Source organism: Sceloporus undulatus, chromosome 2 (genome assembly GCF_019175285.1).
Source record: "Sceloporus undulatus isolate JIND9_A2432 ecotype Alabama chromosome 2, SceUnd_v1.1, whole genome shotgun sequence".
In the NCBI taxonomy this organism is placed as follows: Eukaryota; Metazoa; Chordata; class Lepidosauria; order Squamata; family Phrynosomatidae; genus Sceloporus; species Sceloporus undulatus.
The window spans coordinates 193366947-193431036 of record NC_056523.1 but is presented as its reverse complement, the minus strand read 5'-3'; the positions used below and the strand labels follow the sequence as shown (position 1 = coordinate 193431036).

Genomic DNA, 64090 nt, shown 5'->3' with positions numbered 1-64090 from the left:
TTTTTGGCCAGAAAGGGAAGCACATTTCTGCCATCTGTCTTGGAATAATGCCAAATGTCCACCATTTTTATCATGCCTAAGAAACATGCATTTATATGAAAATTGTAAAAAAAAATCAATTTTTTGAGCATCCTCCATTTTTAAAATTGTGCCCTCCATTTGAAAATTTTGTCCTACATTTGTCCCACATTTGTCCCAGTTTTGAGGTCCTGACTTATGGCAACCCTACGGAAAACTAAAGTGGAGTGGCCACAAACATGTGGAGAAACTAGCTTGTGGGCCACCATTTTACAACAAGGTGACCTTAGAATGGGGAAATGTGTAGCTGTTTAAGCTGAATTCGACGCAATTTGCCATGATATCCATAGCAATAGTGTAGATATGCCCAGGGTCACTCTGAATTTGGACAACTCAGAGCCTACCTGAATCTTACAGTAAGTATAGACAAGCCTTAAGTCACAGAAAGAAAAGAAGAAGAAGAAGCCAGGATCAATTTGACCAAATTCTGAATCTAGAATTAAAAACATAACACCACAGGGGTTGGTAGGAATCTCATTCTACATACAGGGCCTATCCAGATCAGAGTTCGGAAAATGAGGTCTGAAAATTAATTTGATAATGTTAAACATTAAAAACTGGAAAATTAATGCATTAGTATAAACATATAGTTTAACTTCATTCATTGTGGAATCTAGAACATTATGTGAAATAATTAGAGAAATTAATGAATTAATAATGACTAATACAACAAATTAATTTCAAGCTCTGATCTAGAAGGCTCTTTAGAAGCTAATAATAATAATAATAATAATAATAATAAATGATTTATTTATATTCCACTTTTTCCTCATGGAATCAAGGTGGATTACCAAAGATAGGTATCAAATACAAAAAATATAGCCTCCCCACCAATTGTAGCATAACAAACATAATAACAATAAAATAATTATACAAAAAGCAGAAATAAGGAATAAAAAATACAACTAATATAATTCAAAGTACATGACATAGCATAATGTCTAATAAAGATACAAAACCCAAAATCCAAAACACACAACATGGTAATAATTAAGGCATGACATCTAGATGGCAATTCCCAACATTCCCCTGGCAGCAAAATAACAGAAAGACAATACAGTATTGCAATACAGCGATAAAACAGGAACAAGGAGAGAACATGGTCCCTTTACTCCCACAAGCATTATATAATAATAGCAAATGCAACTCTAATGGAATGCAATACAACAATACAATATAATACAACTCTAATACAGTACAACACAATACACATACACAATACATTAAGAGTTATGGTTTGTGCCAGCTACAATTAGTCATAGAACCCCAAAGTGTGAAGGGGTCTTATGGCCATTGGATTCAACTCCCAACTCAGTGCAAGATCTCCAACTAAAGCATTCCCAGCAGGAGCTGTCCAGTCTCCTGTTGAAGACATCCAAAGAAGACCCCACCACCTCTCTAGGCAGTTGGTTCAATTACCAAACTGATTCCTTCTAATGTTCAGTTGAAATCTACACTCCTGTAACTTCAGACTATTAGACCTGGTCCTACACTCTGAAGTTTATCACACGAAGATCGAGGGGTTATCCCAGAAATACCCCCCCCCCCAAATGTAATTATGTGGCACAATTTCAGAACGTCACACAGACTGCAGTTAAACCAGACATAAAGTAGGGTCAATCCACATCTTTTTAAGTTAGGAACTTTAGCGAAAATGCATTTTCAAATTTGCTTTATTTGCGAAATTGCGATGTTAGCCAAATTCATGTTATCTTCATGGTAACCCTCATTTTTCTTGTCTTCCTGTTTTTCCCATGGTTCTATGGGTTGGGATTGTTGCCAGTTGTGCCTTGGAAAAAGAGCTACTGCCTCTCCCCCCCTCCATCGAGATTGCATCTGGTTTTGATATGTGGTTATTTTGCTTTTGGAAAGGGAGGTTAGGCACAGAATTGCCCATTCCTTGGGAAGGTAGTGTTTGGTGGACTTGATGCTGGCTGACAGAATGTGTGTAACATGTTTTGGTTTCTGAAACCATATATTTACTGGAAAAGCACTATATGCTTTTATATATGTAAGGTGCTGGGTATTACCTATAAAGCCCTACATGGCTCAGGTCCATACTATTTGGCAGACCGTTTCTCCTGGTATGAACCGGCCCGGACTCTGAGATCCTCTGGAGGAGGAGCCCTTCTCTCCGTCCCAACACCTTCACAAATACGGTTGGTGGGGATACGAGAGAGGGCCTTTTTGGTGGCTGCCCCTAGAGTTTGGAACTCCTTACCCAAGGAGATCAGAACGGCTTCCTCCTTGATGGCCTTCCGCCGGCAGGTGAAGACCTACCTATTCACACAGGCGTTTAAGGAATTGCTATAAGGACAGGCTGGGATGTTGGACCATTTTTAAAATTTGTTACAGTTTCCCCCCCCCCCCCTTTTTTATAGTTTTATTTTTTAAAAAATATGTTTTATTCTTTTAATAACTATCTGTTTTAATAGTGTAATAATTTAATTCCTTTTAATGTACTTTTAAAAAATGTTTTTAATTGTACTATTTTTAATGCTGTGAAGCCGCTCTGAGTCCCAGTCCTGGGAAAAGAGCAGGATACAAATAAATATAATAATAATAATAATAATAATAATAATAATATGTATACATATATATATATATATATATATATGCACACATGAAGACATATAGTGTAATACCCTGTTTCCCCGAAAATAAGACATTCCCATAAAATAAGCCGTAGCAGGATTTCTAAGCATTTGCTCAATAAAAGCCATCATACTCTGAAAATAAGACATAGTGATAGGGAAGGGAGTCCAAGGCTCCCACCTCCTAGCCATCACAAAAGGAGGTAGAAGCTGTGGGGATCCATGATTTCCAGCTACGGGACGACTCCCCCTCCGTTCGGGGACATGCGCAGTACATCCAATTCTCCTTTATTTCTACTTTATCTCCGCTGTAAACATCACTGAATATGAAATGCAACTTCAGGTTCCCCACCCATTTTCACGTTACTATGCGCCGTGGAACACAAATGCGTGTGATCCTCATTTGCGAAATTGCATGCCCTTTCCTCTTTATTTGCGGGATGGTTTAACTTTGCTTTAATGTCTCTTTAATACCGAAATTAGCCCCGGGTGATAAACTCCTCTGAGTCGGAAGCGAACAGGCCTGCTCCCCTCCTCTCTGTGGCAGCCCTTGAGGCATTTAAAAAGTGTGGTTGTGTCACCCTGCATGGCAAAAAGTTCCCCCCATGGCCTTCCCCTGAGGCTGAGAGAGTGTGACTTGCCCAAGGCCAAAATATCACAGGATTTTCTTGCCCAGTGTCTTCAGATCTGTTTTACTTTTGCCCTGTCCTCCCTTTGAGGCTGAGAGAGTGTGCTTTGCCTAAGGCCAAGCAGTGTGTGTGTGTTGTTTCATGGTAGCTGAGTGTTGGTCTCCTCCATCTCCAGGCAGAGAGCCAGCCTGGCCCAGGGCTGCTGCTGCTGCTGCTGCTGGTGGTGAAGCCCTTCCTCCTTCAGGCCAGGACTACAAGGCCCGTCGTCCTCCGGGGAAAGAGGGCGGCCTCCTGGTCCCTCCTCCTCCTCCTCCTCCTCCTCCCAGCGACAGGGAGGGAGAGCTAAGGCCGACTCTGGGAGCAGCAGGTAGGAGGAAAGGCTGGGGAACCTCTGCTGCTGGGAAGCAGGGAGGAGGAGGAGGAGGAGGAGGAAGGAGCAAGGGCTTTAGTCTGGTTTAGGAGGGAGCAGGAGGGCACCTTCCTGGGCAACCCTGCAAGGTTGCTGTGCCTTTGGGGCGCTCTCCATTTCAGCCTTCTGCCCAGGAGGATTTTCCAACACGGTCCTCCATTTTGGGTTTACATTCCTGTTTGGCCCTGCCCTGCCCTGCCCTTTTTTCTTGGCTGCCCTCCATTTTGAGCATCACTCAGAAACACAGGTTTATGTTTATAGGAGTGTTTCACACTTTTCTTTTAATTTTTGTCCTGTCCTCCATTTTGAGCATCACTCAGAAGTATGGGTTTATATTTCTAGAAAGGTTTTTAGCTTTTGTTGTGTCCTGTCCTTCCTTTTTCTTACATGTCCTCCATTTTGAGCAAGGCTAAGAAGCACGGATTTCTATTTCTAGGAGTGTTTTGTGCTCTTATGCCTGTCATGTCCTAACTTTTACTTGGATGCCCTCCATTTTGAGCAGGACCAGCAAGCATGGATTTCTATTTCTATGGATTTCTCCCACTTTCTACCTTACCAAGCACTATTATCTATTCTAGGAAATCATTTGACTGAATCTACGTTTGAAGCATTCCTCTCCTCTATCCACTGTGCTTTCAACATTTGCAAGGGGCTTCTTAGTGATGCTCAAAAGAGAGGACCTTTGAATTCCTCCTGGACAGAAGGTTAAAATGGAGGACGTGTCCTGGAAAAGGAGGATCCCTGGTCGTCCTGAATTTGTGCCAGTGCATGCCAGGTGATGTGAGGGAAGGCAAGGAGAAAATACAAGGGGGCCTGTTGCTTTTCTTGCTCCCAGGGTTTGCAGCCTCTCCAAGGTGACCTTCCTTGCAAAGATATTCCCTTCTCTCTTGCCCTTGCTGCCACCTTCCCTTCTTCCTTGTCTTCCTACTGGCTTATGGCTGCAGGTGGACACCTTTTAAGCCTCTTCCCAGGACATGGCTTGTCTGGCGACAAGAGCTGGCCAGCTGGCAGGGCTTCGTGGTTTTTAAACAGAGGAAGTTTACACACACTTGCGCACATATATACACTCTGTCACCTTCAAGCTGGGAAAAGAGACCAGATGTGTGACTTGCTGAAGGTCACCCAGTAGGTTTCCATGGGAATTTGAACCCTGGACTCCTGGAACCCTAGTCAAACCTCTGAAACCACTACGCCACTCTGGCTCTTCTATGGTGGTTATGGTTGCCTAGCCAGAATGTCACCCTCCCTAGCCTCTTGCAAGAAAAGAGACATTAACACCAGGACATGCAGACATCTTCCTTTTCCAGGACATTTCAGCCTCTTGTCCAGGAGGAATTCCAAAATGTCCGCCACTTTGAGCGTGACAAAGAAGCATGAATTTACATTTAAATGTGTTTTTAGCTTGTATTTGGTCAGGTGTTTCATTTTTCTGGAATAGCCTACATCTTTGGTGCCCTGTCTTTCTTTGCATTGAGGACATTTGGTCACCTTGTGCTGAAAGTCCTGGGGGAGCGAGGCCGAAGGGGCTCCTGATTCCCACCTGAATATGGCAGTGCAGTTTCTGTATCCCTGGACCTCTAACATAAGCCTTGTTGTTGTTGTTGTTGTTGTGTGCCTTTAAGCCATTATGGAGATCCTAAGGCAAGCCTATCAAGGGGTTTTCATGGCAAGTTTCATCAGAGAGGATTTGCCAGGAGTATTCCTATGAGTTTGAGAGAATGTGGTCTGCCCAAGGTCGCTAAGTTAGATGGTTTCATGGCCAAGCAGGGATTCAAACCCCATTCTCCAGAGCCATAGTCCAACACTCAAACCACCTCTGTGGATGCCTTGCCTAAGAAAACCCTAAGAAATTCAAGGGGCCACCATAAGTCAATAGGTGGACTTGGAGGCACATAGGCATGCACCCCTTTATTACTGCCCTCTTTGAGACGCAGCTGCACTTTCAACAATTTTCTTGTGCCACACTGACATTGCACTAGGTCACATTTTAAAATAAGGAACAGGGTGCTTCAGACTAGAGAATAAGTTTGGGCCATTCCAGAGGATGTGAGCTAATGTGGTGTTGTGGTTTGAGTATTGGACTATGACTTTGGAGAACCATAGAATCATAGAGTTGGAAGAGACCATAATGGCCATCCAGTCCAACCCCCTGCCATGCAGGAACTCACAATCAAAGCATCCCTGACAGATCCTCTGTTTAAAAATCTCTTCCAAAGAAGGACACTCCACCACTCTCCAAGGGAGTGTGTTCCACTGTCGAATAGCTCTTACTGTCAGGAAGTTCCTCCTAATGTTGAGGTGGAATCCCCTTTCCTGTAACTTGCATCCATTGCTTTGGGTCCTATTCTCTGGAACAGGATTCGATTCTCAAATCAGCCATGGAAACCACTGGGTGACCTTGGACAAGTCACACTCTCTCAGCCTCAGAAGGCAATAGTAAAATTCCTCTGAACCAATCTTGCCAAAAATAAACCCATGATAGGTTTGTCTGAGGGTTGCTGTAAGTCAGAAACAATACGAAGCCACACAACAACAAAAAATCCCAGAGGATGCCTACATCAACAGGCTGCCTTTTAATGGATTCCTGCCCTACTCTATGTGGGGCTTTAGAGAGTGAGATGCATCCCTATTGTACTCACTATGGGCTGGATTAGGCCTGCGACTAAACACTTCCCCTCCCTTGTTGTAGGCATTGTCTGACCTAACTTACCCTGTTGACATAATTGTTGTTAAGCAAGGCAATAGCAAACCAGTACACGCGTGAATGAACGTTTATCCCAAATAAGATTTGAGCGGTCCCAAATGGCACATCCCCCACCACAGGAGATTTTTCACCTGTAAAATGTCATACCATTGTATCCAGGTTATTGCTTTGTTTTGTTTTATTTTTGCACAAGTCATTGTTAAAAGAGTTCCCTGCTCTGCAAATGTACCTATATAACTTGGGAAGGGGGTTTATCCCAAATGGCATTCTCATGCCAGTGAATACTTGTTGTGTGCCTTCAAGTCATTTCCAACTTATGTCAACCCTATCATGGGGTTTTCTGGGGCTGGGAATGTGTGACTTATGGAAGGTCACCCATTAAGTGTCCATGGCCAAGTTGTTTCAATTAAGTTCTTGTTAGTGCGACATCCAGATAGTAGCTCAAAGGAGGCTCTTGTGGAGACAGGAGGCAGCAATGGTGCCTAAACTTTGGTCCTCCAAGTGTTTTGGACTTCAGCTCCCAGAAGCCCCAGCCAAGTTGGCCAACTGTCAGGGAGCTGAAATAAAAAACATCTGGAGGACCACAGTTTGGGAATCACTACTGTAGAGTAATGATGGGAGGCTGGAGAGGGTTGTAGAATCGTTGTAGTTCAGCAACATTAGGACAGTCACATGTTTCACACTTCTGCTGTAAAGAAATCAATGTGAATGGAGCAATATAGTTCAGCATTGTGCTTTTTCTTAGGGACACACTTTTAAGTTGTGCTTTGAATTTTTTTAATTTGTGCTTTTCATTTACAGTTGGCCCACTATATTTGCAGCTTTGACTTTTGAAGATTTGATTATTTGCAGTTTTGATTAAGATGTTCTCTTTAGGAATCTCTAGTTCAGTGGTTCCCAAACTTTGGTCCTCATGATGTTTTGAACTTAATTCCCAAAAGCCCCAGCCAGCTTAACCAACCATCAGGCAATATGGGAGCTGAAGTCCAGAAATGTGAAGGACCGAAGTTTGGGAACCACTGTTTTAGATCCTCCAGTGCAACTCTAGCAGAAGTTGACCATAGAGGTGTGCTGGAGAACCTAGACGTTCCTAGAGGAAACACTTTTCTAAGCATTTTGTAGGTCCTCTAGAATGTTCCTATGATCAACTTCTGGCAGATGTTGATCATAGAGTTGCATTGGAGGACCTGGAGATTCTTAGGTGTTCTCTTAGGTAGAAAGAATAGCGTTTTTTATTTGGTTTTTCCACATTCATGGGGATCCTTCACCCCTAACCCCAGCAAATATGGAGAGACCACTGTAATTCTGTTCTGTAATACTAAATCCTATCTATGTTTTAATCGTCTTGTATTTAATATAACTGTAAGATGTCTTGAGTCCCATCTTTGGGGAAAGGGCTGGTTATAGATATCCAGCAAAGAAATGGATATAGAATAAGTAAATTATTGGTACGGTTTTGAATGTCCCCTTGTAATACTTAACTAGATTATGGATTTGGGGATAATGAAAGTATGAAATATCTATAGTTTTTTGTTTGTTTTTAAGGTATTTGAGCCCTGCTTTATGCATTTCTTAATATTTAAAAGGGTTGTTTCTTCCAGTCACAAAACAGTAAACCAATAAAACCTTTATTACAACACAAAACAAATAATAAAACAGCACTGACAAAATAATAGTAAAGCAGCAATAGAGCAATACACCATTGATGACGATTTAAGGGATTATGCTTGCACAGAAACAGATGTGCTGAGTAAGTGCCAGAGCCAGCTGCATGCTGGTAGAAGATCTGGAGATGGTCCAGAGATTACTTTAGCATGCAGTCCCTCCCTCGGTTTCTATTTCCTAACCCTCCTATATTAATGTGCATTACCTGAAAATAAAGTTTTGAGTAGGAGATGATGCTGAGGCATCTTCAAAGGCATAGTGTCCCAATATGCAAAACATCTAAGGTGTAAAACACGCTGCAGAAATAAACCAGTTTGAGATTGCTTTAACTACCCTGGTTTAATGCTAAGGAATCCTGGGAATTGTAGTTTATTGTGACACCAGTGCTCTCTGACAGAGAAGGCAAAATATCTCACAATACTAAAGTTCCTAGAATTCTTAGCATTGCGCCAGGACAGTTAAAGGGGTCTCAAAATGGATTATTTCTGCAGTGTGTTTTGGATCTATGTTGATATAATCCAAAATGTTGACTGAGAAGAAAACAGAACTCCTTATGCATGAGTATATGGAAGAGCAGTACGTACTATAATGGCATGAGGGGGGGGGGGGCATCTGCCTGGAAGCAAGTAGCACAAAATCATTTGGCTTGTATCATGAGAAGGCATGGCTCATTACAAAAGAGAAAAATGTTAGGTAAGGCAGAAGATCATAGGGAAAGAAGAAGACTACATTACAGGTGGAGAGACTCGGTTAGGAAGCCATAGCCTCTCATTCATAGGGTCACTTTGAGTCAAAATTGACTTGACTGTAATTAACACCAAAGCATAAAATCAAAGCTATGTAGCCCCCCACCGTACCCCATGCATTACTAGATATTCATACAGGGAATATTATACTGCATGCATAGATGTATGGTAGTTGTTTGTTGTGCCTTCAAGTCATTTCCAACTTATGGCGACCCTAAGGAAAACCTATCATGGGTTTTCCTTGGCAAAATTTGTTCAGGGAAGGTTTGCCATTGCCATCCTCTGAGTCCGAGAGTCCACCCTGACTTCCCCAGGGTCACCCAGTGGGTTTACAAGGTTTGAACCTTGGTCTCCAGAGTATTAGTCTAATGCTCAAACCACTGCACCATGCTGGGCAAAGTCCTAAATCCGGTTAGTAGAGTAAATTCATTGCGTCATTGGGAACTGACATGTGTTCCTGGCACATGTCTTCTGTGATCCAAAACCAGACATGACACCATCAGGAGGATTGTTTCCCAAAAGAAGACCTAGGATGCATCTATACTGCAGAATTAATGCAGTTTGACACTGCTTTAACTGCTGTGGCTCAATACTATGGATTCTAGGATTTGTAGTTTTCGTAGATTTTTAGCCTTCTCTGTCAGAGAACATTGCTGCCACAACAAATGACAACCGACTCCTACTCCATTTGCAAAATGTAATTAAACTCTAAGCAATTTGGATGTGGCCAGTACAATGGCCCCTTGATATCTGCTGGGATTGAGTTCCAGGACCCTGCATGGATAACAAAATCCGTAAATGCTCAAGTCCCATTAAATACAGTACAATGGTGTCCCTTATCCAAAATGGCAAAATCAGTGTTGCCTTTTGGAATTTATATATTTAAAAACTATTTTCAAACCATGGATGCATGAATCCGTGGATTTTAAAAAAAATTGTGGATATGGAGGGCTAACTGTACTACAGTATTATCATAAAAGCCTCTTGGGAGGGTATTCCAATTCTGCCTAATTTCACAGGAATTTGGGAAATGCCTAATCACTCCAAATATTAATCTGGAGGTGGAAAGAAATCCTTGTAACCTTGATCAACTTGACAAAGCTGTAGTTAACCCAAATGTCTCCTATAAGGCAAGCAAAACACACTTTTAAACTTATTCTTGTCATTCTGACTTGGAAGACCATTTTTTCAAAAGAAACAAAAAGGGTCCTTGGAGTTCTTACCTTTGCCGCCTTTTCTTTTTTTCACTTTGTTTCTGTGTCTTCAGCACAGCACCTTGGCAGGGTTTTTTTTTAATAAAGGAAGAAGAAATGAAGCGTATGATGCTTTTCTCATCTAAACTGAGATAAAGTGTCAGGGGAAGTTTTAACTACGGTAATAAATTTTGATGGGCAGATGGCACAAGAGTAGGATTATTAAAAATGAAACCAAAGCTATCAAACTGTTTGCCTCATTGACTTCCAGACTAAATTATGACAAATTACCGTAGATTGGGCTGCTTTTGAGTTTCACTGAGGTTTGTAACTAACCTAAACAGTGTGATTAAATTGTTAATATTAATGAAATTAAGAAGTCCAATTTGGTCACTTCCTCAAGCCTTTTGTTTCTTTGCCTGCTGCTGCTGCTCCTCCAAGAAAAATAATCTTTACCTTTGGAAAGGAATAAAAGTGGCAGCCTACTTGTTTAATACGTCACTTCCCATCTGATCATGGGTTTCACTCAGAGTTTTGAAGCGTTGCTTTTTTGAATGAAAAGTCCTAAAAAAAAAAACCACCCAGTTAGTACTGTACAGTCATTCCCATGCTGTAGGATGAATGAAGGAAACCTGACAGACAAGTGGGAAGAGAGGAAACAGTAATCAGAAAATAGTGAAAAAGAAGGGGGAAAGGACTTAGTGGACAGCTGGGGCAGGAAGGTGGAAGATTATGGGAACTTTGTCAGAAAAATTAGGGTCCTCTGCAAAAAGTGGGAGGGAGAGTGGAGATTTGGAAGCCAGAGCAGGCTTTAGAAAAGTAAAGAGAAGCCACAATAAGCTACAATTCCCAGGATTTCCTAGCACTGAGCCAGGGCAGTTAAAGCAGTCATGAACTGGATTATTTCTGCAGTGTGTTTTGGACCTGAGACACCTATTGTTCCACTCAGTGGAATGATGCAAAGTCACTTTATCTTTTATTTAACTGTTCTAGGGCACCTGTTTCCTGGTAAGTTTGCCATTATTTACTTTTTTGTGTGCCACCCATTGTCCCACTAATCTGGAGAACAAAGCCTACGTATCATAACTCCATTAACCAGATTGCCAAAATCCCAGCTGTATGTGTAAGGATTTCTTGGCCTTCCATGACATCTTCATCTTGAATTTAGGACTTCACTCTCTCATACACAGCTGTTGGAAACAGCAGGAGGTGCAAAATGGGTTTCCTGTGTTTCATCCAAGGCCAGATTACTGCTGTTAAGGAAGTGTTGCTTTCCAAATACCAATGCTGGCTGTGGGATTCTGTGAATTGTAGTCCAGAGAGTAAATTTTGCTAGTTCTGGTTTGACTAAATGCCCCATAAATCCTAAAAAGAAATGATACACTCTTTATGGGAAAGGAGCTTCAAAAGCTTGCTCATAAATCAGTATTAAATTTTGGGCAAAGTAGTATACAGTGGTACTTCTACGTTTGTTGGGATTAGGGGTGAAGGACCCACGTGAATATGGAAAAACCACAAGTTTAAAAAAACCATTCTTTTTATCTATGCGAACATCTCTCTAGGCATCTCCAGGTCCTCCAGTGCAACTCTGTGGTCAACATCTGCCAGGAGTTGATCATAGAATCATGCTAAAATGCCTAAAGAAATGTTTTCTCTAGGAACATTTAGGTTCTCCAGCACAACTCTATGGTCAACCTCTGGCAGAGTTGTGCTGCAGGACCTAGAGATTCCTAGACAGAACACATGAATCAAAACTGCAAATAATGAAATCTGCAAAAGTCAAAGCCACATGAATAACAGTGCTATTCAGTGCAAGTGAACACACCACCATGGTCCCTGGTGGCGCAGTGGTTAAATGCCTGTACTGCAGCCACTCAATCAAAACCACAAGGTTGCGAGTTCAAGACCAGCAAAGGGGCTCAAGCTTGACTCAGGCTTGCATCCTTCCGAGGAGATCGCTAAAATGAGTACCCAGATTGTTGGGGGCAAATTAGCTTTGCAGTCAGGACATCCTGAAAAAGAGTAGTCCTCCTGGTGCTTTTCTGATGATAGATTTCCTTCCATGGATTCTGTAGCAATGCTGAAGTTGGTGGCAACAGAGGAAATCTGTGATGTGAGAATAACACACCACAGTTCCTGCATGCCATCAGTGCAAGTAGAGCAGTGGTTCCCAACCTTCCTAATGCCGCGACCCTTTAATACAGTTCCTCATGTTGTGGTGACCCAAACCCATGAAATTATTTTCATTGCTACTTCATAACTCTAATTAAATAGGTGTTTTCCAATGGCCTTAGGCGACCCCCATGAAAGGGTCATTCGACCCCCAAAGGGGTCCTGACCCACAGGTTGGGAACCACTGAAGTAGAGTGTGTTGATACTTCCAAGCATAAGTGACCGCAGTGAAAAAACTAGTCCTGGTGTGACTCACCTTTGTCTCAAATGCCCTGCGGAGCCTTGAGGTTTGTCACATCTGCTTTCTAGGGCTTGGAAATCTGCCTCTCATATATTATGTAATAATAGTAACCTCTCAGTATAGGGTCTAGTTCAAGAAGTGTACTAGAAGAGAGAGACCAAATTATTGTGTGTGTAGGGAATGGTGGAAAATGCACCTAGTGAGGGTGGCAAGAATGAGTTGCTCATCCCAGGGAAATCCCAAAGCTATGTTTGCTCTAACTCAGCATTTTGTGTGTCTCTGCTCTCCTATGTGAATTACTAAAAGGGCCATTTTAGTAAGCGCTGTGTGTTCCATTTGCAAGTGGATTATATTGTGGCCTGACAGAAGAAGCTCTTTGAAACAACAGTAAGCTAATCTGATTTCCCCTTTGAAGGAGAAAAGGAGGGCCTGGCTGGTAAGTAGAGGTGGAGTCTAGTTGCGGAGGGAAAGGCCACGGAGGTACTATTTGAAGTCACGCTGGCTACAGGATTCTGGGAGTTGTATTCCAGAAAACAACTATGTCTAGGCTCTGAGCTGGAATGCTTTGGCTCCTCCACAACTCAGGCTGCATCTGCACTTCAGAAATAATGCAGTTTGACACTGCTTTAAATGCCAGGGCTCCATTTTATGGAATCATGGGACCTGTAGTTTTGTGAGATGCTTAGCCTTCCTTGTCAGAGAGCTCTGGTGCCACAGCAAACTAGAAAATTGCAAGATTCCATAGCCTTGAGCCGTGGCAGTTAAAACGGTGTCAAACCAGATTATTTCTGCAGAGTCGGTTGCAGCCTCAGTAACAATGGAAAGCAAGACTATTGGCGTATTGCAGTTTTCAGTTCCACTGTTTGGTTTTGCCAGGGCTGCTGTGTTTCCATGAATCAAGATTTGAGACTATGTTTGCACATATCCATTCCCAATTTTGGCCTATAAGGACAGGATAAGAGTGGTACTTCTTGTGGGTTGAACAGTCCCAATCCTATCTATGTTAATCCAGTTCACTCTAGGTAGGTTCATACTGTCTAGTTGCTGGTCCTACCTAGAGTAAACTCATTGAACCAGTTCAGGAATGGTAAATCAATATTTATGTAAATCTCACTGATTCATTGGGTCTGCTCTAATTAGAGTATCAAGCTGAGCTTTTTTTTAAAAAAAACATACATTTATTAGCACAAATGATTTCCAACCATATATAAAAACAAACACCACAATGCAAATCAATACAAAACCTAACCTAGCAGTTACTATTCTAAACATTAAAAACAAACAATACTTCCTACCCTCTCAATTGCGTCTTAATCTTGAAATATATTTCCCTTTTAATTCCTTTTAATTGCAATTCCTAAAAAAAGAAAAAGAAATACCAATAAATCCCTCTACTTGATCATAACTCACACAACTATTTTACATGTTGGACATTTTATGGAGTGAGCTTATAGTTACATATTCCTTCTGTACTCACTCTTTCTATATATATATATACTTATTTACCTCTTAACAATTTTTTTTAATTAAGGTAAAATGTCTAAATAATTTGTCACTTCTGTCCAGTCTTTCTCAAACTTTTCTATAGGCTTATTTCTCAGCAATTGTCTTAATGTATCATTCTCCATATACTCCTCTAACCTCCATAATCACTCTGATATTTCAGGTATGTTTTCCTTTTTCCATCTTTTGACATAAGTGACCCTGGCAGCTGTTATCATATAAAACAATACTGTGAAGTCGAAGGCTTTCATGGCTGGCATCCATAGTTTTGTGTGGGTTTTTTGAGCTATGTGGCCATGTTCGAGAAGATTTTATTCCTGACATTTCACCTGCATCTGTGGCTGGCATCTTCAGAGAATGTCAACCACAGATGCCAGCCACAGATGCAGGCGAAATGTCAGGAATAAAATCTTCTCGAACATGGCCACAGAGCCCAAAAAAAAAACAACAAAAAAAAAAAACCTATAAAACAATACTCTTCCATATCTTTTGGTTTTGGTTTTACCATCATCTAACAAAATATAAATACTTTTTTCCATCCCTTCTCCCCTCATAAAATGTGTATGTGGAACGGTCATTTTTTAAAAAGGTAAAATAGACAATTATGCCATTAATCGACTCTCCCCATGCCAAAGCCTTCCAGATGTGTTAGACTACAGCTTCTGTCAATCCAACAGATTGTTTGGAGAGCCAAAAGTACATCAAATTTTGTTGCAGTATTTTAACAAATTACTGTGTATCTTGAAATGAGTATTTTGTAAACAGATGTGGGAGTTTGGTCTTGAAATATGGAATTTTGCCCAATACTCTTCTGTTCTTGTATCTCAGTGTTGCAGAGGCAGTACATTATAATGTCAATAATTTTATCTATAGATATCTATAGATGTTGCAGAGACGGTATGTTATAATGTCAATAATTTTTATCTGTAGACTATATCTATATGAAACAGTCGTGGTTTCCTAACCCTGTCCTTGCTACTTGTCACCAAATTTCCCTAGATAGTGGTCACCAAATTTCCCTAGACAATGGCTAAGCCAGATAGGCCAGGTTAGCATCAACACTTGACTTAAATTTCTTAAAGTCTTGAAGTTCCAGGATATTTACACGGAAATGAACAGACTCTTGGGGTACTCTTTTAGGCTATTTATTATAAATATTAATTGATGCACACACGCACATTCCCTTATCATATTCTTAGCTATTTTATACTTTCAACCAATTTTCCAAGACAATGTCATCTGAGAAATTTTACAGTACTTAACAGGCTTCTGGGTAACACAGACATTCAAGGGTTAAATCGTAAGCCCTTCTTAAGTAAGTCTTAACGAAGTTAATTACATGGGAATATATGTCTCCGAGCCTTAGCAGAATCAGCATTTTAGGGCAGCATGTCAGGGCATTTGGGAACTTTTCTTGGGAATAGCAAACTAATTACATGGCTCTCTGAGCTCTTTTATTCTTTTCTGACATCCGCTTAGTGCCTTGGTTATCCAATCGGAAGTTTACATCTTATCTTTTTGTGCAGTGTACTCCAGTCTAGTGCACATCCCACATTTAGATTATACCCCACTCCCTATCTTCAGGAGTCTCTTAATGGACTCTCAGGGTGACCCGAGGTCATTCTTTGTAGGTTTTGTTTACCTGTTCTCAGGGAATGTCTGGCAGTCTTCCCAGACTTGAAACCTGAACAAGCTTTTCCTGTCTTTTATTACAAGACACTGTTGTGAATCTTAGACTCTATTCTGTTATCTATAGGTTTTACTAACTTATATGTCCTTATTCAATGGCATATAAACATTTTAATAGTATATGCACAGGCTGAGGAGTTTGCCAACTAAAATTCATCTGGCCTGTAACACATATCTATAACTATAACTATATAATTTCTCACCCCTCTTTATCAATGGGTGTGGTGCCTGGGTTGCATTTAAATGTAAAATATAGAATTGCGTTCTGAATGTGTGTATCAGATTTCATTGTGGTATCTCCGTGTGATAGTATAGTTAGCACCTTACAAGCCAGCAATGTAAACAGACAGGTCAAAGCAAATGTGTCACTTCATTTTGCCGATGAAGCAATCACATTTATTGTTGTTAAATACTTCCAGTGTAAATTGTGCTTTTACAAAGTTAAACAGTTTTCTCTCCACATTTGCAGCTTTGACTTTTGTAGATTTGATTATTTGATTAATATGTTCTCTCTAGAAATCTCTTAAGTCCCCCAGCGCAGCTCTGCCAGGAGTTGACCATAGAGTTGTGCTGGAGAACCTAAAAGTTCTTAGAGAAAACACTTCTCTAGGCATTTGTAGGTCCTCCAGCAAGATTCTGTGGTCGGCATCTGGCATATGTTGGCCATAGAGTTGCACTGGAGGACCTGGAGATTCCTAGAGGTGTTCCCTTAGGTAAAAAGAATAGTGGTTTTTTATTTGCGATTTCCCCCCATTCATGTGAGTCCTTCATCCCTAACCCCAGTGAATGTGGAGGGACCACTGCATAGGCAAAAAAGAGCTTACTCCTTAAATTTTAGCCATGGGAAAGACAATAACTGGAGGGATGGGATGGGATGAGATGGGATAAACAGAGGTACTACTAGGGGGTGCAGATCACACTGGCTGACACCTTGAGGGGATGTCATTGGGTGTGCTAGTGGGAAGGGGCTGCTGGCTTGGCAGTAAATAGAGTTGCCCCTCTTTCCTGCCTGGCTAGCATGTCCGCCAGACCCAGAAAAGGCTATTGAAGAGAGGAGGTAATTAAAAATAATCTGCATTGGGTGTCACATAGACGAAGTACGCCACCGGGGATAAATACAAGGAGCGGATGTATACTGTACAAACTTTCTATATAAGTCGAAAGCTGTGATATAAATTTTTACATCAGTACATAAACAGATGCAGTTACACATCTTGGCTTCCTTTTGGTTGCAGATGAAACAGAGAGGTGAAAGGCTCCCAAGAAAAGGTCAGTCTTGAGGAGGTCAGAGAGAATGAGAGAGAGAGAAATAATGTCATGTTGGTTTTGGAGAGCATACTGTTTGTACCATATCTATTCGACTGTAAGTCAACCTCATATATAAGTTGAGGGCAGGTTTTGGGGCCAAAATTATAGATTTTGCCATGACCCATGGATAAGTCGAGGTTAAAACTTGGAAGCTCCTTTACTGTGTGTATATGTGTACGCGGCAAGAAGAACTCAAATTGAGGCGTTTTGCTTTGGGATTTCAGCTTTCGTTGCAGCCTGGCTCGCTGGCTGGAGAGGGACTCTGAAACAAACAGCAATATCAGTCAGTCACCGAGCACTCTTTCTGCTTGGCTCAAAAGAGAAAGAAACTGCTCTCCTGACTGCATTGGGAAATCTGAAAGAGCTGCTATCACATTACTATACTGACCTGTAAATAGGTTGACCTGGGATTTTGGGACCAATTTTAGGCATAATTTTTTCAACTTATAGATGAGTATATATGGTCTAAAAAATGAGTCAAAAAGTTGACCTCAAAAACCTGAGTCGACCTATCCATGAGTCAATGTAAGTAATGTACTTTAAAAAAAGGAACCCTCCCTAGTGAAAGGCAGGAGTGTAATCTGTTCTGGAAGCACTGACACCTCTCTGCTCTCTCATCCATCCAGCCTTTAGTATGAGCACAAACAATTACACCTGCTGGAATGTTGTAAGTTCTTTGGCATCATTTTCGTTTGCTTCATCCTTTAGATTCTTTGTTTGACCCTCAACTTATCCATGTCCATGTGTCATATCCATAATTTTGAACTCAAAACCTGCCTTCAACTTATACATGAGGTCGACTTAAAGTTGAGTATATATGGTGAATATTTAAGCTGGACAAGCGGAGTCAGATTTTTTTGTGGTTTGCCCACAGATCAGCTGCTGAGCTGCATGTGTGAGGATGAGAATTATCCTTTGGCTGACTTCTTTTCCAATTAACATACAAAATAGCTGTGGGGCCTGCTGTCCCCAACCCTCTTTTTTCTTTCACCACATGTGTAATGTGCAAACACCTTTTATATGGAAAGGTGATTGGTTGCAACGTCTTGACGCACGTCTCCATGGTACTCCTGTGATGAAGGTATGCGGTGGCTGCCAACCCTCTTTCTGCCTGACAGAGCAAATAAGACAGACAGTTCACTAGCTTCCAAGTGTCACTGCATATCATTGCTGTCCAGATTGGGCAAGAGAGTGTGTGTGGGTTTGAAGCAATATGATTTATGACTCTGGCCTTTCAGTTTTCCCAGCTTGCTCATCCTTTGCTTGCATATTTCTCTACAGAAGTAAAAAGATCAGTAGCTTCCCAGATAGTTTTAGAGGAAAGGTAGGCAACCGTATGAATGTAGTAGAGTCACCCCTCCGTTTTCACGGACTTCGAATCCACATCCCTCGCCTGTTCGTGGGTGGCAAACGGAGGGGGACAAAATGGGGAGCGTGACACCATTCATGCCAATGGGGCTTGAATACCACCAATTTTCCATTTTCGCAGGGGAATGGGTCTGGAATGGATTCCCCGCAAAAACAGAGGGGTTACTGTATTGACTAAGGTGATAGCACTTTTGTAGCTTTGAATATGCTCAAGTCTGACACCCTCCAACTGCAGAATATTTTAGCTTGAGTTGTTTGTAATGATTATGCTTTCTGAATGTTCAGAACACTTCACATATCATCTTAGCAATCTTTACAGTAGTCCTACAGGGTGTATTATCTTCCAGGCTCCTGTCAATTTATGGATAACCCAATTAATTTTAAAAGGTTTTCTTAGGCAAGGAATACTCAGAGATGGTTTTGTCAGTTCCTTCCTCTGTAATATTGTTTATAGCACTGGTATTCCTTTGTGTTCTTCATCCAAGTACTCACCACGGCTGATCCTGCTTAGCTACCAAGATCTGGTGCAGGATAGATAATTACTATTATTTTCATATTTTTAAGTGAGGCCCAAGTCTTAGGGGGGGAGCCTATCGAATCCTTGATAGAGACAAGATCTGAAGTGGTGGCTCACTAGTGTACTTCTTGATCTCTACCCTACTATTTGTCCTAAAAAGCTCTGTGAGTGTGGCTCTTTCATTGTAAGACCTTCACTTCTCTCCCAAGGATTTACTCTTATTCTTCTCCTTCCCCTTTGCAGGTACTAATATGGCTATTCGGAATGTGCTGGTCACTGGCTGCTCCTCTGGTATTGGGCTGGCGCTGGCAGTGCGTTTGGCCAGAGATGAGCTGAAGCGATTCCGAGGTAAGAGGTTGCCCACAGCTGGGGTGGGACAGAAACTCATGTTCTTTGGAGTAGCAGAGTGAAGTGATTTGATCCTTCATCCTTGAGTCTATTCTTGCTTTCCCACCTTGAGGATGAAAGATGAGATGAAGAATTCCCAGGAGAAACTGCAGTTTTAAAATTGTGCAAGGTTTGGGGATTAATGTAGCATTAGTAATCCTCGAATGGAACATAGAGCCTTGGCAGACAACATGTTTGGTGGTGAAGGGCCCGGATATCATGGAAACCTATGAGGAACGACTTAGGGAGCTGGGGATGTTTAGCCTGGAGAAGAGAAGGTTAAGAGGTGATATGATAGCCTTGTTTAAATATTTGAAGGGATGTCATATTGAGGAGGGAGCAGGCTTGTTTTCTGCTGCTCCAGAGAACAGGACCCAGAACAGTGGATGCAAGCTCTAGGAAAAGAGATTCCACCTCAATATTAAGAGGAACTTCCTGACAGTAAGGGCTGTTCAACAGTGGAACACACTCCCTTGAAGAGTAGTGGAGTCTTCTTCCCTGGAGGTCTTTAAACAGAGGCTTGATGGCCATCTGTCGAGGATGCTTTGATTGAGATTTCCTGCATGGCAGGGGGTTGGGCTGGATGGCCCTTGTGGTCTCTTCCAACTCTATAATTCTATGATTCTATGATTTAACAGGGTGATGTATTTTGATAGGCTTGAAAACCAACACAGTTTAGTGGTTTAAGTGTTGGACTTCAAGTTTGGAGACAGTGGTTCAAATCCCCATTTTTCCATGGAAACCCACTTGGTGACCTTGGTCAAAATGTCATGCCTCAGAGGAAGGCAAAGGCACAGATCTTGCTATGAAAATTGTATGATAGGGTTGCCATAAGTCGGTAATGACTTCAAGGCTCACAACAGCAACAACAATATTTTGATAGGCGCATGGGCTGAAGGTAAATAAGTAATGTGGGTTCAGCCTACATGAGCTCTCCCAAAACATAGGCAACATTTAGCCCTCTCTGCTCTGCTGTGAACAGCAATGGTTTTGCAAGAACCCTATATTAAGCACTGCATCTGTCTTGCTCCAATAGATAGGCAACTGTCGCAACCCTTTGAATAATAATAATACCCCAATCTGTACTAATCAAATGTGTCTTCTGCCTGGCATCACATACCTGCTTGTCTGTAGCAAGTAGGTATCTTCTTCAGATGGGGCAGCTCTACAAAGGCTGTTTCCTGATGTCTTGCAACCACATATGATTACCACAGATACATGTCTGCTGGTATTCTAGTGAAGAGCAAAGCAAAGCATGACCTTGTGCCTTTTGTGAATTTTATTATAAGGCTGTCTTCTAGTTCTAGTTTCCTAATGACAAATTGAGGAGGCTAAGAAAAAAGTAATGTGCCCAAGAATCCCAAGTGTGAGGCAGGAAAGTGGTCTCCAAAACACAAAACTCCCTTTCTGAATCCATTTCACAGAAGGAAGATGTTGTCTAAGAAACTGAGTACAGTGCAGAGATGGATATGGAGCCCTAAATGCTAAATCATATATTTTGTCACACAAAACAGAGCAGCATGCCCACTTCACAGAAGTCAGACAAGAGGTGCACAGAGAACACACACAAAACCAGGCTAATGCATTCCACACCGAAGTAAGCAGACAACCCAATTAGCACACATCACATTGCAAGCCAACTACCACACATACTCATAGGCAAAATGCCCCCCCCCATCCTCTGTATCCCCCCAAGATGGTGGCTCCACTGTCTGCCTTTAGCTTTCTTTCCATCATCTTCAGTCTACTCTTTGGTTTTGCTTTTCCTGAGTAGCAGGGCATACTATAGAAGGAACCTATGTCCTCTAGTTGCCCAGCGTTTTCATTTTCTAAGAACGCATCGGCAGCTTATGGGTGGGTGGGTGACTGAGTCATTGCTTATGGCCAATGCATTGGCTTTGCAGCTTCCTAGTTTACATTTAAAAGAAATAGGTAGTTTTAAAAAAGAATCCCAAGGAATAAAAGTGTCTGGCCACAGAATGATTGCCCCTCACATCATGTATTAGGCCACCACTCTGTCCTCCTTATATTTTTATTGTCACACACACACACACACACACACACACACACACTAACAGATATTTTAATCTCCAATTTTAATTGTATCATGTTTAATCCTGTTTTAAGGAGGGAATTTGAGACATAATATTGAATGTGGATATTTTAATGTGCTGTGAGCCACTTTGATTGTCTCATCACAGAAAAGCAGGATAAAAATAAAAGTATTATTATTATTATTATTATTATTATTATTATTATTATTATTATTGGCCAAGGAGCCTGGAGGGGGACCATGGCAGGTTGTACACAGGTACATCTACATTGGGGATCTCAATCCCAGGTAGAGTTTGCCTAGCTTGAATAGAGTGGCATCACATAACTTCAGACTTTTGCATTTCCTCCGTAGTTATTGCCACCATGAGGAATTTGGCGAAGAGGCAAGCCCTGGAGAGGCAAGCAGGGCCTGTGCTGGATGAAACTCTGGAGATCAAGGAGCTGGATGTGACCAGTGAGGAGTCAATCCGACACTGTGTGGACAGCATCCCCCAGCGCAGGGTGGATGTGCTTGGTATGAAGTCTCTTCCCTTGACCCTCAACAGTTAAAGCTCTAAGAAGAACCACTCTTACTGTAGGATAAGCTGGGTTTGATCTTCCTAAGTCCTGCTGCATCACTTATGGGCAATACATGAACCACATGTAGTCTTTGGCTAATATTTACGTGGTCTGCCATCCCAGGGTGCTCTGCCCACTTTTCCTTGCCACGTAACCATCAGGGAAAAGGCATAGGAAGAAATTGCTGTTTCCCTGAAATAGTCATCTTGGGATTATCATGGGATGAGGTTGATAGGAAGCTTTAATCATGATTGCCAGGATTGGGAATGGGCCCATGGTATTAGTGAGAAGAGAACTACAAAATGGATCCCATATTCTCCTTCTCTCTAGTGGTGAATAAATACTACCACAGGGGTATCGGGAAAGGAATTCTTTCTCCCCATCCACATTGCTAACTCATTGCTTTCTCCCTTCACAGTGAACAATGCGGGATTGGGCATGATTGGTCCAGTGGAAAGCCAGACAATGGCTTCAGTACAGCATCTCTTTGATACCAACTTCTTCGGCTTGGTGCGCCTCGTCAAGGAGGTCTTCCCTGACATGAAGCGACGAAAACAGGGGCACGTGGTAGTGATGAGCAGTGTCTTGGGTTTGCAAGGTGAAGTTTACAAGGGGATGGAGTTAGGTAGGGTGGGGTGGTGTCTGTTATGGAGCCTTCTGGGTAGCAAATATTGATTGGATGAGAAGAGGAGTAGTAGTGGGGTGCCTGAAGGTGGGAGATGCACAAAGCAGGAACATTGTTATTTCCCTTATGGGTGGAAAACCTTCTTAGTTGTGGGCAGTTCATCTCTGCCTCTTAAAATACATGAAGCTATCTTACATCAAGTCAACCTTTGGGGTCTGGCTGACAGGCAGTGTCTCTCCAAGACTTCCACTTTGCTACAATTCTTTTAACTGGAAGTGCCAAAGGCTGAACCTAGAATCTTCTGAACATGAACCATGTGTCGTTCTGCCACTGAGCTACACTCCTTCCATTTTGGGATAACTTCCTAAAAAAACCCTTTGTATGCCACTCCATCTTAGTCCCCAGCCTGCCATATTTCTGTTTTTGAATCTCCAGATTTGTTTCTCAAGGAGAAAACCATCATTTACCAAACCTTCTACAGTGTGAAAATAACCTCTAGGTAAGCAGGCTTTCCTCTGTCATCCTGCCAGATGGAGAGGAGAATCTTCCTTATGCTAGCCTGTCTTTGGTTCCCACACATTTAACTCCTGTTAATCAAGATTGCAGAATGTATCACAAGCAGAGGACCAAGCCAGCTCCCAAAGCAAGACTACCTGTCCACCAGCCTCTGGTCAGTTTGTGCTTCCTAGGGCAGCCATGTTGCAGAACAGAGACTAAGGATCATAGCTGGAAGGGTGCCAGCATAAGGTATTATTATGGTTGTTGATTCATCTAGACAGTATTGAGCTATGTCATCACAGGCTGGTCTTGGCCCAGTAACTAAGAAAGATTCTTGTTCGAATGTAGTACTAAAATTCCCAGTACTTAGTATTGTCTACACCAGGGGTTGGCAGCCTAATGCCCTTCAGCTGTTTTGGTCTTCATCTCCCATGATCTGTTATCAATGTCTTATGTTGGCTGTGGTAATGGGTGTTGTAATCCAAAACATCTGGGGGCGCCAGAACACCTCAGTGGTGTAGACAGTGTTGTTAGATAGATCTAACTCAGTAGAAATGATGCATCAAAGATGAGGAGGATATTTATTTTTATTATTACATCCAGAGGGTGCCAGGTCTACACTGATTGGTGGCTCCAGTTTCAGACTTGCTACACAGCGTTATCTGGAGATACTGGCATTTCAACCTGAACCCTTTTGCGTACAAAGCATATGTTTTCATGCTAAACTACTACTTTGCTACAGGCAAAAAAGTCAAGACAGATTATGCCAGTGAGCCTTGCCTTACCTAACATAGCAAAGAAAGAAATTGCAAGGCAGGAAATTGAAGATAATATTCCTGGTGCACAAAATTCTTCCTGACCCTAAACATTCTGTTTAACAAAATGTTTAGCTCACTTTGAGTCTTTAGTTCATTCAGTGGTTGGCCAAGGCACACCCGCCAGACAGCATGCAGTCCCTGGATCTTACTTTTGTGGTCCCTGAAGTCCCCATCACTCCTCTAAAGCTCTCAGTCTATCTATGTTTTTTTTTGTTTTTTTTAATCAGCACAATGTTTGGGCAATTTGTGCCGCAAATCACACAAAACCCCATTCCAAAACATGAAAACATGCAAAAATACCCTCACAAGCCCCCCAGAATCCTATACTAATCCAAATACCTTTGTTTTCGTATGTAGCCATGCTCAAAATTGTGAAAGGAAGAGGCACATTTTCACTTCCTGTTGCCATTTTGAGAGTGGCTGCAGAAGAAAATTGAGGTATTTGGGCTTGGTGTAAGAGGGGTGTGACACAAGGGGAGATGGGTTTGGACAGAAACTTGGTCCCAGGCCTAATTCAGTTTCCCACCCCTGAACCATTTGCTGTTCCTGAATATTGTATTTCATGCTATAAAAATAAAACACAAGAGCCCAGATTTCTAATCTAAGCTTGTTGACATTCAGGGTATGTTGGCAGATTTCTCTTTTGTCTGCCAGTTTGTTTCAACCCCAAAAGCTCATCCTTATTTTCTCAGTCTTAATCATGTTGGAGTGTGCTTCACTAACTGATCAATCCTTTTAGGGTTTTTTCCTCTTTTATTTTTGAAGTGCTTGAAAGATCCACTCCCTGCCCTAGAAGGGATGTGATGGGTGAATTCCACATTGTCTGGGTAGGGCTGCTACCTCTATTAATGACCTCAAGTGACACTTTTATCTTCCTAGAAGGAAAAACTATACAAGCTTAATTTCTGCACATGGGGCTGCTATTAAAAGCATAGGAGCAGGGATAATAAGCAAGCTGATGATTCTACTTCTGACTGGCAGTGTTTCTCTTTTTGAGAGGGGCTTTTATGTGTGTCTGGCTGTAGAAGAGGTCACACAAAAGAGCAACATTTTTCTCCATGGGTAAACATCTTTTCCACCTTCCCTCTGTTCTATTTCATCCAGGTCTCCTCTTCAATGACATCTACTCTGCCTCCAAATTTGCTGTGGAGGGTTTTTGTGAAAGCCTGGCTCTTCAGGCTTTGAAGTTTGGAGTCAAGTGAGTATGGCATTGCCTTACCAGTGAGAAAGACTTGCAGTAGAGTGTTTTATTAGGCTACTAAGAGCCAAGAGAGTGTAGTGGTTAGAACATTGAAATGTGAATGATGAAAAGATCAGCCATGATATCTTGTCTCTGTGACCTTGGGCCAGGCAGCCTGAAGTGTCTTCTCACAAGGACAGAGTAATAAAAATAAACACTCTTCTTATTTCACTCATTCCTTTTTGAACAATCTAACAGATGTAAATGGCTTTGCCTCCCATGCTCTGTGATATACAACATTATGCCTGTATTAACCTTAGGCACATTATTTCTGTTTGGAATGAAGGCATGGTCAATGAGATCTGTACACACTTCTGCTTGCCTTCTCATGAGGTAGTTTTCTGTAATAGGGGACATGATTTATCTGGGGCAGTTGGACCTCTGCTTCCCTCCTGTCTTGCAGGCAATTCCTTTTGCTGTCTCCAGTGAATCCGTCTTTCCCCATTTTGTCTGCTCCTCTGTGGTCTCAGTTATTCTTGCATCAGTTTTTTTTCCTGCTAGTCATATTTTTCTAAGCTGGTTTCATGTAGAATCCCTTATTTTAATAAGTTTCATCATCCCAGTTAATAGCTGTGTTATGGCTAGATAAATGTAACTACAGCGCGCCCGCATCATACGCGGGCGCGCCTTATGCGGCTTGAGCATACGTGCTCAAGCCGCGGGGCAGAAGAGGCAGTGCGTCCCATTCAGTTGAATGGGCACTTGCGCCCTGCGCGCCGCCACACCGCCATGCACGAGCCCCATTGTTTACAATGGGGCTTGAGCATAGGCGGAATTCGCCCTACGCGGAGGGATCTGGAACATCCTCCTGATGTGTTGGAGTACAGCTCCCATCTCCTGTGGGCAGCAGAGCTGTCTGCCAAATTACACTTCACTTTCAAGTTTCAGAATACAGCCATATCTGTTCCCTTTCCCTCACTTAAAAGAAAGAGGGGGGAGGCCTCTGGAGTTAGTGAAAAGGGGGAAAGGTGTCATTTCCCACCCTATTAAAATTTTGCCACATGGTGCAAAAAGGGGGAAGTTTTTTAATCTTCTAATTTTTTAATGTATATCTTTCCTTCCAATATATAATACCCAATGTGAGTAACAATAAAATACATCGTAAAGCATCACCAGTCAGTATAAGGAGAAATACAGTAAGGCATAAAACACTAAAAATAGTACAGCAATCTGATAAGAGTAGATAAAAATTCAGATAACAGCCATTAAAAGCATATTGAGATTACATTGCACACCAACAAAACAAATCAGACTGGTAGAGCAAATGGTTCTTTAATTAAAAAGGTTTCTACCTGCCAGCAGAAGTGTGTGTGTGTGTGTGTGTGTCTGTGTGTAGAGATGAATCTCTTGATTACAGAATTACAAGCCGCCTCTTCAAGTTCTCCAAATTTCGAACTCTCTTCCGTCTGCGTGTGTGTAAGTGCCTCCAAACTGCTTGTGGACTTACAGGGATTCCATAAATTTCTAGGATTTTCTTAGGCAAGAATACTCAGAGGTGGTTTGCAGTTGCCTTCCTCTGAAGCATGGACTTCAACCCCTCGTATTCCTTGGCAATCCTCGACTCAAGTAACAATCAAACCTAACCCTGTTTTCAAGGTCAAGCAGGATCTGGTGCCTTCAAGGCATTTAGGCTTTTTATCTAGGATATCATACTTACTATTAGAAGCTCAAGCATACCAGTTATCTCCCCACCCATCTTTTGTTTTCACTGCCCCCCCCCACAGCTGACACCCTCTGTGTTCTGCAAGTATATCCTGTATATTCTCGTAAGGCAAGTATATTTTTGACGTACTGGTACATTTTTATAGTATGAATTGAACTGGAGGCCTTTTGTGATACCAAAAGACAGTACAGGAATGTTCCACGGAATAAAAAAAAAAGTGGAAGTGTTAAATTTAGGATTATTCTGCCTACATGGTTTGGTCTCTGCTACTGGTACAGAATGGTTGAAAGTGGACAAGAATCCATTGAGAACAGGGCTTGAGAGAGATTACTGTTGCACACTGTATTTCCATGAAGGTTGAGTGACTTAGGTATTACAGTCCAGAAAAATAACTTTGCCATGCTGAAATGAAAACACAGCTGCTGAATAATCATACAGTTTAACTTCTTGGGTGAATGAATATGTGTCTCTCTGTGTTTTCATAGTTGAAGGTGTCAATCCAAGGTCTAGTAGTCATTGTAGCTTATGGGACATCCTATTTTGTGCATTCAGCATTTCTTTGTGTGCATTGTTGTTGTTGTGTGCCTTCAAGTTATTTCAGACTTATGGTGATCCTGAGGTAACCCTTAGGATCATGGGGTTTTCTTGGCAAGATGTGTTCAAGGAGGGATTGCCTTTGTCTTTTTTTGAGGCTGAAAGAGTGAGATGTGCCCATGATCTCCTGGTGGGTTTCTGTGTCCAAGCAGGGATGATCATATTATACAAGTATGTCTACTCAGAATAGAGTTGCATGTGTCCTAAACAAAGCAGAAATATCTTTCTTGGATGTCAGAGGCCTACTTGCAGTCTGGTTGCTGGGTAGCTAAGTTCAACAGAGAGAAGGGGCAACTTCCAATGATCTCCTGCTTTTTTTATTCCACAGCATCAGTCTGATTGAACCTGGACCAGTGATAACAGAGTTTGAGAGGAAGCTCTATGAAGATGCAGCCAGTATGGATCTCTCTGCAGTAGATAAAGAGACACTGGATATATTTCAGGGGTTCTACATGACCTACTCCAAGGAGGTCTTCACCGCACTGGGCCAATCTCCAGATGAAGTGGCAGAGGTAGGAAATTACTTTCTCCTGACCCACCAGTGCATTCAAGCTTACAGAAAGCAGCATAAAATGGCTCTGGGGCAGTGAAGGGGGACCAGTTCTGTAATGCTAACCAATGTCAATGAGTTGTGGCCATGGAGCCCATCACTTTTCTAGAGACCTGGGAGTGAAATACCCTGTTTGGAGGAAGTGGCTGGCTCAAAATCTAAACAAGAACACTCCTCTTAAGGCAAAGGTTGCAATGCCATACTTCACTGGAGTTCCCATTGGTTTGGTGTTACAATAGCAAAAAGTGTATTCGAAGACTTTCATGGCTGGCATCCATAGTTTTTTGTGGGTTTTTCGGGCTATGTGGCCATGTTTTAGAAGAATTTCTTCCTGACATTTCATCAGCATCTGTGGCTGGCATCTTCAGAGAATGCTTGCCTGGAAAGGAGTTGGATATATAAATTGTGTGAACAACTTAGGGAGCTGGGGATGTTTAGTCTGGAGAAGAGAAGGTTAAGAAGTGATACAATAGCCCTGCTTAAATATTTGAAAGAATGTCATATTGAGGAGGGAATAAGCTTGTTTTCTGCTGCTCCAGAGAACAGGACCCAGAAGACTGGGTGCAAGGTGCAGGAAAAGTGATTCTGCTTCTGCATTAGGAGGAACTTCCTGACAGTAAAGGCTGTTCAACACTGGAACATACTTCTTTGCAGAGTGGTGGAGTCTCCTTCCTTAGAGGTCTTTAAACAGAGGCTGGCTGGTCATCTGTTGGGATGCTTTGACTGTGAGTTGCTTCATGGCCAAGGGTTGGACTGGATGGTGTTTGTGGTCTCTTCCAACTCTATGATTCTATGAAATCAGGCATGCAAGAGATGGGGTAACCTATTAGGATCTTTTACACCTGTTTGAACCAGAAAGAACCACAGTGGAAACTTCAGTTTCAAATAAGCGGTTTTTCTCTAGAAATGTGGAAAAGATACACACATACACACAAGAACAGAGCAAAACAACCAAAGATTCACACAAGACTATGGAACAGAGAGTTGAAACTTGGATAGAGGACAGTTAAGGGTTAAGTGGGAAAAATTACCAGTCTGGCAGAGGGCCATCTGTAGAAAGATGTCAATAAAAAGCAAATGTGAGGAAAAAACATTGAAAACTTGGACAAAACCAAAGGAATGCCAAGAAAGAGCAAAGCTTAAGATCAGGACAGCATCCAAGGGTGCATGTGGAAAACGTGAACATAGAAAAACACTAGTGATTTGGACAGTGATCCGAGGGTACACCTAGAAAAAGTGAACAATATAGTTGAGGTTTGAGTGGGGTTTTATATCTTTCCTGCCTTCAGGGCAGTGTCTGTGAACCCAGAAAGGCATGGGAAAAGCTTTGATGTTTTCCAGGGAACAGACAAACTGGTCCTGGAAACTTAAGTGATATTTAACACCAAGGTGTGAATGCATTTATGTGATCTGAAGCAAACCTTTGATTACCGGACAGGCAGAGAAAGTGGAGGGGAACTTCAAACAGGGAAAACAAGCTTTTGGTTTCTGACAGTTTTACAAATGTCTTCCTTTGTTCTTTCCTTTCCTTTCAGAAATGCAAAATAACCAAGCAGGAGGAAGGGAAAGAAATTAATTAAATTCCCCGGATTCTGGGGAATTCCCCCGAAATTGGCAACACTGTGTGTCATGTTAACCTATGGTGCTTGTCTTTTGTTCTATCTAGGCTGGGGATGCCCTAGATCAAGTGACCCCGATACTGGTGTCTTTCACCTTCCTTGGGTCACTGTGATCCCCTCCCCCCTGAAAATACATGTCAGGTCTTCATCATGACTTCTAGTCATGCTCCACACTAGATAGTAAATATGAACACCCCATATTCAGCTAGAGGAGTGTTAGAGTATGCTAGCACTGTTGAGAAATAGTAAACATGGTCTGTAGTCACAGGAAAGAAAACCAGTTTATTTCTTTAAATTATTTATTTCTGCCCAGCGTAGAAATAGGGGAAAAAGTGTGTATGTGTGTGTGTGAGGAACAACTGAACAGTATTCCAGAAAAAAGATGCCATGATATGGCAAGAGAGACATGAATCTGAATTTCTCAGGTAATTTGACATAGTTACTGATGGGGAATCTAAATACGTTTGAAGTGCTGATTAACCTTTTTAGGCAGCAGAAACTGAAGACAGGATCAATTTCAGAAGAAAGGGCACCAGTTCTTGTGAAATTAAGTAGAAACTGAGGTGGAAGATATGTGTGCTCAGTGGGTGATCACTGAGCTGTTACCATCTGCTGGTTGGGCTGAGTTGCAGAGAGAGAAAGAGAGAGCGTGCTCATGCTTTCTAGGCCCATCTGGGAGTTACAAATATATCAGAGAGGCAGGAAAGTGTGTGTGTATGTGTGTGTGTGCGTGCGTGCGTGTGCGTGCATGCATGCATGCATGTATGCACATGCCTATTGAAGACACACTTTCCTGCACTGAATCCATTTTAATTATTCTGCAGATAAGAGTGAAGCAGGAGAGACAGAATTAAGAAACAAGAAGAGATGGCAAAACCCAGGGGAAGCTACGTTATCGCACTCTCTTGTCTTTCACCAGCAGAGAAAGATAATTTTACTTGGGCAGGCTTTTCATTCTTTAAAGTTGTGCTTTTAAATGAAATTATTTTAAATATTTGTTGCATGCTTGGTTTGTTTTGAAATCTGTTTTACTATGAGCTGCTTTCAGGCTCAGTCTTAGGAGAAAGAGCTAATGTAATGAAACAAGAGCCCCACCATCTGATAGGAACGTTGTCTGGGGACGTTAGAAAACTCCATCCAGCACTGGCCACAAACACAGGCCACAGCATGACAGACTGCATAAGGTCCAGCTTGTAGTTCTTGTCTGCAGCACTGTTGAGCCCCTTCAAACAAATATGGAGCAGTATATTCATCATGGAAGCTTATGCAGGAGGGTCCTTGTGTGTTTTGAAAGTTTGTATGGTGAACTTTGTGGCTTTTTCATTGTCACAATAAAGGTGTAGTCTCAATATGGATTTCGCAATTAGTATAAGGATAATATGTACTGTGTCATGAATCTTTCCAAGAGCAGTTCTGTTGAACAGAAATGAAGAATATCCTTGTGCTGTTACAAACACTTCCTAATTTAATCAGTCTTCCAGTAGAACTACATTTTTTAAAAAAGAGTCATTGTTTTTTAACTGCCATCGAGTTGACTTCTACCTATGGTGTCCCTATGAATGAGAGAACTCCAAGTCCCCCTGTCATCAAGAGCCCTGCTCAAGTCTTGTATACTCAAGGCCATGGCTTACTTGATTGAGTCTATCTATGTGAAAAGTAGTCTTCTTTTCCTACTGCCTTCTAACTTACCACACATTATTGTATTTTCTAGGGAGCCAAGTTTTCTCATGATATGTCCAAAGTATCACAGTCTCAGTTTAATCATCTTGGATTGTAGGAAGAATTCAGGCTTGATTTGCTCCAGGACTCATTCATTTGTTTTTTTAAGCAAACCATACTATCTGTAGAACCCTTCTCCAGCACCATATTTCCAATGAGTTGGTTTTCTTCCTATCAGCTTCCTTTACAGTCCAGCTTGCACAGCCATAGAAATATGATGGCATGGACAATCCTAACTTTATTATTTAATGACTAACACTTTGGGATCTTCTCTAGTTCCTTTATTGCCCTTCTAAGTTCTAGTGTTCTTGACTGCAGTCTCTATTCTAATTAATGACTGAGCCAAGACTACTTCAGTGTCTTCATGCTTGAGTTTAAAGTTGTGTAATTCATCAGTAGTTATCATTTTTGTTTCATATTTTCAAGCACTGAATGGTTGAATCTGTGGATGTTGTATGGTGTCATTTGCATATCTTAAATTATTGATATTTTTCCTCCAATTTTCACATCTCCTTCCTGTGAATCTAATCCGGCTTTACATATATGTTCAGCATCCATGTTAAACGGATAGGATTATAAAATGCAGCCATGCCTGACTGCCTTGCCAACTGGTAATCTTTCTGTTTCTCCATATTCTGTCAGGACAGTAGCCTCTTGTTCCCAGTTCAGGTTACACATCAGGACAATAAAATGTTGTAGCACATCCATTTCTTTAACAGCTATCTATAGTTTCTCATGATCTATAAGAATCTATTTTGCTATGATCTATAAAGGACAGGCTGGTTTTTTTTTTAATCCTTTGATACGCTCCATTATCCAACATGTTTTCAATATTGTTCTTCATCCCTCTTCTATTCCTGAACCCAGCTTGGACAATGGACATTTCTCACTCCATTATGATTTAAAAATGTAGAATTTTGAACATTGCTTGCATGTAGATTAATGCAATGGTTACTGCAATCCCTGGTCCCCCCTTTCTTCAGGACTGGAATGTATGTTGAGTGTTTCCAATCTATAGACCATTGTTTTGTTTTTCATATTTGTTGACAGGTCTTAGTTAGAAGTAGAGTATATTCTATCTCTGAAGCTTGAAGCAACTCCATTGGTGTGCTCTGAGTCCAGCTTCCACTTTACTTCCTAAAACTGTAGGTTCATATTTGAATGGCCTTCTCTTGAATAACTCTGTCATCTTTTCATCTCTTCTTTGGTGTTTTGTTTTCATCACCTTGTATTTGTACTTGGTTTTGAAATGTGTTTCTCTGCTGGTCATAGAGCATCCCCAGTCTTGGTGTAAGTTTCCTTTTGATTTCTCAGAACTTACAGAAGTGGTCTTGTTCTTTTTTTTTTTTTTTTTTTTTTTTGGTTATTATTTCTTTCTCTGCATTGTTATTACAGTAGTTCTCCTTGTCTCTTTGCACAAGTGGTTGAATAATTACATTCAGGGTTCTGAGTATATTTCTGTCACTTTTTACTTTTGCTTCTCATCTGTCCTGCTTTGGTGTATAGACAGTTTCGTTCTGGGCTCCAGCTGATAATCTTTTCATTTTTTCTTCTGCTTCTGTAGTTGGATTATAAACTTGGATTATGGTTATATTGATTGGTTTTCTCTGAAGTCTTATTGATATGATTCAGTCAGACTTTGCATTATATCTTTTTATATCCTTTTGCATTATATTGTTTTGCTACATCTCTCCTCACTATTAATGCCACCCCATTTCTACTTAGATTTTCAATTCTTGAGTAAAATACTGTGGGATTATCTCATTCAAAATGCCCCATCTACTTTAGTTCGTTCACCCCAAATATTGGAATTCATTCCATTTCTCATTTCATTGTGTCTAGCTTTCCCCAGTTCATGCTTCTCACATTCCATGTTTCTATAATGTGTGTGCAGCTTTGGACTTTATTTTCACCTCTGAAGATAGCAGCTGAACATCCTTTTGGTTTGAGTCCAGTTGGGTCATGAGCCATATAGTACTACTTGTATTTGTCCTCTGCTGTACCCCAGCAGCTTGCTGCGTGCCATCTGACCTGACAGTTTCCTCTTCTGGCACTGTCTTTTGTTTCATTTTGGATTGTTTCATCATAGATTTTTGTGATAAAAGACATTAAAAAGGTGTTTACTGTGCCTTCTTCTGTGCAATACTGGTGATAGTGAGACTGCCAGTCTCTCTGAGAGATCTTCTGCCATTGTGACCATCACACACACATATTACTACTGCTACCAAGTAGCTGTTTGGCACATTTAGTCTGGCTCCTCAGCAAAAGCCTCTCTGATATGGTAGACTCTACAATCAGCACTGATCCCATCAGCTAAGCCTCTTTCCTCACATAAACATGCAATCCCACTATTGTGGATAGGTAGTCCCATTATGGGATTCACCAAAATATTCACAAATACTCAGGAATTATTAGCAAGATCTGTTGCAACCCCAAACCCTTGTATCAAAATATTTTGGTCCTCGATTTGTATTTCTTTGTCTGCTAACATAATCCTGATACAAAAGGAAGACCAAAATGAACACACAAGATGAGACAAAAAGAACAGATATTCCAATTTTTCCAAATAGTGACATAACTGGATTGCTGCAGAGGTGGAAAGATTTTGAACATCTGGGGCCTATTTTTATCCTTCCTGAATCTTGGTGGGCTCCACACGCCGACTAACACCTCAAAAAAATGTCCAGCAAATCATGTCTTAAACTCTCTGGAGAGCAATCATGATTTAAATGTTATTCTCTGACCTTTCTCCCTTCCCCTGGTCTTTTATTGGGCCCAAAAAAGTATTTTGTTAAAGTTAAAAGCAGTTAAAAGCAGTTTCTATTAACTGTTGATTGGGGGCCTGAGAAAGAGCTACCATCACCCTCCTTTGAATAGCCTTTAAGTGGCAAATTGCTCCACTTAGTTTTCTCAGTGTATAGTTTGACATTTTTTCGACAAAATCTTTTGAAGTTCCATACTTTGTTTATGCTAGTGGAAAACCAGTTGTGTGGTTCAAGGCAATTTAGTGTGCTGAAGTAATAATTTTCTTAGGTAAAGAAAACTCAGGTGTGGTTTTGCCAGTTGCTTCCTTACAAATGTAGCACCTTGTATTCACTAGTCATCTCCCATATGAGTACTAACCAGGGCTGACCCTGCTTGGATTCCAAGATCAGACAGGATCTACTCTATTTGAGACTAAATACTGTATTTAGAATAAACCAGCTAAATTGACAAGAAAGCAAAAACAGTGCATATTAGGATTGTCGTTACTGTATGCCTTGAAGTCGTTTCAGAGTTATGGCAACTGTATCATGGGGTTTTAATGGCAAGAATTGTTCAGAGGAGGTTTACCATTGTCTTCCTGAGGCCGAGTGAGTATGACTTGTCCAGGGCCAATCATGTCCAAGCCGAGATTTGAACCCTGGTCTCCAGAGTCCTAGTCCAGTGCTCAAACTACTATTCCATGTTTGCAGATTAGGCTACAGACATATTAAAAAGGATAAGCAAACCTACTGCACACTCCCTTTGCTCAGCCAGTCAGTTAGAAATGAGAACTTTCAAGCAGAAACTACTAGACGTGATCTCCCTCCCAGCATTGTTGATAGGGCATGACTTCATTGAAGGACAAGAAAAGAAACATGATCGAATGCATAGATATGCTACTGATCCTTTGCTCAAACCTGAAGATCATATATCTCTATAACCAATTTGAGGGAGTACCAGCAGAGCTATAGCCTGAAATAGATTGAGGGTCATCAACTGGCCAAATAAAACCAATTTGGCCTGGTTTTGTGCCTTTCAGATCAAAAAGACTTAAGGCTTTGAACACTGAACCTTATATCTATCGTGGACCTTAGCATGACAATTTTATTATTGATGAAGATAAGATTAGAGTTAAAGGTTCTCATTTCAAACAATGGCAGCTATAGAAAGAGAGCTTTTTGCAACTGGAAATGAATCCTTTCCATTGACAGTTTGAATGAAAGGATGCTCAGTGTATGTGTATGTGTGTTGTTTGCCATCAAGTCATTTCTGATTTAAGGCGAACCTATTACAGGGATTTTTTTGGCAAAATTCTTCAGAGCGGGTTTGCAGTTAGCATCCTCTAAGGCTAAGAAACTGTCAAGTTTATGTTTTTAATAAATTTGAGCCTTCAAGTACAGTAGATGAATTCTCAGAAATAAGATTATTGACTTTAATAGGACTGCTAGGCAAATATGCATAGGATTGCAGTTTTAAGACTCTCATTTTTTGCCTATCAATTGGATTTAGTTCCCAGTAGCTGTTTACAGTATTGTGATTAGTATGCTATCCTTTTCCTTAATACCTGAGAAGAGTTGTAAAAACAGGTATTCACTAGACTGGTATCTTCTTAGTGCATGGCTGGACAACTACAAGAGGTGCGGGGAACCACTTTCCGCCCTTGACTAGGGCTCACCCTACCATTAGGCACAGTGAGGCAGCAACTCACTGCTCATTTATTTCTTCCTTAACGGCTGTTGTACATAGTCGGTGAAATAGGCCTTTGTATAAAGGACGGGTACATTTTGGGGTGGAGGGGAAGACAATTAGCCTGTGTTGTTAATGTCTTCAATGTCCAATAACAACATTTGCAACAGAAGTCGGATTTTTTTAAAACTGGGAGCAGGCTCTTTAGCCTTTATTGTACTGAAGGAAAAGACTTTAAATTTTACCAGGAAAGCTGCCCTCCCCACAGAGCAGTGTCTTTGCATTGCCTACTGAATTCTAAAATGGTGGCCCTGCTTGGTATTGTGGTGGTTATTGCCATATTTCTAACACTTGTAATTCCACTTTTCTTCTGGCAGCATGCTATGAAAGTGATCACTTCAGAGCAGCCTCCATTTCGGTACCAGACCAACAGCCTCTACACTCCCATTACCACCCTCAAACACGCTGACCCGAGCGGGAACCTGCCCCTGAACACCTTCCATCAAATGATCTTCCAGCACGATCGGCTTTTCAAAGCTAGCCTCAGCCTCCTCAAAATGCTTCAGTGGAGGAAGCGACGGGACATGGATTATAACAAGACCCCCTGAGAAGAAGTGGGTTCCCCACCTCAGAGCCTGTCACTCTCAGGATAGAGGACACGGCCCACTTGCAGGCGTCCTAGAGAGTTTAGCGTCAAGTATAGCCCTGGCTACAGGGACTGCATTCACACACTGGATGCAGAGGCTGCACTATTCTGAGGCAAGGTGTGTATCTCCTGCCTCAGGCATTATATTCTAGAAGATGTCTTTCAGTGGCAGAGTGGAGACAGACAGAACTGATCCATGGGGCACAATCTGTTAGCAAAGTCATGCTTTATCATTTCCATTTATTTCCTTACATCTTGTACAAGGCATATTCCTAGTGGATTTTGTCCCATATATTCCAAGGAGTGAGAGTAGACATCCTCATTATTATTCCACCACCACCTCGGGCACCAGAGGTGAGAAACTGTTGGCTCCTCTTGAGAGATCCCAAATACCTACCTGCAGATGAGGACAAGCAAAGTCTTCTTGCTGGAGTGAAATGTCCCAGTGCTCTGCATGGGACTTGCCTCAGCATCATGTCTTCTCTGAAACATTTAGGAATCTCATTACCAGAAGTGACCTAAATGATTATTTTGTCTAGCCTGGACAAGCAGCAAGAGCTGACTGGGTCATTATTCCCTCCACTATTTTTTGGATGTGTGTTGTTTTTTAAAGGAGAGATGAGAGAGAATCAGGCCCATAAATATCTTGAGAAAGGACCAATTCTAAGTCTTCCATGTTGTAGCTGCCTACTTGGATCTGTTCTACACACTGTGCTGTATGAGGAATTAGAATGAGATGATGGCATTCTGGGTTGCACCACTTTAGACTGCAACATATATGTGTCGTATTTCTGAATGGTCCTTTGTGTAAGCAAAACAAACAAACAAACAAACAAACCAAATATCCATGCTCTGCCAGCTTTCCCACTCAATTATGCCACCTCTCCTGAATCCAAAGAAGAAGCCTTCATCTGTGGACTGAAGTGATGTGCTGTCAAATTGTACTGCATCATATATTGACTGGCTCCCAGACCAGTTTTATGCTTCCCTAAAACAGAAATATAACAGGGAATCTGGCTCCCAGCATACACTGGCAGAATTCCTGCTGTAGATAATATCATTCTTGAATCTTCCATTTCACCTTTCAAGTGACCCTGAGAATCAGAGCTCAGAAAGGTTACTTTTTGAGACTGCAATTCCCAGAATCCCATAGGATTATGACTTGGGGGATTCTAGATGATGCAGTCCGAAAAGTAACTTTTCCCAGTTCTTCTACTAATGAAAAACCAATATTAAGGCTATGTCTGCTGAAGAAATCCAGATGAAAAGGGACCATGGAGCAAAATACAGGAGATAGACTAGAAGTGGGGAGATGGGACCAAGAAAAATGTCAGAAGAGGAAGCAATTGATTTTTGGTTTTGTAAACAACTTTGGAGAAACAATATAAACATATTTAAATAAATAAAAGTCAGAAAATTCAAGGGCAGAGGAAAGTGCAGAGCAATGGAGGGCAATGATGAAGGAACTGGTTACCAGAGGTGGCGTGATAGCATGCAGTTGTGTAAATCCGGAAGTCACTAGCACAACAATATTTTTAAAAGCACCAATTTATGCTGGCTGAGAGGATTTTCTGCTGTACTGCATGGGACTCTAAAGCACACCTCTTGGATAGTCTGGGGTACCTTATTGGCCTGTCGGCATGGCCTCACAACTCATGTAGCATATGGAAGAGTGCTGGATGTATACCAGAGATACCCACATTCATTCCACTGCTCTGAAGGCTGTGTGGCCCCATTGAGCCACTCACTGTCATTCTGACACAGGTCTCATAGGTTTAAGTGTGAGGATAAGTGGAGAGACACATTTTTTTAACCTGATGTCCCTGGATCAAGAGTAGGATGAAACTGGTAAATAAAGTGACCCTTGGTAGGACTGTCCTTACTTTTTTTCATTGCTGTGCTGCTTTTTCATCTTCTTTTTAACTCTGTTTTCAAATATTTTTCGTTATGGGTTAAATAATGATGTAGAAGCCCACTGAAAAATGAGGCTATGGCCAAGATGGCTGACAGTATCACGGTTTATGTGCTGCACCTAGCTTTGTAGTATTTCTTACTGTCTTTAAGTGTACAGTGTACAGAAAGATTTCACAAGGGCACAAATGCAGTTTCCTGGATAAATTATCTGGGAGATTGCATTTCTGCCCTTGTGGAATCCAGGAGTGGGCTGGGAAGCTGTCTGTTAGAAATACATACCCTGGAAATTAAAACATCCCCCACTGCACAGCCAAAGAATCACAAGGATTCATTAAAATTGACTAGAGAGAAGCTTCTCCAAACAAAGATTTACAATAATATCAGAGGACCTTAGATGGCCCATGCTGAACAAGGATGGAGAAAACCCTGCTCAAGTGATGATTTACTATGCTGGAATGAGTACAAGCAATTTGCATCATAAATATTTGATGTACAATTTGGACTGAAAACCAGAAAGAGAATTAGTGTCTTAAGACTTAAACAATTAAAAGATCTTTATGGAAGACTTATTTTAGAAAAGGAGAAATAAATATGGCCCCTGAAGCCTGAATTTACAGAGAGTGGTTTACACGGCATCCTAAACTTGGCCACAAGGAAAATGTCCAGAGCTAGGATAGCCACAACTGATCCTGTGCTCATTAAAATTCAGGCCTTAATATCTGAAGTGTCTAACCAGATTTTATTTCAATAAACATGTTACAGAAATGGGAATTTAGAGAAGAAACTGCACTTAAGTTTAGAGATTACGGGACAAGAAAATCATTTTAAAGAGCTTGCTGAAAAATAGTTCAGTGAGATAACGGTGTCAGTTCATAATCGTACAAAGATGACACACAAACATGAACATGGTATCTCTGATAATTCAAAGAGAATGGACATTGTACAGCAGGATTTGGAAAATCACAGGTTAGAATTATGATGTTAGAGTCAAAATCAAAGGAAACAGATTAAATTAAGAGCTCTTATATCAGACTGAATGACTTAAAACAGGCATTTTACAATGCTGTGATGTATATTACAAACAGTTCTAATGTAGAATTTGACAAGAAGATAGAAGCAATATATATGCAAAACTCTGCTTATGCACAGGGGAAAAATTTCCAAGAGATGTGACAATTCACTTCACAAATAAAAGCACCAGAGATGAAATATTGAGAGCACTCGTAAGAAAAGGCTGGAAATAAATGGGAATGAAATAATTATGTTTAAATAAATCCTCCCAAAATGCTGGAAATTTTAGGGTGTATAAATTCTTGCTGGAGCTGCTCAAATGCGTAATTTGTTGGATAGTCCCATAGGGTTTGATAACCACTTATGCAGGTAAAATATATACAATAGATTGTTTGGAGAGAGTGGGAGGTTTGTTCAAAATGTTGAAAGAAGGCTCAGAAATACATATTTAAATAATTGAGAAGAAATAGCAATAAAATATTTTAATACAACCACTAAAATGAATCTGAAAATAACTTCATGGAATGTAAATGGACTGAAATTGCCCCAGGAAAAAAAAAAGGGGGGGGGAAGGGCAATAAAAATCCTAAATATGAAATTATTTATCTTCAAGAGATTAATATACGAAAGAGAGACTACAGTGTGCCCGCCTCATACATGGCTTTCAGCATATGCTGAAAGCCGCAAGGGCGGTGCATCCCATTAGGCTTAATGAGGCGTGTGCCCACCGCCATACCACCACATGCACGAGCCCCATTCAGTGAAATGGGGCTTGAGCATGCACGGTATTTGCTTTACGCGGGAGAGTCCAGAACAGATCCCCCATGTAAAGCAAGGGTGCACTGTATAGAGTTTTGCAGAATAGAAATATGGGCTTAGCGTTTGTGTCTGCAAACAAAAAGAAATGTTGGGGTATTTTATGTTGATTTATACATTGATTTTTGAGGCTGGACAAAGTACATGTATAATTGTAGAAATCATCCTGAATGGCAAGATAATGCATTTAATTTAATTAATTTAATTAATTAATTTAATGTATTTGATTTAATTAATTTTATGTCCTCAATGAAATCAACATTTTGTGAAAATTGATTGGGAAAGACGTCTGAATTACAAAATCTGCTTTGAATGGGAGATTGGAACAGGGTTGTTGATCCCTACTAAAGCTAAAAGTCCCAGTAAAGGCATTAAAGAAAATTAAGAGAGACTACCTGAAACTTTCTTTAACTATACAGTGTACTTCCATGCCAGCATTCTCTGAAGATGCCAGGCACAGATGCTGGCGAAACGTCATAACTCTTCTAGAAAATGGCCACATAGCCCAAAAAACCCACAAAAAACTATGGATGTTGGCCGTGAAAGCCTTCATATACAGTGTACTTTGATTTAATAGATGGAAAAATTTACAACCAAACTTTAGAGACTATACCTACCTTCATGAATATTTTTTTCAGAATAGATAGGTTCAAGAATTCTATGAATTTGGCTAACTTAATAAAGACATTTTACAAAAATAAAACTTTTTAAATAAAAAAATCAGATTATAATCCTATCACAATATTCTTGAAAATGGAGCAAACACAATTTAGATGGAGACTCAGTATCTGTTTCTGAAGATGGAATTATTACAACAGTATAAACAAGAAATCAGGTTTTTTTCCTGCAGTGCAGGGAGTCCTTCCATTGGGTCGTGCTCCTCCTCCACTCCAAAACTCACTCAAATTCACCAACCCTTAGAGGGAGTGTCCTGAGTTACCAAACGGTTACATAGGCTGGCTGGGCAGGAATCATCAACTGATAGTGCAGGAACAGGAGTAAATTACCAGCAACTAGAAAGTGTCCTTTCCTATGGGAGCCTGTTACGAGAAAGCAGCCCGAGTCAAGGGAGACAACAAGAATAACATGATCCAAGGGTCAAAGAAGCCAGGATGTCCGATGTATGAAGTGCAGGAATCTCGAAATAGGTATCAGGGACAGGAATGCTGGTCATGAAACAGATGAGTTGCTTCCAGCACTAGACTTAGGCAGACTCAACTCTTAAATGGCTAGACACCAGCTGCTCCTAATCGGAGCTTCCCTGTTGCTGCTTGGCCCGCAGCCTGGCTGAGCATCTTTATTGTAGCCTTTTGTCCCACCTCCTTGATTGAGGACTTAGGACTGCAGTTGTGTCCTCTGTGTTATCAGCAGGTGAGTCTTACCTTTGTCCTGCTGTCCGAGGCTGCAGTTCAGCAGGGAGAGTTGACTGAGGCCGCTCTGCAACATTTAGAACAGCAGGCAGTTCTCTGGAAGATTTGCCTCATCAAACTCTTACTCTGGATCCCAGTCCTGAAGCTCCTGGCCCATGACAGAGACTCGGACCCTCCCCTTCCCGGTTGTGTCTTGCCTGTGCTGCCATGGCTTGGGTACGCCAGGGACCACATGCGCCGTTGTTCTTTCAGCTGAGAGTTTTTGACTTTTAAAAGCAGCCTCTAAGCCAGTGGCTCTCAATCTTCCTAATGTCGTGACCCTTTAATACAGTTCCCTATGTTGTGGTGACCCCCAACCATACAATTATTTTCATTGCTACATGCAAATATGTATTTTCCAATGGTCTTAGGCGACCCCTGTGAAAGGGTTGTTCGACCCCCAAAGGAGTCCCGACCCACAGGTTGAGAACCACTGTTCTAAGCTTAAACTCACCCTCCAAGGGCCGGGAGCAGTTAGGAGGGGTAGAAGCCGGGAATTTATAACTTTCCTCAGATGAGGAGCAGAGAGGCTGGACAGAGGCTTTCTCTATCTCCTCAGAAGAGGAGGGCATGGTAGAAGCTTCTGTCAGAGTGATTCCCTTTCCAGAAAGGCCAGGAGGAAGTGCAGGCACATGTCCTCAGCCTCATGCTCTCGGGAATCAGCAAATACTGCTTCCCATCTGGCTCCAGATAGAAGAGGGGACTTGTCTCATGAAGAAGGGGATGAGTCCCCAGAGAGGGAATTGATGTGACTTTTTGATATGTTTGATTTTCCTGTTTTGTTGAAAAAGGTAGAAAAGACCTTGAGTTTAATGGCAGATTATCAAGGGTCCAGTGTAATGGGGGGCACATAGCAGGTTTCTGAGCACAGAGCTAAACAAAAGCATGAGGGACTGATAGCAGCTTTCCCAGAGGTAGTTTCTCATGTCATGGGCACACAGAATGGGCTCCTAGCCAGGAGCCCACCATCATGCACTAGACAGATGTATTTGCTATCCAGAGGGATGATGGAGAGGCTAAGGCTCCCACTTATGGACGTTCCTGTATCATCTCTGGTCTCATTAATCTCTCATTTATTTTAAGTCTTTTTTTTTTTTTTAATTTTAAGCTGTTTCTGAAAGTGTGTTTTCAATATTTCATCTCTTTTGTGTGGGAAATGAATTATCACATCTACTGGATGTTTCCCCCCCCCCTCTTTAAATATGCAGAGTTTTGCCTAGATATTGCTTCAATCTTCTTATCAAGTCCTTCACCAGAGCGGCTCATAAGATACACCAAATACTGTCTGTTTTAAATCCGTTAGTGCTTGGCAAGCAAGTTGAGAAGATACACTTCAGAGAATATCCATGAAGATCAGGGTGGTTTTTGTTTTATGTCAAAAAGACAATTAAGAAATAATGCAAGTACTGTTCTGAATATTATTGAATTTTTGGAACATCATAATGACAAAAAAGTCATTTTGATTTTTTAAATGCATTTGATCGTATTTCTTAGAACTATTTATTTCAAAATCTGGAGAGAATGGACTTTGGTGAAAATATTATTCAGGCAATGAAGTTTGGTATAAATATAAACAGAATTTTTATCCTAAGGTAATATTAGCTACCTCACTGCATGAAGCCTTTTAAAGGAAAGAATGGGTTTAAATTAGAGGTGGTTGCGCTATGACGATCTTTTGTATTTTGAACAAGATAGCTAGAAACTTAAATCAAGACATAGGATTCTTAAGGAAAACAAGGATCTTAATTGGCTTACTTACATGTAACATAAGGACGGATTTAATCAAAGGAAAAGAAATGCAACCATAGAGGTTAGAGGAAATAGGGTTTACTTATAGTTATGTAAAGATGATGATTGTATAATTTAAAAAGTATATAAATTTCATATGAAACTACAGACAAAAGATGAGCCTGAAAAAAGTACGCAGTAAGGTGGTCCTAAAATTATAGACATAATATTCATATGGATGTAAGGAGAAAAATGTGATCCAAAATATACATTTTACTTTGTGCAGTAATTTAAAATGAAACCTATATAAGATCATTTATAGATGGTATCTAACCCCAAATAAGCTGTCGAAAATGGCCCACAATGTTTCAAATCAATGTTGAAGATGTCAAAATGGGGGTGGAAGATCCTTTCTTCATATGTAGAGGACTTGAAAGGCAAAAAAATTACAGGTTTAAGATTATATATATATATATATATATATATATATATATAATTAAAGCTAAATTTTGTATTGTTACCAGAAATATTTTTGTTGGGCATTATGGATAAAGAACTGGTTAGTAAATATGGATCACTTCTTCGATATGATACAAAGAGCATCAAAAATAATGTTTGCTCAAACATGGAAATGAACTGAAGCACCACCGATGGAAGAATAGATTGTTAAATCCCCCAAGTTAGCCCAAATGGCCAAATTAATGTGGATTCTAAATAAATAAATAAATAAATAATAAAATAATTTTTTATTTATATCCCGCTTCTTTGTACAAGCAATCGGAGTGGCTTATATAAAATCGGATATGCCATTTGAAGGCTTTTTGAAAGATTGGAAACCATTTATGGACTTCTGGAGCAAGAAATATGGTGATTTAATATGTTGCTATGATTATTAATAATTTTATTAGGATTATCTAGTTGGATTTGTAATCATAGCATCCCCCTTTGTACTTTTTCATTATAATCAGGATTGGGGAGTCTGAGCCTTACTATGTATTGTATGTCTTTCTTCTTCTTTTTCCTCTTCTTTCTTCTGTCCAGATTTTTTTTGTCTTTGATTGTACAGTGGTACCTCGGGATACGAAATACCCAGGTTACGAATTTTTCGGGATACGAATAAATCCCATAGGGATTTATTGTTTCGGGTTACGAAGGTTTTTTCGGGTTACGAAAAAACCCCGGCGCTGTTTTCAATGGAGCCGCGGCAGAGCCGCGGCTTTTTTTTCCATTAGCGCCTATGGCAATTCGGGTTACGAAGGTTTTTCGGGTTACGAAATTAGCCGCGGAACGAATTAATTTCGTAACCCGAGGCACCACTGTATATTATTTTGATTGTAAATTAGGTTGTTTGTGTTAAAAATTAATTAAAAAATCTAAAAAAGAAAAGCTAACCAGTGAGGTTAGTGGAAGCTTCAGCCACCTTGGCCAGTGGTCAGGGATTCTAAGAGCTGAAGTCCAAAACACCTAGAGGACCACAGTTTGGGAACCACTGCATTAGGTAATGTGAATCATTCCGGAGGGAAAGTGTTTATATGATAAGGGGGATGGGGAAGTATTTATCTCTAAGTCCAAAAGAACTCCCCGCTTGTGGGCATTTATTAGTTTTAATAAGACAAAATTCTAATATTGCAATCCAGTTGCATGTTTACTCATAACTAAACCCTATGCAGTTCAGTGGGACTTCTTCCCAGTTAAGGGCAAACTGAAACTGAATTTCAGGTGGTGTGACAAAGAGTGGCTTGTGACAAGGCACCAGTCATCAGTCAGTTTTTTCTGAATTAGAATCTCATTGCTCAGTGTAGATTTGCATTTTATGCACTGAGTTAAAAGCTTATTTTTTTTAAGTTCATTTTGCTCTCCCTCAGCATTGTATGTGAATCAAGTTGAGGTTCAAAAATTAGAAATAAAGACTTCATCTTCAAATGTGATAATACATTAATCAAATATTTCCCAGCACTGTGCGGTATAGAAAAGGTTGGGAACCACGGATCTATAGGAGTGCAGCCTGAGTTTTGCACATTTCACTACTCCATACTCTGTTAAATAAATAGTCATGTACAGGAGCTGCCTGCTTTGAATTTATTTGTTCTTCTTAATTAATCAACAATCGTATTCATAGTCTATTTATTTATAATGCCACTTTTCCCACAAACAGCTTGTGGGAAAGGCGCAATTCACAATTGTGCTTCTGGCACAACCTGTCACAATAATAAAGGACACAATGAGCTGCTTTTAGGGACCAATGGTGACACTAACAAAATTTCACCAATGTACCATAATAACCTCCGGGTGATAATCATTACTTTACGATACCCCCTTGTACGGCGCAATCTGCAGACTTCTACAATATCAAGTATTCGGAGGGTCAAGAAACATTAGGGAAAATGTGTAAATCTGGATGGTGACTATGTAGAGATAAGTTAACTATAAATCAAAACAAACTTTGTGTCAAATTTTTTTAAAGGTGATAATGAAAACCTTATGATACCCCTCATACCTCAGGCAGTCAAGGATAAACTGCAAGTTTCCCTAGAAGACGCCCCTTTTGCAGGGATAGGATTCACTGAAGATCCCTGAGAATAGAAGGGCTGAGACAGTCCTAAAGAAGATACACGAGGCATGATAAAAGCTGCAACTTTGGTCTTGATGGTGACTAGAGCAGCACTACATTGAACCAAAGAGCTACTGGAGAAGGGACTCCTTGGTGAAACCAGTATCAGACAAGGCCTAATCAAATTTTTAAAGGCATCATCTTACATAGCAGATGGAACATTGGATGCCATTCAGTTTTGTGCCTGGGGTCAAGCTGCAGCTGTGGTGGTCAGACTCCAACTGAGGCTCAAAAAACTGGAACACAGATTCAAAATCAAAGCAAAACCTGGCACTCCTACCGTTTCTCTGTGCCAAACTGTTTGGGGAGTCCCTTGAACCAGTTTGATGGAGGATAGGGATTAAAAGAAGAGACTTGGCTCCAGTAAAGAGAAAGAAGAGAGGAGACTATTCAGACACTCACTTTCCTTTCAGACCACCAGGACCATTTCCTAGCAGAAAATTGTAGAATCATAGAGTTGGAAGAGATCCCAAGGGCCATCCTGTCCAACTCCCTGCCATGCAGGAGCTCACAAGCAAAGCACCCCTGACACATGACCAGCCTGTTTAAAGAAAGAGACTCCACCAGATTCTGAGGGAGTGTGCTCCACTGTCAAACCACTCTTATTGTCAGGAAGTTCTTCCAAATGTTGAGGTGGAATCTCTTTTCCTGCAGCTTGCATCCATTGCTTCATGTTCTAGTCTCTGGAGCAGCAGAAAACAAGTTTGCTCCATCCTCAGTATGACACACCTTCAAATATTTAAACAGAGCTAACATATCCTGTTAGTCTGCAGAATCAGTATGTGTAGAGGTCTTGTAGCACCTTCGGGACTAAGCAAAAGAAAGAGGTTGGCAGCGGGAGGTTTCGTAGACCTAAGTCTTCTTCCTCAAATGCACTACAGAGATCCTTATATTCAAAACAATATAAGCCCTGGAGTCAGGTTTGTCTCTGAAAATCCCTTATTCCTTTTGTGTTGTATGTCTTAAATTTTAGAGCATAAGCCTGAGGGTACAGACTGTCATATTACATATTTTGTATGTTAACAAACAGGATCAAAATCACTTTTTAAAAAAAATTCCCAAAATACAAACCTGCCAGGAGCAATGCTGTATGGTGAAAGCATCCCCTGTGGATACTTCAGTAAAACCAAAGTTTGCCCTTTTCATACCACCTTCTGTGGTCTTGGCTTTGGCTCTTTTTCTGTTAGATTTAAATTTACTACCTACACCCAGTTCGGATAATTAATATAGAGATGAAACCATGGATGTGAGGCAAAAGGATGGAAAGATCCGCCACAGTCGACTGAGTCGGCTGCGATCACAGCAGGATGGTTAATGAGTGTTAAAGGGTAAGTGATCTTGAACATAAGCTCTTAGGAGGAAAGCAGAAAAAATCTTTACTCAGCATAGTTTTCATTCTGAGTCACTGGCATTTCTCCAGCCACTCCTTCCCTCCCTGTTCCCCATGACAACACAATAGAATTCCCTGAGCGCCTGTCTGCACACAAATGCACACCCTCCACGCCTTCCTTAGTATTTTTGCAGACACCCCTTTTCAAAGCAAAGTTGCATTGCCTTCTGATGCCGGCTGGTTCTGAAACTCCATTTTAAAAGGAAGTGAAATTTTCTGTGGTCAGGAGTCTGGAAAGCTGGTGTATGTTCACTGCCCTCAAAGGTCGGGGTGGTTTTTGCTGACTGCAAGGTTTGTGGTTCTTACAGAGAAGAAGAAGCGTTGTCTTGGGATATCGCAGAAGGATACCTCAGATATCTCTACTGTCTGCTCATCTGCCCAAGTCTGCTTCTCACAACCCAGAGTTAAATGAAGGCCGCAGTCCTATAATCACATTGTTGTTGCTTAAAAAAGGAGGTAGGTATGGGAATAAAAAAGAAACGTAGCAGCAGCTTTAAGACTAACTGGTTTTTATTTTTACACGAGCTTTCGTGGATATGAACCTACTTCTTTGGATGCAGTTTTTTGTTGTTGTGCGCCTTCAAGTTGTTTCTGACTTATGGCGACCCTAATATTTCTTGGCAAGATTTGTTCAGTGGAGTTTGCCATTGCCTTCCCCCAAGGCTGAGAGCATGTGACTTGCCCAACATCACCCAGCAGGTTTCATGGCCCAGCTGGGAATCGAACCCTGGTCTCCAGAGTTATAGTCCAACACTCAAACCGCTACACCACACTGGTTCTCTCGGATGCAGTTTTGTTGTGGTTGTGTGCCTTCATGTCATTTCTGATTTATGGAAATCCAAAGGTATCCCTATCATGTGGTTTTCTTGGTGACATTTGTTCAGAGGCGGCTTTCTGTTGTCATCCTCTGAGGCTGAGAGCATGTGACTTGCCCAAGGTCACCCAGTGGGTTTTATGGCTGAACAGGGAATCAAACCCTGGTCTCCAGAGTTGTAGCCCAATACTCAAACCACTACACCACACAGTACCAAGTGGTACTAAAGCCGCAGGTATAAAACATATTTATTGTTGCTGTTATTTGCCATCAAGTCAACTGTGACTTAAGACAACTTAAGTAAGAGATCTATCTACACATGTGGTTGGCGTGCCCACATATTCCATGATTGTTCAATTGATTTCAGACATTATTAAACAATAATGGTCGCCCTCCTCTGGACACATGTTAAGAGGCCTGTAATCTCAGCTAATCTCTATTCCAGAACATCAAATATCTTCAGAATACCTCTGTCATGTCCAGATTAAATGTCAGGCCTCATTCCCACTACCTTTTAAACTGGGTCATGAATCATTTGAACCAGTTCAAACGACCCTGGTTCCCACTTAATCCGAATCACTGAAGAGATTCCGAGAGGGGGCCATGCTCCAGACCTATTTAACCCGCATCTTTTTGATGCTGATTTGATAAACTGATTGATGCTTTTTCGATAAATCGATTCCGTGCAAGTGTGAACCACAAGCAGATCGGAATCGATTCAAATTTCCCCTTCGGCTGAGTGGAACCAAATCATTCATGTACTGGAACCACAAGTGGGTTATTCTGATGCCAGAAAATGTGATCGGGGCAAGTGTAGTGTAAACCACAATCTGATGTTGAATTGATCCATCGATTTGGATCACACACCGATTTATCAGTAAGTGGGAATGAGGCCTCAGTTTCCTTACCTTCCTCAAATCTCTCACTAGCCTCAGACACCAGTTCAGAACCTGAACAGTTTCTTCAGGGACGCAGATCATAAGACCTTTAAAAACAAAACAGTTGGGACAACAGAACACTATGTTTTGGGCAATGATACAGGATCTCTCAAATTTAATATAACCTGGAGCAGGACAATGCAACCCTTCTGAAGGGGTTGGACCACAACTCCCATCAGCTCTGCCTATTACAGCCTTGGTGGAGGATGGTGAGAGTTGAATCCCACAACATCTGGAGAGCCATATGATTTCCACTGCTGTTTAAAGGCTTCAGCATATCTAAAACTTGTGTTCATTTACTAATGCCAAATGTACCCATGAAAAAGGACATACAGAATGTATGAACTGATTGTACTGCTTTGTTAGAGAACAGTGGTATAATGGCAAATTTTGAAGTGCAGCCGTTCATCTTGCCAAGCCCTGAAGGACAGGCTTCTTAAAAAATGATGGCGTCAACACTGATTCATATTAGCAAAGTAGATCCAGCAATAGGAGTAGGCCTTTTGCAAGGCTTATGACTCTGGACTTCCCATTGGAGACCAAGGCTCTCCAGAATACTGTGATTCATACAAGGCTGCACAGCAATCCATTGCTGCTAGTGAATTCCATCTTCCAACTAAGACCTCTGTTGAACTCAAGGAAACAGGGGTCCAAAACACACTGCAGAAATAATCCAGTTTGAGGCCACTTTAACTGCCCTGACTCAGTGCTAAGGAATCCTGGGAACTGTAGTTTATTGTGGCACAAGTGCTCTCTCTGACAGAGAAGGCTAAACGTCTCACAAAACTACAAAGGCATTCCCATCTTTTCTCCACATTTATCCATAAGGGCAAGCACTGGTGTTGCACCATCTTGTGACTTATGCACACGTTATGTGCCTTCAAGTTGACTCCAACTTTTGGCCACCCTATCCTAGGATTTCTTGGCAAGATTTATTTGGAGGAGGCTTGCCATTGCCTTCCTCTGCCAGTGTGACATTTCCATGGCTGAGCAGAGATTCCAGCCATGCCTTATTTTACTGAAACATTATTCTTTTACCATTTTCTTTCAAAACATCACATCTTACCAAACTTTTCACTTTAACCACAGGAAACAATGTGCACATAAATACATTCTGGGCGCCCTTTAACTGTATTTAACTAAAACACCTTTTTAGAGTTGAAGGGGAAAAAATATTTGTGGCACTCAGAAGGGGCTTTCTAAAACCTATGAAACAGAGGAGAAGAGCCACCTTTCTTTTCTTTCTTTCTTGTCTGTTTGAAGCCAGAGTCCAAGCCCCACATTTGTGCTGGTTACTGTGAGCGGCCTTGACCCTTTTCTGGGAGAAAGGTGGCATGGAAAAGGAAGAAGAAAGGAAAGGAGAGAGGAAGGAAGGGAGAGAGAAGAGGAGAAGGAAGTCATAATAAAGTGAGGTAGGAATAAAGAGAGGAAGGAATGTAAAGAGGAAGGAAAGAGAGGAAATAAGAAAGCGAGAGTAGGAATAAAAAAGGACGAGAGAGAGGAAAGAAGGAAGGGAAAAAAAGGAACGGGCAGGATAGTGCATAGAAAGAAGGAAGGAAGGAATAACAAGAAAAAGGAAAGAAGATGACGAGGAAAGAGGAAGCAGAAAGAAAAAAAAGAGGAAGGAAGAAGGAAGAAGAAAGGAAGGGAAGGAGGAAGAACACAAAAAGGAGGAAGGCGGAGAGAGGAAGGAAAGAAGCAAGAATAATCACAGAATCGATAGGTTGGCCCATCTAGTCCACCCCCTTCCATGCAGGAACTCTACAATCAAAGCAGGAGAAAGAAGAAGGAAGAAAAAAGAGAGTGCGGAAAGGAAAGGAGGAAGGATAAAGAAGAAGAGAAGGAAGAGAGAGAGGAGACAGGAATACGGCAATCAGAGAGGAGACAGAGAGGAAGATATACAAACGAGAGATAGGAAAGGGAAGGCAGTAAAGAAGTACAGAACTAAAGTGAAGGCAGGAGATAGTACGGGGGGGATAGGGGACTAATTGGGCTTCAGTCCGCCTGGGAGCTGTGGCGGCGGGCTTGGTCCTGAGGCCTGAAAGGCTCCTGTTGGGATGTGCGGGGCAAGGCACTATTCTAGGGCGGAGGAGGAGGAGGAGGAAGTGGCGGCCCCCAGTAAACTCTGGGAAGTAGGGCAGGGAAGAGTGAGGGACGGATGGCCGCAGAGGGAAGGCACGGCGGCGCTGTGGGCGGGGCGCCTGTTGGGAAGCGGTGAGGCCACTCTGGCCTACGAAGCATCAGGATAAAACGAGACTGAGGAAGGAGGAGGAGCCGGGTCCCGGTCTTCGGAGGAGCGGGGGGCTGAGGCTGCCAGCACTGGCTGGTGCACGGAGCTCCTTGGGTAAGCCCCTCTCCCCCCCTCCCCCCAGACCCTGTCCCCAGACTGTCGGACTCCCCCCCTCCCCCTCTTGCCCACCCCCTCCCAAAACCCTTAGCACTACCCCGCCACCACCCTTTTCCCTTCTTCTTCTTGTGGTGTTCTTTTGCCCTCAAGCCCTTTTTCCTAACTCAGGGACGCCCTCCCATGGCAGGCTCTTTTGCAAGGTTTTGCTCCCTCCCCGGAGCTGAGGAGAGTGTCCACTCTCCCCCCCCCAGGGGTCCTCCAATGCAGGGCTGGGATTTCACAGCCTGCTCTCTAGACTCCCTCTCTCCCCTCCCTCCCTGCCCCCCTCCATCTATCTATCTATCTAATCTATCTATCTAGTCTATCTATCTATCTACTATCTCTCTTCTTTCCCTTCCCTTCATTTTCCTCCTTCATTCTTTCCCCATTCCTTCCTTCCCCTTCCTGTCCTCCCTTTTCCTCCACTTGCTTCCTCCTCCCTTCCCTTCCTGTATTTTTCTTCTTCCCTCTCTTTCCTGTCTTTCCCTGCCTCCTCCCTCCCTCCCTCCCGCCTTCCCCCTCCTTTATTCTCTTTCTGTTAGCAAGAGACAGATTTTGTTCAGGAAGGCTTCCCTTCTCTTTGTCCTCCCTCCTCCCTCGCCTTTTTGCTCCTTTCCATCCCTCCTTTCCTTCCTCCCTTGTCCATCCCGCTCTCCCTCCCCCTCTCTTGCTTTGGCAGAGAAGAGACTTGTTCAGGGAAGGCGAGAGAGTGTGACTGCTCCACAGTCACCCACATGGGTTTCCATGGCCCCATTTCCCTTCCCTCCCCCAACCTCTCCTCCTTCCCAGACTTTGGCCCTCTTCCTTCCCTATTCCACCCCCTTTTGCCTCCATTCCCACTCACTCACCCTTTTCTCTGATTCCTAGAACCCCTGTTGTTGTTGCTGCTGCGTTTTTTGATGTTGTTGTGTCTTCAAGTCCTTTCTGACCAGTGTTGCCAACAAGCCTCAAAGATGTTTCCCAGAATGTTTACCAAAATCCCCCAAAATTCCCCCGTATTAACATCAAAATCCCCGGAACTTCTGACTCTGGCCACCCTCTCTGGGGTTCTTGGCAAGGTTTGTTCAGAGGAGGCTCGCCAGGCCTTCCTCTGAGGCTGAAGAGAGTGTGACCACCCACCTCAGTGGATTTTCTATGCTGAGCCAGGATTCGAAACCCATAGATCATAGTCCAGTGTCAAACAACATCCACACTGGTCTCCAACAGTCCGCTTTCAAAAGCTGGTTTTTCTTTCCCAGGGTGTCCAGATTCTTCACCGCAAAGTAAGCACCACAAATGGAAGACATTTAAGAAAAGGGAGGACAGGACTCAATAAAACTCCAAACAACACTCCTATAAATGTAAATGCATGCTTCTTAGATCATGCTCAAAATGGAGGATGGTTTAAGAATACCGCTGGCAGAAGGTTGGAATGGAGGACATGTCCTGGGAGAGGAGGAGGTCTGTCCTGCCCTGAGGCAAACCCTCCAATGGGGTTTTCTTGGCAATATGAGTTCAGAGAAGGTTTGCCATGGCCTTCCTCTGAGGTTGAGAGAGTGTGCCTTGCCCATTCTCGGTGGTTGTGCCTACTATGTGTGTTTTCTTTCTCAACCTGGAGCCATTTCCCATCCTTGTTTCTTTGGCTGCATCTACACTGCAGAAATAATGCAGTTTGACACTGCTTTAATTGCTCTGGCTCCTTGCTATGCAATCCTTGGATTTGGACTTTTGGAGGAGATTTTGCCTTCTCAGTCAGAGAACAGTAGAGCCACAGCAAACTACAAATCCCAGGGCTCCATAGCATGGAACCAGTGGAGTGACTAGATGTCCTCTTTTTCCAGGGCATATTCTACATTTCAGTCTTCTGTCCAGAGGAAATTCAAAAAATGTCCTCTCTTTTGAGCATGACTAAGCAGCATGAATTTATATTTACATTTTTCAGTGCCTTGTCCTCCTTTGCGGTTAAGACATCTGATCACCCTGGAAGCCAGGGCAGCTAAAGTGGTGTCAAACTGCATTAATTCTCCAGTGTGGCAGCAGATCTGGTCCTCTCACCTGGTGACCCTAGTGGTTTTCTTCTCTCTCTTCTGCCACCCTTCTCTGCCCCATGGGTGAATATTTTTAGTTTTTAGGGGTCATAGATGGACCCCCCCCCCCACAAATCCATGGGGATGGGATCGAGATCTTTCCACATCAATAGAAAGGATAATGCTTCCAGCTTGCAAAAGGAATATGTGTGCATTAACAGTGATTAACATTCTTTAGGCAGGGCAAAGCCAACCCATGTGAAAGAAAAGGAGTTACTTTTCCATTCTGGATGTTTGAGTCTTAAAAGCTACAGTTAAACCCACCCTAGTTGCCCCTACTAGTTGTTGTCATTGTGTTCCTTCAAGTCATTTATAATTTAGGTTCATTTTAGGGTTGCCATATCATTGGAGTTTTCTTGGCATGTTTTCCCAATTTGGGGGGGAAGGCAAGGTACTACTACTACTACTACTACTTCTAAATTCTTAAGAGGGGGTGTGCCATTGCCATCCTCTGAGGCTGAAGAGTGTGGCTTGCCCAAAGTCACCAGTGGGTTTCCATGGCTGAGCTGGGATTTGAATCCTAGTCTCTAGAGTCATAGTCCAATGCTCAAACCAACACACCACACTGGCTTTGTTGTTGTTGTGTACTATCAAGTTGTTTCCAATTCATGGTAACTCGAATCTACATGGGATTTTCTTGGCAAGTTTGTTCAGAGGGGGTTTGCCATCCTCTGAGACTGAGAGAGTGTGACTTGCCCAAGATCACCTATTAGGTTTACATGGCGTAGCCCAACACTCAAACCATTATGCGACTGTGGTTTATGCTACTGGGCACTTATCTTTTCAGTCCAGTGCCAGTAACCCTATGTTTGTCACTTTTAGGGATGGGGGAAGAAAAAGAAAAAGAGAGAATGAGTGAATGCTTGTGTCTCAATTGTTGTGTTGATAATTGTGGGTTGTGCACCGCCATCTCCCCTTGAACCCTGAAGTGGCATGAGCCATTTTGGCTCTTCTGCTTCTGTGCCAAGATCCCTTTGCCCGCTGGGATGGACAGCAGTGTTGTGATTTAAGAATTGGATGCCCTAGTTTCTTCGGCAACATTGTATGCGTGATGTGCTCTTTTGCTGTTGCTGGTGAGATTTTTGGACTGTTCAGTTCTATCATATATTTGCAGGCCAATTTTTGCTGATGCCAGTAAGTGTGTCAATAAACATGTTGGCTGGGATGACCAAGAAAGTATTGGTCCAAAACACCTTGCAGAAATAATCTAGTTTGAGACCACTTTAACTTTCCTGGCTCTTTGTGAGAGCTCTGGTGCCACAATAAACTACAGTTCCCAGGATTCCCTAGCACTGAGTCAGGGCATTTACAGCAGTCTCAAACTGGATTACCTTTGCAGCATGTTTTGGACCACTGTTTACGTGAACTTCCCAAAAACTTTGCAATAAGAAAGTTGTTCAAGAAAAAAACATAATGGGAAAAGTACAGAGGTCTTCTTAGAGATTGGTAACTACAGGCGTTCCTCTGCATCCAGGGGTTTTTTTAATCCAAGAATTCAACTGCCCATGACTTGAAAATATTAAAAAATAATATAAATTCCAAAAGCAAACCTTGATTTTGCCATTTTATATAAGGGACACCATTTCACTATCCCGTTGTGTTTAATGGGACTTGAGCATTCATGGGTTTTGGTACCCATGTGGGGTCCTGAAACCAAACCCCAGCAGATACTAAGGGCCCACTGTACTTTAAAAATACAATGCAGAGAGTAGGAAGAAATAGTCAGTTCTTGCCATGGAAAGATGTAAATTGTATAGTGCTTTCTTTTCACCCAGGCCTGTATTGGTACTGCCACTTTTAAACTTGTTCATAAAACTTTTGGAGATAGAGGTGAGCACTCAGTTGGCCGTGATTGTCGATGGCACCACATTACTGAGGATGGTTAAGACAAACAAATGGAAAAAGGATTGTGAGGGGCTCCAAAAGGATCTCCCCCCTCATGTGGAAATGTGTGGATGTTCAAGTCCCATTAAATACCTTGGGGAAGTAAAATAGTGTCCCTTATATAAAATGGCAAAATCAGGGTTTGATTTTCAGAATTTATATCATTTTAAAATATTTTCAAGCCATGGACACTTGAATCCATGGATAAAGAATCTGTGGATACAGCCGGCTGACTGTAGAATGGTTCTTCTTAGGATGCCTCAAGAAATCTTTGGGGTTGCTTTGACTGAGGATCATTATCCTTTTAGTGGTCTTGCTTTACATAAAGTCAGAGTCACTGGTGAATGGAAAAAGGAGGGGTTTGTACCAAAGTAGGACAAAACAGATCGGGATAGAGGCTTCAGTAGCTGGGGAGAGAAAACGGCTACCAAAATGTAGCTAAATCTGGTTTTACATATAAGAAAGAAAATTCCCACTATTTGAAACACTGTACAGAGGAGAATTTAATGTTAGGAGAAATGGGCAGATATCTTTTTGACAAAAAGTGAACTCAAGCAAAGGATTGGATTTTTCTCATCTTCACTCCTTGTTTTAAATCCCCGGAAGTACTTTTTGGGTCCCCATAATCATCATCCCCTTTCCCTTGTACCAGTCTCAGTTTTTTCACATGGAAGATACACGATCCTAAAGGTGTCTTTGTCACCCCTTCGGCAAAGCTGATGTGTCTAATCTAGTTAGAGCAGAGATTAACTCTTGCTTGGGTTTCTAGAGTAGGGCAGGCTATTAATGGCATGTACCCTTGCATGGAAATGAAGAGCCAGCATGATGTAGTAGTTTGAGTGTTGGACGCCAGGGTTGGAATCCCCGCTCCATAATGGAAACCCACTGGGCCAAAAAAAACAACCCCCTATAATGGGTTTTCCTTAGGGTCACTATATAATTGAGAAACGATTTGAGGGCACACACATTTGAGGGGCAAAGTTTATCATCACTAGGAGAAATAATTCTGGCCCTGAAGTGTTAGTTTCTTCAGGATTTCACTGACAGAAGAGAATGGCCAGCAATTGAACTGTTTCCTCTTGGATCTACAACACTTAATATAATCTTGTTTATCGGGCTCTTGGATTCTGGTCCCATCTTGAGGGTGTACTAGGGGCTGTGTAGAATCACCCCAAAATTGGGTTAATATCATATGTGGCTTCGGGTTATACTTAATTCTGAATGTCATCGCTCCACAGTGCAGTTTTATACTGGGAGTTTGAGTTGTCATTGAGATCAGTAGATTTAGTTTGGGCTACTTGTTTTGTTTTTGATTTTTTTTACACCCAAGCCAATTCTCATTTAGTTAATGACTTGCCCTGGTAGCTTTTGCCTATAGGAAATCATGCAAACTGTACATTTAGCTTGTATTACCAATACAGAAGTGATTTAAGATCCCAATCAACCATGGTTGTTGTTTTTTATTACAGGTACACCTACTATTACATAGTTGTAGCAAAACGGTGTGTGTTTGTTATGCTTGTGTGGGTACGATTGTCACAGTTGGTAGTCTTGTCATTCAGCTTTTCCCCAACTAGAAATACTGTCTGCTGTGTATGGAAGGGTGTCCTGCAGTCTTCATTCAGTCAAGATGAATTCATACCAACAGTTTTCTCACTATGTGGTTGGCTGTGTGTTTTGATTTTGCTGAGTCTGGGACAGAATCAAAGCTATTGTTTCTTGCATCTATTACCTCTGTCTACATTTTTGCCAGACATAAAGTGCCTATATTTAGTACCTAGAGATGGGGAGGGGGTCTCTCTGTCTCTCTCTCTCTCTTTTATTGGGAATTCTGCACTTAAACTTTGAGAATAAGGAAGACCCATGGGTTTTACAGAGTTGGAATTCCAGTGCATTTTTTCTGCACTGATATGAGGAGGCAATTTGCAGAGATGAATCAATTGAGCACAAAGGGGTATTTTACACCTCCATTCTTTGCTTGAAATGGCCCCAGCTGGCTGTTTTTTCTGGTTCCCAGTTAGGCATTAAGACTGGAAGAACCTTGGTTGGAGTTGTTGTGTGCAAGTAATTTCTGACTTATGGTGACCATAAGGCTATCATGAGGTTTTCTTGGCAAGATTTGTTCAGGGAAGGTTTGCCATTTCCTTTCCTTGAGGCTGAGAGCATGTGACGTGCCCAAGGTCACCCAGTTGGTTTCATGGCTGAGCTAGAAATTGAACACCCAAATCACTACATCAGAGTAGAGGAGGAGATTTTGGGGGTGAAATCAGAGTGACCAAACGTCCTTCTATTCCAGGACATGTCCTCAATTTCAATCTTCTGTCCAGGAGGAATCCTAACATGTCCATTTTGATTATGACTAAGAAGCATGGATTTATAGTTCCCTGAGTGTTTTTAGCTCTTATTTTGTAGTGTCCTACTCTTTTATCTGGTCATCCTGGGTGAAATCAGCACTGAAGCACACTTATGCTTGCTGAGCCTCCCTCTGCCCCAGCATGAACAATAGCAAGTGGATGTCTACTTACTATTATAGTTTTGCCTTTGGTTGCAAAGTGCACTGGCATTTCTCTTTGAAGCAGAAGATAAAGAGGTCTGTACTGAATTCTTCCTCTGCAGATCTGTTTAACCTGTTGTCTGTTGTTTATGCTGTTCTACATGATCTCTGGGTGTGGCCTCTAAGGTATTTTTTCACCTTTAGATGGATCAAAGAATCCCAGAGATTTGCAGACCTTTGGTTGTGAGTCTCTTTATGCATACAGTCTAAAGTGTCCTGTTTATATTGATAAATTGGGTGGGATCAAACATTCTAGTATTTATCATCCAGCCAGTGCTGTTTGTGTTTGGTAGTATATTGTCTGTTCCTTTCAACACGTTCCCTTGCTATTGTCTTCCCTTTCCATATTATTTGGGATCTAAAGTTTCTTTTTGCTCTCTGTGGTTCATACTGCATAATCTGTGTCCCAGTTTCTTTTACGAGCAGCAATGGAGTGATCCCAAATTACTTTTGAAAGAATTTTTTTAATGACACTTCAGAAATACTGTATACCCAAACAGTTCATAGAATCACACTTATGATGGGAAGTGAATCCTGTAATCTGTTTTGGTTTCTTAAGGGAAAGAGCTTTTGCTGGTTCTCAGTGGCATTTGTTAAGGACTGACACCAATCTTGGGAAGTTTCTGGATAGATTCAGAAGTGAGCTGGGGTGTAGTAGTGAAAAATCTGTTATAAACAAAGGCCTGACTCTTTCAGAAAGCCTTTTGTAATATCGATCTTTATGTGTTACTTTCTGTATATATACATTTGAATTTGTTGTTTTTCTATGCCTACAAGTTATTTCTGATTTATGGCGACCCTAAGACAAACTTAGCATGGGGTTTTCTTGGCAAGAAGTGTTGAGAGGATTTAGACCAAGTCAATTTTGCTTGGTTAGCTGAACTCTTTTTAGAGTTCATCCCACAATTGGCTTCATCTTTTGCTCTCTTACATGGTTCTAACTTTAAAATCCCATATATGCTTAACCTGAGGGTAAGTCCCATTGGATTTCAGATCTGAAATACAGGGTTACCGTGGCCCCTTGGTTCCACTGGGGTTTGGTTCCAGGATCCCAAAATCTGTGGTTGTTCAAATATCATTAAATAGAATGGATAGTAGAATGGTCTCCCTTGTATGAAGTGACAAAATCAAGGTTGGCTTTTTGTAATTTATTTGTTTTTGAAATATTTTCAAGCTTTGGATGCTTGGATCCGTGGATAAAAAAAATCCGTGGATACAGAGGGCCGACTGTACATTGTAAAGGAGTTCATCACCTGCACACAGCCTTGATATTTTATAAGGAGTAGGGAGTACGTAGCTTAGTTTTTGTCTCATTCTTGTGCAGTTTTCCACTTTCCTGTCCTGTGGTAAGGGCACATGGTTATTTTGGATTGAGCTTTCTAAACTAAAGTGAAGTTTAGTCTAATTTCTTCTCACTGCTTACTTTAAAAAAATAAAGTGACTGCAGTGATGCAGAGTCTGCCTGATTTTGCTGGCATTCAAAGCAGATATCTATTTCCCCTGTGCAGTTAAAATATTTGTCTTGCTTACAAAAAAAACCTTACATGCCATCCCTGGCCATTTAAACCTCCAGCATTTCCTCTTAATATGTTGGCATTTTCTATAAAACCAGCTGACTTCTTGGCAGTAGCTGCTGTTCCTTTTTTGTTTGTGTTGACTTAGATACAGTTGTTGTTTTTTAAAAGTCAGATCTTCTTCCTGATGTCTGCAAGGACCTTGTAGGAATTGGTGCACACCTAGTAGGAATGAAACCAATGGTGTCTCAAACAAGAGTGTGCAGAAAGCGGCTTTACGTAAACAAACTGGATGCCCTCCTTCCATTTTTAGTGGCCCCTTCTAGGCATATTGGGGGAGGTATTGTTTGTGAAAGTGGTAAGTCCCCTGACATACATTTTAATTATGAATTTATTAAACTATTGTTTAATAGTGGGATTTTGAAGCAGTCTCTCTTTTTAAACACAAATCTTTTTTCGCCAAAACTAAATTTGTTTATATGGGGGTTTGGGGGTTTGTGCTAGAGCTTAAGAAGGTAATGTATTTTTTCCCCTACTGCAAAGTCAGAAAATAAGTTTCAAAGAGAGAGATTCGACAAGGGATCTATCTCTCTGCAGTAGCTAAGGAAGGGAATTGAGAGATGGTGAGCACCCTTTACACATTATGCTTTTTGCCCAAATGTTCATAGTCTGTTGTTTTTTTTTGGAGGCTCCTTAATGTGTTGACATTTTTTGTAAACATGCACCAAACGCATTTGCAAACACGATTCTTCTCTTGTTTGCTTTTTGTAAATATGCACCAAGCACATTTGCAAACATGGATATTTTGTTGTTGTGTGTCTTCACTTTATTTCTAACTTATGCCGACCCTATGCCTGGGATTTGTTGGCAGAATTTGTTCAGAGGGGGTTTGCCCAGAGTGACCAGATGTCCTCCTTTCCCAGGGCATGCCCTACATTTCAACCCTCTGTCCAGGAGGAATCGTAAAATGTCCTTCATTTTAAGCAGAACCATGGAGCATGTATTTTTATTTCTATGAGTGTTTTTAGCTTTTATTTGGTGCCTTTGTTGTTAGGACATTGGTTCATGTCCTTGTCTTCCTCTGAGGCTGAGAGAGTGTGATTTGCCCAAGGTCATCCAGTGGGTTTCCAGGGTCAAGCAGGGATTTGAACCCTGATCTCTCAGTGTCCTAGTCCAGCCTTCAAACTACTCCACCCCACTGGCATCCTACATCTATGCAACTTCCATTCTTGTGTATGTGTTTGGTTGCAAAGCTGGATCGATGCCTTGTATTGTGTGTCTCAGTACCCAACTGGATGAGGCCTCCAGTCTTTCCAAAGGAAACAGAGTGCATTATTTTTGTTTTTTGTTTTGTCACTTTGCTGTCTTTGGCCAGCTCAGCGTTTGGATAATCTCTTGGTCTCATTCTGGTCTTGCCACTCTAAATACAATGGTTAGAAGAGTGGGTTATAAATAAAACAATTACTTGTGGCTGCACGCCTTGGTTGTCCAGGAACCTGTTCACCTGACCTTACCGCTTCTTCCACCACTACCCTGGGCGTGCATATACACGTGGGGTGTGTGTCTGTGTGTTTCGAACACAAAGCTGGCCTAGTCTGTTGAGGTGAAGCCTTAGTTGCTATGGAGATTGGCTTGCAGTTTAATGCATTGGGAAGGGGGAGGAAGAAACAGAGATGGAGAGGCTGATGTGTGTTTTGACTGTGAAGTGGAGGAAATTGGATCCCCTTGGGTTGTGGGGGGCGAAGGGTGCCAAAGATTGAGTAATTTGGAAGAGAGTGGGAGGGGTAGGTCTGCTGGCAAGAAAGCTGCTTGCTTGCTTGCTTGTTGTAAATCCTAGCCACTTCCAGAAGGTTTTCTTAGAATCATAGAGCTGGAAGACACCACAAGGGCCATCCAGTCCAACAATCTTTTGCCATGCAGGAAATCACTATCAAAGCTTCCCCAACAGATGCTATCCAGCCTCTGTTTAAAGACCTCCAAAGAAGGAGACTCCACCACTCTCCAAGAGAATGTGTTCCACTGTCGAACAGCCCTTATTGTCAGGAAGTTCCTCCTAATGCTGAAGTAGAATCTCTTTCCCTGCACCTTGCATCCATTGTTCCAGGTCCTGTTCTCTGGAGCTACAGAAAACAATTTTGCTCAGTCCTCAATACAACATCCCTTCAAATACGTAAACAGGGCTATCATATCACCTCTTAACCCTCTCTTCTCCAGGCTAAACATACCTAGCTCCCTAAGTCTCTCTTCATAAGGCATGGTTTCTAGACCCTTCACCATTTTCATCGTCCTCCTCTGGACATGCTGCACTTTCTCAACATCCTTTTTTAATTGTGGTGCCCAGAACTGGATGCAGTATTCCAGGTGAGGCCTGACCAAAGCAGAATAGGGGCACTATTATTTCCCTCAATCTAGATATTATATTTCTATTGATGCAGCCTAGAATTGCTTTGCTTTTTTTTATCTTCCGCATCACTATGTTGACTCATGTTCAGCTTGTGGTCTGCTAAAAATCACACCAGGGCTCTTGCTTGCATTAATGGCAAGATAGGAATAATGTGTGACATAGAAATCTTTACACTTCTTCCCATAGATAACTAATTGCATCAAGCATGGTACAGTACAGAAGACTTGGGCCTTGTGTTTTGGACAATCCATGAGGTTGTCTAAACCGCTTAAATAGAAAGGTGTCCTTAGGCAAGTCACACTCTCTGAGCCTTAGAGAAAGACAAAGGCAAACCCACTCAGAACAATCTTGCCAAGAAAACTCCAAGGTGGGGGTCTCATTAGGGTCACTATAATTCGGAAATGACTTGAAGGGACATAACAATAAATAATTCTAATCTCTATTAAGTGTTTGAAGAAAAAGCAATAAGGAATTGACATTTGTATGATGAGAGTTTCTTTGCCAGTGTGAGACTAAAGTGCAGGATGGCACACTTGTTTTTTCTTTTTGGTCCAAAAGTGGATTTGCTCTTGTAGCAATGTGAAAATGTGACAACTGTAGAATCAGGGGATCTGTTCTGCGGTGATGTTGCTCATTATTAAAAGAGCAGGGTAAGAAAAGCTCAGTATACGTGGGAGTGCTGGAGGTCATCTCAGTCCCATTGAGAACATGCCTGTTGGGAGCAGGGGTAATGTGATCCCTCTTGGAACTGTTGGCTCAGCAAGGGCTTGTCCGTGTTCAGGAATTTGTGACTCCTTTTCCAAAAGCTCAGAGTCCAATCAGTGCATTGCTGCTTTCTGTCATTCTCGGGAAGTTAAGCTGGAAACAAAAATCTGCTATCTTGTACTTAATGGGCTCAATGCAGACATTGACTCAACAGCAGTAGAAGCTTTATGGGGGCCAATTTGTTACATTTCTGACGCATACTTCCTTCAATAAATGGAGGGAGGCTTGCTTGGTTTTCTTGTCATTCTCCTTTTTGTCTTTACAATAACCCTCTGAGGTCTGATAAGCACAAAAGTAATGAGTGACAGAACATGGCTTGTTATCAGCCAGCAAACTAAAAAAGGCTCCAACCCCATGGTCCCAAAGAGAATGTTGCTAGGTGCGTGAATGGAGTTAATTTCTCTCTTTTCTTCTCTCCATGGAGAGAAAGATATCAGGGGAAATAGACGATCCAATTCATACTAACATTACTGGCCTCCTTTTTGTGGATGTGAGAATTGGTGCCACCCTTACCACTCTGCTTTGGTGCTTGAATGGCAAAAAGAAACATGCAGCAGATGGACTGACTTTGGGTATGCTGAGTGCCAAGCCTTCCGGTTTTCATGATATGATGGAGAAAAACATATGCTTTCCAAATTGTGAGCTATGATATTCTTTCTCCCTTGGCTTAAGGTTGCTGTGGACGTACCTTGAAATGGCTTTGTAAACCACAGTTTGATGTGATGTGTTACTCATGCTCCTATTACATAGGAACAGGCAGGCTGAGAAGGTAGAAAATGAAAGCGACAAGTGCTTCTGAAACATTGCTGCCCATCTTGAAACTCAAGCCTTGGTTTAGTTTCTAAACTGAGGTTATGTAAACCACAGCTTGGTGTGGTTTCTGGAATGAATCTAAGAAAGCTGGCACTTAAAAAAAATATTGTGTAAGGTCAGCTTTAAGGAATTTGAGAGTTTTGCAGGCTTGCAGCTCTTCAGGGTTTCTTATCTGTTTGCCTGTCCAGTCTTGTTATCTTGGATCACTTGAAGTGCCTAGTTGTTGTTGTTTTGGTAATTTCCTGGATGGTTGGACAAAGCACTGCTAAGGAGCTTTGATATTTACAGGCTCTTGCAGCAGTTGAAAGTTGAGATGATGGCAAAGATTCTGATGCTCCTGTCTTCATTTCAAAAAATATTTCCAAGAAAATCAACACATTTTGTTTGGGAGGCAAGGAATTACACCTGCCTGAACCTTTTGTGCCTTCAAGACTTATGGTGACCCTAAGGCAAAATTTGCCTTCCTCAGAGGTTGAGAGAGTGTGATTTGTCCAATGTCACCCAGTAAGCTTCCATGGTCTAATAGGGATTTGAATCTGTGTCTCCAAAGATCTAGTTCAGTGCTCAAACCATTATACCTTATTGAGTCCCATTTGTATAGTATAACTAAGCCAAGTTAATTTTTCCCATCCTTACCTTAAAAAAAGGGATTCTTGAACTGATGGAGCTGTGGTGTTTCAAAAATCAGTGAAAACATGGGGAAAGCTGTTCAGTGAGTACTTCTAGGTTTGCAATTTAAATTCATCTTCTCTTGGACTGGTTGCATTCAGTGGTCCTTGCACTTTGTTTGCAGCATTGACAGCAGCTGAAGAGAGAAACAGATAATTAATAATAATAATAATAATAATAATTTA

General features: G+C 41.6%; 1 protein-coding gene across 4 annotated transcripts; it reads left to right on the top strand.

Annotated features, from left to right (window-relative positions):
- The first annotated feature begins 3597 nt into the window (after positions 1–3597).
- Positions 3598–38097, top strand: LOC121922507 (retinol dehydrogenase 8-like). 4 transcript variants are annotated; one of them, XM_042452025.1, is made up of 8 exons: positions 3627–3668; positions 4289–4485; positions 19060–19164; positions 21611–21772; positions 22235–22414; positions 24862–24955; positions 27583–27766; positions 35951–38097. In XM_042452025.1, the coding sequence occupies exons 2-8, from the start codon at positions 4479–4481 to the stop codon at positions 36179–36181; spliced, it is 963 nt and encodes a 320-aa protein (XP_042307959.1). In that variant the 5' UTR covers positions 3627–3668; positions 4289–4478; the 3' UTR covers positions 36182–38097. The 4 variants fall into 4 exon arrangements, with proteins under 4 accessions (XP_042307960.1, XP_042307959.1, XP_042307961.1 ...); XM_042452026.1 differs by lacking the exon at positions 4289–4485 and having other exon boundaries at positions 3598–3668; XM_042452027.1 differs by lacking the exons at positions 3627–3668; positions 4289–4485 and adding an exon at positions 12845–12867.
- Positions 38098–64090: the final 25993 nt, after the last annotated feature.

Coding starts and splice junctions, on each gene's coding strand:
- LOC121922507 (XM_042452024.1), top strand. CDS start 16,823: ATGCAGTTACACATCTTGGCTTCCTTTTGGTTGCAGATGAAACAGAGA. Junction 21,773..22,234: donor GCGCAGGGTGGATGTGCTTG/GTATGAAGTCTC, acceptor CTCCCTTCACAG/TGAACAATGCGGGATTGGGC. Junction 22,415..24,861: donor CAGTGTCTTGGGTTTGCAAG/GTGAAGTTTACA, acceptor TATTTCATCCAG/GTCTCCTCTTCAATGACATC.